The sequence below is a fragment of the Gymnodraco acuticeps genome, unplaced genomic scaffold, assembly GCF_902827175.1.
Source record: "Gymnodraco acuticeps unplaced genomic scaffold, fGymAcu1.1, whole genome shotgun sequence".
NCBI lineage: Eukaryota > Metazoa > Chordata > Actinopteri > Perciformes > Bathydraconidae > Gymnodraco > Gymnodraco acuticeps.
In genome coordinates this window covers 54,921-126,745 of record NW_022990055.1, presented here as the reverse complement: position 1 = coordinate 126,745, position 71,825 = coordinate 54,921, and the positions used below count along the sequence as shown (strand labels likewise).

At 41.5% G+C, this 71,825-nt stretch overlaps 2 protein-coding genes across 9 annotated transcripts; one reads left to right on the top strand and one right to left on the bottom strand.

Annotated features, from left to right (window-relative positions):
* Window positions 1–13,283: 13,283 nt before the first annotated feature.
* On the top strand, window positions 13,284–29,679 carry akr1a1b (aldo-keto reductase family 1, member A1b (aldehyde reductase)). Of its 3 annotated transcripts, none has more exons than XM_034216003.1 (9): window positions 13,284–13,471; window positions 23,806–23,890; window positions 24,487–24,606; window positions 24,683–24,834; window positions 26,000–26,195; window positions 26,890–27,089; window positions 28,174–28,246; window positions 28,498–28,584; window positions 29,410–29,679. In XM_034216003.1, exons 1-9 carry the CDS (start codon window positions 13,299–13,301, stop codon window positions 29,473–29,475), a joined length of 1,152 nt encoding a protein of 383 aa, XP_034071894.1. In that variant the 5' UTR covers window positions 13,284–13,298; the 3' UTR covers window positions 29,476–29,679. The 3 variants fall into 3 exon arrangements, with proteins under 3 accessions (XP_034071894.1, XP_034071897.1, XP_034071896.1); XM_034216006.1 differs by having other exon boundaries at window positions 13,289–13,471; window positions 23,795–23,890; XM_034216005.1 differs by lacking the exon at window positions 13,284–13,471 and adding an exon at window positions 13,484–13,592 and having other exon boundaries at window positions 23,795–23,890.
* Window positions 29,680–37,023: 7,344 nt separating this feature from the next.
* Window positions 37,024–57,022, bottom strand: cunh19orf44 (chromosome unknown C19orf44 homolog). Of its 6 annotated transcripts, none has more exons than XM_034215994.1 (11): window positions 56,647–57,022; window positions 56,025–56,189; window positions 55,792–55,919; window positions 54,554–55,001; window positions 51,868–52,174; window positions 51,150–51,161; window positions 50,781–50,860; window positions 41,383–41,842; window positions 39,684–39,788; window positions 38,139–38,305; window positions 37,024–37,346 (listed from the first exon to the last, which is right to left on the bottom strand). In XM_034215994.1, the coding sequence occupies exons 1-11, from the start codon at window positions 56,734–56,736 to the stop codon at window positions 37,284–37,286; spliced, it is 2,025 nt and encodes a 674-aa protein (XP_034071885.1). In that variant the 5' UTR covers window positions 56,737–57,022; the 3' UTR covers window positions 37,024–37,283. The 6 variants fall into 6 exon arrangements, with proteins under 6 accessions (XP_034071885.1, XP_034071882.1, XP_034071884.1 ...); XM_034215991.1 differs by having other exon boundaries at window positions 56,280–56,835; XM_034215993.1 differs by having other exon boundaries at window positions 39,684–39,773; window positions 56,280–56,814.
* Between the last annotated feature and the right edge of the window lie 14,803 nt (window positions 57,023–71,825).

Here is a 71,825-nt window from a genome sequence, read left to right as displayed (position 1 = left end):
CATGGCGCGGAGCGTGGTTTAAGCGTGGTTTAAGCGTGCCGTGTCGTGCCGGGCCCTTTTTGGTTACGTTTCCACTATGCCTAGTTCCGGCCCGGGGCTACTTTTTCACCTTTCTTCTGGCCCGACAAAATCGTGGTTCTATCGGGGCCAACAAACAGGGCTGAGTCGGGCTGATTTTGCTAAACTAGAGAGAGAATCGCTGGCAAGGGGGCTACAACTACAACAAGATGAACATATTTGACCGTGATTTAATTGTAATACACGTTTCAAAATGATGCCTGTAATGTTGTGACATAGCCTACTCTTTGTTCCGGAGTTGTGGACACTGGTGACTCTGGTGCGACAGTGAACATATTAGATGATGTTTCCTATGAAGAGCTAAAAGCCAGTTGTGAACTGCAACCATCTGCTGCCAAGATCTATCCTTATGGCTCATCCACTATGGGCTCAGAACAGTCTCATAATACACACATGCACACAGAAGGATTCACACTTGTATTTCCGGATCCATACTTGTGTTTTTCAATGCACACACAAATGTATTCCGTTTCATATACATGTAAATAAAATCCAAATACAGAAAAAAGTTTTACATATGTATTTTTGATCCTCACTTATTAGTTTCCCGTTTAAAACCTCTGCACCTGCAAACACAAACAGCTTTCTGTGCACGGATCGCTTTGCATTCGTGTGTGGGTTTTTTGAGACTCCCCTGACGGTCAGCCGATTCGTACTTGTAATTTTTTCTATCTATAGCCAATCAGATGTCTCCTTCATTCTAAGCCAATCACATGAGCGCGCCCGCACGAGGGTAAGATTACTTCATATACGCATTTTGCGCAGTCCGGTCAGCTCGCTAAACAGAGGGCGGAGCATCAGGTGATCATGCAGAGCAGCTTGTCTCCATCAGACTCAGCAGCTGATCTGATCTCTCTCTTGCGTCCTGTTACACTTCACTCGCGTTTATGTCCATATCGATCAGATCCAGCTCTCCTGATCGGCCTTTATAGAGAGCACCGATCAAACTATTAAGAGTGAATATCGGCCGATAATGTCCGGCGGGGCTCCCCCCCGTTAACAGTTCACTGTCTAGCACTGGCTTCGTAGTGCACTGATCGATTAGGCTAAGCTAACCTGTAGCTGCTCCCTCCACACTCACAACAACTTCATACAGACATAAATAAAGCAGCTGTATTCGCCATACAGGAAACACACATTTAAAACGGGTTTGCCTGTCGTTTTTGTGTACACAAGCATTCATAAATGGTTCGGAAAGTGGCGCTGTACCTTAATAATATAAAGGCTTGTATTTGCGTGCATTTCCTGTTCGGAAAGTGGCGCTGTACTGAGAGTGGAGGGTGTCCTGAGATTAGCGCCTGCAGGCAGGCTCCATGGAGCTATCAGCTCCGGACTGCGCAAAATGCGTACATGAAGCGCTACGTCATGAACGCAAGAAATCTACCCTCGTGGGGGCGCGCTCATGTGATTGGCTTAGAATTGAGGAGACATCTGATTGGCTATAGATAGAAATAATTACAAGTACGAATCGGCTGACCGTCAGGGGAGTCTCAAAAAACCCACACACGAATGCACAGCGATCCGTGCACAAAAAGCTGTTTGTGTTTGCAGGTTCAGAGGTTTTAAACGGAAAACAAATATGTGAGGATCAAAAATACACATATAAAACTTTTTTCTGTATTTGGATTTTATTTACATGTATATGAAACGGAATACATTTGTGTGTGCATTGAAAAACACAAGTGTGGATCCGGAAATACAAGTTTGAATCCTTTTGCGGATCATGAAATACAAGTGTGAATCCTTCTGTGCGCATGTGTGTATTATGAGACTGTTCTGAGCCCATACATCCACTGCTCTTCCTTTGAGAGGAACATTTAAAGCTGCAGTCCATTCAACTACTTCAACAGTGCAGCTACATTCTATATGATACAGGGTGACCATGGTTCACTGCTGAGTCGAAAGACAGCAACATAACTAGGACTTCTGAAAGTTGTAAACTCTATGTCCACAGAAATGCCTATTTCATCCCCAAACCAGCTCCTCCATGAGTACCAAGACATATTTCAAGGCATAGGAAAACTCAAAGATTTTCAAGTGAAGCTACACATTGATGAGTCAGTGCAACCTGTGACACAGCCACACAGGAGGATTCATTTCCACATGAGAAAAAGAGTAGAATCAGAATTAAACCAGCTACAGGAAAAAGGAGTCATCAAGAGAATCAGCGGCCCAATGCCATGGGTGTCTCCGATAGTTGCTACACCAAAACCAAAGAACCCTGACAAAGTTTGCATCTGTGTGGATATGCGCCTGCCGAACACAGCAATACAGCGAGAGCGCCACACATCACACCAACTGTAGATGACCTCATCCACAACCTGAATGGAGCTGTAGTATTCTCCAAGCTGGATCTGAATGCTGGATACCATCAACTTGAGCTACATCCAGATTCAAGGTATATCACCACCTTCACTACACACACTGGCCTCTGGAGGTACACTAGACTGAACTTTGGCATTAACTCTGCCGCTGAAGTGTTCCAAAATGTCATTCAAGGAGTGCTACATGGCATTCCCAACATCAGGAACATGAGTGATGACATCATTGTGTATGGGAAAACACAAGAGCACAACAGTAGCCTCAAAGCTGTTTTTCAGAGACTGAGGGAGAAAAATATCACACTCAATGCTGATAAATATGAATACAGTAAACCAGAGCTTGAGTTCTTTGGCTATATTTTTTCTGCAAAAGGCATATCTGCAGATCCTAAAAAGATCATTGCCATCAATAACCTTCCTCCACCCCAAAATGCATCAGAGGTTCGCAGTCTGCTCGCTCGGGATGATAACATACTGCTCACGTTTCATTCACGACTATGCCACGATCTCTGAACCTTTACGTCAACTAACAAAAAAAGACACTACTTGGTCATGGGGACCACAACAACAGTCGGCAATGGAGAGGCTAAAACCAGAGCTGATGGAAAACACTACAATGGCTTACTTTGACCCAAGGAAGAAATCCAAACTACTGGTTGATGCCAGCCCTGTTGGTCTAGGTGCCATACTCAGCCAGCACAGCCCTGACAAAGAGGGTAATGACCACATTGTTGCATATGCCAGCCGAGCACTCACACCAGTGGAACAGCGCTATTCTCAAACAGAGAGAAGCTCTGGCAATCCTCTGGGCATGTGAGCACTTCCACCTATATCTCTATGGGTCACACTTCACTGTCATCACAGATCACAAACCGCTTGAACTGATCTTCAACAACCCAAAAGCCACACCCCCAGCTCGGTTAGAACGCTGGCGGCTAAGACTACAACCATACAGCTACATTATCAAGTACAAAGCTGGAAAAGATAACCCTGCCGACATCCTATTGAGGGAAACATACCAAGCAGATCATCTTGCATGGCTGAGGAATATGTCAACTTTGTCATTGACAATGTTGTTCCAAAGGTAATGACACTTGAAGAAATTCAAACAGAAACAAAGAATGATCCTACATTATGTAAAGTGATGCATTTTTTTGAATGCAGGACACTGGAGACATGCACCACAGGACTCAGACTACACTGATTATCCAATGCTGAAAGCACTCTACCGCCTACGAAACGAACTGACAGTCAACGCTGGAGAGAATGTCATTCTTAGAGGAACACGACTTGTGCTACCTACCGCTCTCCAACGTAAGGCAATAAGCCTAGCCCATGATGGTCATCTTGGCATTGTTAAGACCAAACAACTGGTAAGAGAAAAGGTATGGTTTCCAGGCATAGATAAAATGGTGGAAAAGATGATAAAACACTGCATACCATGTCAAGCAGCAACCTCCCAGAATCACATGGAACCACTTAATATGTCTGAACTTCCCAAAGGTCCATGGCAAAATGTTTCTATTGACTTTACAGGACCTTTCCCATCAGGTGATTACCTGCTTGTGGTTATTGATGAGTATTCCAGGTTCCCCGAAGTTGAGATACTAAAGTCCACAGCAGCCACTACAGTGATTCCCAAACTGGACAGAATCTTCTCATCCATTACATTACATTACATGCCATTGCATTTAGCTGAGGCTTTTATCCAAAGCGACTTACAATAAGTGCGTTCGACCAACAAGATACAAACTTGAAGAAAACAGAATCATATAAGTACATCAGGTTTCATAGAGCTAAAACATTTCAAGTGCTACTCAACTGGCTTTAGATAAGCCAGTCCTTTATTAGTATATAAGTGCTTTGTTAGTAATTCTATTGCTCGAAGTGGAGTCGAAAGAGATTAGTTTTCAGTCTGCGCCGGAAGATGTGTATGCTATCTGCTGTCCTGATTTCAATGGGGAGCTCATTCCACCATTTTGGAGCCAGGATAGCAAATCCACGTGTTTTTGCTGGTGGGAACTTGGGTCCCCCTCGCAGTGAGGGTGCAGCGAGCTGTTTGGCTGATGCAGAGCGGAGTGCACGTGCTGTCCTGGATGTAGGAAGGACCAGATCCATTCACAGCATGGTACGCAAGTACCATTGTCTTGAAGTGGTATCCCACATGTGGTGAAAAAAGATAATGGACCTCCATTCAATGGACAGCCATTCAAAGATTTCAGCCACTATCTCGGATTCAAACACAGAAAAATAACACCGTATTGGCCGAGAGCTAATGCAGACGCTGAACGCTTCATGAAAACATTGAAGAAAACAATAACAGCCACACACACTGAAGGAAAACCATGGAAACAGAACCTCTACAGTTTTCTTAGAAATTACCGTGCATCCCCACACGGTACTACACTCCTGAACAACAACAAAAAGCCGGCGTTTTATCCAGTTTGTACACAACGATGGAGAAACTTAACAAGCAGCAGTGGTCAACTGAAGAGACCAGCTACCTACTGGGAATCTGGTCTTCCGAAGAGGTACAGAGGACGCTGGGGCACAATCGGCCATTGGGTTTCCGCGCGGTTTGACTTTATGAAACAGGCACGCAAACGATGACGCAATGACGCAGCACCAGACGGACTCTGGGAGGTGTGAAAAGAGCCAGAGCTAAACCGAAGAACCTGAAAAGCTCTAGCACGGAGCTTGAACCTGAGTTACGTTGGTGTGAATGAGGTACCTGAGGTTTTCTCCCATTTTTCCCTTTAAACTGTGGGTTTTTCTCCGGAAGTTTTTCCTTGTACGATGTGAGGGTCTAAGGACAGAGGGTGTCGTTTTCTCATACTGATATTCTGCACAAACTTTGCTGTAGTATTTGCTGTAAAGTGTCTTTACTGTAGGGTATTTTTATTATATGTACAGCACTTTGGCTCGACCAAAAATCGTTTAAAAATGTGCTATATAAATAAAACTTGATTTGATTTGATTTGTTGTCTAAATGGAGATTGGCTAAGCTAACGCAATATATGCTCCGACCGTCCACACTCACAACAACGGCCTATACAGACATAAATAAACCAGTGACTGTATTCGCCATGACACAGACAGTCTGTGGTTTGTACTTGTTTAACTTTTGTCTAGTTTCTGAACAGATATGAGGAGCTGTGAGCTTGAGTGCTAACAGCTCATGGCTGATGTTGTTTTTCTGGGGTGCTCATTGAAGATGACGTCACGGCTCCGCCTACACTGCGTTACTATAGTTACTGCCCCAGCTCCTAAACTGTAATGGAAGCGCAGCATTAAAGTGAGCCGGGCCTAACAAGGCCTAACAAACCTGTACTAAGTCGAGCGAGGCCTGCGGTGGAAATACGCCATTAGTGAAGGCAAACCTGCCCTGGCATACAGGGTACAGTGATGAGTTAATGTTTTACAGTTAGTTACAAATCTCAATGCACTGTAATAAGCGGCATCTAACTTGATCAGACGGGCATTTGTGGCGAGGTTTGAAAATAACTAATGGCGCTTTTCCATTGCAGGGCCTCGCTCGGCTTAATACGGTATGGCTGGCCTCGTTATGCCTTGTTAGGCCAGGCTCACTTTATGCTGCGTTTCCATTACAGTTTAGGAACTGGGGTAGTATCTATAGTAACGCAGTGTAGGCGGAGCCGTGACGTCATCTTCAATGCGAAACACAAAACCAACATCAGCCGTTAGCTGTTAGCCCTCAGAGCTCACAGCTCCTCATCTCTGTTCAGAAACTAGACAAAAGTTAAACAAGTACAAACCACAGACTGTCTGTATCATGGCGAATACAGTCGCTGGTTTATTTATGTCTGTAGGCTATAGGCCGTTGTTGTGAGTGTGGACGGTCGGAGCATATACAACGTTAGCCCATCACAGACAGTCCGCCTCGTCCTTCCTGAATGTTCGTTGGTGTTTCTCAATGTCGAGTACGCTTGCTTGGTAGTACATGTCTTCATCCATGTTGACAACCCCCTGGACAGAGGGGCAAAATAACTGTTTTGTGTTCTTGATAGCTATGGACTGACTCAGCATGTGACGGAGCCCACGCACAATAAGGGGCACACTCTGGACTTAATTATCTCAAAGGGTCTGAATATCTCTAAGGTTGTGGTGACTGATATTGCACTCTCTGACCATTCCTGTGTTTTCTTTGAGAGCTCTATTTCTGTTCACAAAAATGTTCAAACAGAGGTAACCACAAAGCGATATTTAACTGAAAAATACTAGGGAGATGTTTACTCAGAACTTTTCTTCCACACTTGCCCCTGCTAACATCTCAGTAAATGAGCTAGTAGATCATTTTAATTCAAAAATTAAAAATGTTATAGATGCCATTGCTCCAACTAAGGTAAAGGAAGTGACTGGGAAGAAAATATCTCCATGGAGAAAGGCCATGCCCGTGAGAGCAGAAAAAAGACAGTGTCGAAAAGCTGAACGTAGGTGGCGAAAAACAAATCTCCAGGTTCACTTTGAAATCTATAAAGAGAGACTTGGCCTTTATAATTTGGAATTGAAAAACGCACGACAATCGTTCTTCTCTGACATCATTACCAAAAACAAAAACAACGCACGTGCCTTATTTGCTACCGTCGACAGACTGACTAACCCCCCAGTGTCAGTAGCCTCTGAATTTCTATCCACCGACAAAATTCAGGAAATCAGACAAGCAGTCAGTGCCTCTGCATCAGGTACAGCAAATCTCTGTCTCTGTGTCCACTTAACATCAATTCAAACACCATGACACAATTCCATCAGATTAATGATAAAAACCTAGAGGACATTATTTAACTTCTGAAATCCTCCTCCTGCTGCCTTGATATCATTCCAACAGGATTTTTCAAAGATGTTTTGCCTTGCATGGCCTCAGATCTACTTCATATAGTAAACAAATCTCTTCACTCAGGTATTTTTCCACAGGCCCTGAAAACTGCAGTCATTAAACCGCTCTTAAAAAAGAATAATCTAGATGCTTCAGTAATGAACAATTACAGGCCCATATCAAACCTCCCATTTCTAGGTAAAATCATTGAAAAAGTTGTTTTTCAACAGTTGAGTAATTTCTTGCATTTAAATATCTGTTTTGATGTGTTCCAGTCAGGCTTTCGTCCAAACCACAGCACTGAGACTGCTCTTGTAAAGGTCTTTAATGACATCCACTTAAACACAGACAGTGGCAGAACTTCAGTGTTAGTATTATTAGATCTCAGTGCTGCGTTTGACACTGTTGACCACAGCATATTACTAGACCGACTGGAAAACTGGGTGGGACTTTCGGAAACAGTTCTACATTGGTTTGAATCCTATTTAAAGGACAGAAACAACTTTGTTTCTATAGGTAAATACACATCTGAGTTGACAAATATGACATGTGGGGTTCCTCAAGGCTCCATCTTGGGGTCTCTTCTTTTTAACATCTACATGCTACCACTGGCTCAGATAATAAAAAACAACAAAATAAGTTACCATAGCTATGCGGATGACACACACATTTACGTAACAATCTCACCAGGAGACTATGCTCCAATTCAAACACTGAGTAAGTGCATTGAACAAATCAATGACTGGATGTGTCAGAACTTTCTCCAATTAAACAAAGATAAAACTGAGGTAATGGTTTTTGGAGCCAAGGCAGAACGTATAAAAGTTAGCGCTGAGCTTCAGTCTGCAATGTTCAAAACAACAGATAAAGCCAGAAATCTAGGTGTAGTCATGGACTCTGACCTGAGTTTCTACAGTCACATTAAAACAGTTACTAAATCAGCCTACTATCACCTAAAGAATATATATAGGATTAAAAGACTAATGTCACAGCAGGATTTGGAAAAACTTGTCCATGCTTTTATCTTCAGTAGACTCGACTACTGCAATGGTGTCTTCACAGGTCTCACTAAAAAATCTATTAGAAAGCTGCAGCTGATTCAGAACGCTGCTGCTCGAGTCCTCACTAACACTAAGAAAGTGGATCACATCACTCCTGTTCTGAAGTCTTTACACTGGCTTCCTGTGTGTCAAAGAATAGATTTAAAAATACTGCTGCTGGTTTATAAAGCACTGAATGGTTTAGGCCCAAAATACATTTCTGACCTCCTGCTAAATTATGAACCATCCAGAACTCTCAGGTCTTCAGGGACTGGTCAGCTTTCTGTCCCCAGAGTCAGAACTAAACATGGAGAAGCAGCGTTCAGTTATTATGCTCCAAATATCTGGAACAAACTCGCAGAAACCTGCAGGTCCGCTGCAACTCTGACTACTTTTAAATCCAGGCTGAAGACTTTTCTTTTTGTCACTGCTTTTAATTGAACTATTCATATCTTACCCCCAAAACACACCAGGAGCGTCTGCGCCGCGTTACGTTGCGGCTGCGCCACGCTGCGACCTCCTCCTGCGACAACACACACCAGACGCGTTTCAAAACGTTGCGGAAGCGGAGCGTCGTGTGTGCAGCCTCGCAGTTGTTGTTGATTTTGGAATATTTCCAGGACATTTGTACTTCTACAAGTAAGTAGGCTATACGTAATTAAATGTTTTATTTTTGTGTCTGTTTAAATTGTGTTTATTGAATGGCTCTGTACTGTACCTACAAGTATTAATTAACTTTAAAACATTAATATGTAGTTGTTACCTTCCACTCCACAAACTGCAGCGACTAAAAACCAGGCCTTGTCCTTTCTGATGTTGTCCTTGTAAAAAGCATTGGTTACATCATATAAAATTGTGTGTTTCTCCACTTCCATTATGAACACCTCGTCGTCCATGGTGCGTTTCGTAGTGGAGGTGTTGTGGGTCTGCTAAATTAGTATATGTGGGGGATGGGCCTGGCCCGGATGCTCACCTTTCCACTTCCTGCGAGGGGGGGGCTGCCTGCCCGACTTTACCTTACGGCTGCGCCGCGGCAAAAATAAGATTCATCCCCATTTTAGAGAAGCGCTGCGCCGAGCCGCTTCTGGGACGCGTCTGAGCCGTAACGCGGTGCGTGTGGTGTAATAGCACCCATTGACTAGAGTGGCCGCGATCCTTACGACCGCCGCGGCGCGGCCGTAACGCGACGCAGACGCTCCTGGTGTGTTTTGGGGGTTAGACTGCACTGTAACTTTTATCACTGTAACTTTTATCCATGTATTTTTTCTTTTAATGTTTATTTTATTAGCTTTTCTTTTTAATGACTGATTTTAAATGCCATTTTCTTAAAGTCTTTCATTTTTTGTAAAGCACTTTGAATTGCCTTGTGTTGAAAAGTGCTATATAAACTTGCCTTGCCTTGCCTTTCGAGTCACTTGCTTCAGAAGCGAGGCAAGAATACTTCCTGGCATTCAGAAAACGAAGAGTGGAACAGGCGAGCAAGTGTGCGTCATATGAGAGGCCCTGCCTTACATTTTCCGCCACAGATTTGGGGAAATTGGTCCGTGCGCAAAGCATTGTGGGGATTTTTAGACCGCGGAGTCTACACATGTGCAGCCTCGACATTTCTCCAAACGAAGTACGCCGGGCTCTGTAGAATTCCAAGTATGCTGGACATTGGAACAGTACTTCGGCGGCACTCGATGACGTGGTATGCTTGAAATAGTGGCTCTGGAGCAGCTTTACTCTACATTGAGAAACACCCAGTGTCTCCTGTTTCCTGGCCTTGCTTGTTGCTGCTGATCTCCGTGGGCTCGTTGAGAGAGCACCGGTACCGGAGATCGTTGTTGTTAGCTTCTGGTGCTAGCGAGCTAGTGGCCAGGTCTCAAACGTTTTGGTCACGATTCATGTAAACAATTATTTCCGAGGCACACGTTTATATGATCATTATAGTTATAAAAAAATAAGAGAATAAATGAAAACAGGTATGAAATACTATATGACAGTAAAAAAAGAATAAAGTTTAAAAGGGGAGTGATTTGTAAAATATCCATAAAGAAAAAGTAAATCTGTTTACAGTTCTGTTTCATATGGGTGTTGAGAGAGGTATCCATATACCTCTTAATTTTGCTCTCAAAGTGCAGCAGATTGATGCTTTTAACTTCAATGTTTACACAAAATTCCCGAGGGAGCATCCCCCCGGACCCCCCTATGCTAGGTCCACTCCCCACCTAATAGCACTTTACCCCTGCTTACACCTATATGTCGTGAGCTGATTATCGAGCCTTCATTGTAACAGTCGTGTGTGTGGGGAGTGTTGCAGTAGAACACACTGTAGCCCGGTACTTTAATGGGAAACCCTAAATGTTTCAGCACCCTCTATGGAACGTCAAGCTACCCCACGGCTCCCCCAAAATAAATCTCTGGCACCGCCGCTGAGCCTGCAACCCCGTTTTGAAGAAATGTGCAGTGCCAAACAGGCTCATAGCCACTAATGATAAGACACACCTTTTTGGCCAAATATCAGCATTTTCTTTCTTTTCATTTTTTTGCACAGATTGCAAAGTGGCAAAGTATTATAACTTATTGTTCTAGCAAAGGGATTGCACAATTGTATTATGTATTTATTTTTTTGAGCACATAGATTTATGGAGCATTGTTTTATTATCACTGTTCTAGCAAAGGAATGCACACGTTCATATTGATGTATTTTAATAAATGTTAACTTGGCCCATTACGTGACTCATTGGGACCTTTCAGAGAGGTAGTTCACAAACCACCCCACTGCATGGCTGGATATGCCAATACTGAGTAGCCTCTGCTTTAAGATGTGATGATCGACGGTATCAAACGCTTTGGAAAGATCAATAAACAGAGCTGCACAACTCTGCTTTTTGTCTAAGATATTAGCAATATCATTCACCACTTTCATTGGTGAATGACATAAACTATATCTGTTACGTGCTGTAGTGGGTGCTGGTGTGTATGTGTGTGTCTCTCTCTCCCTCTGCTCCTGATTGTCTCCCTCCAGGTGCACCCTCTCCCCCAGGTGCTCCCAATCCCCAATCAGGGCCTCCATAATGGACCTGAGGAAGGCTGCAGTCACTCTCTCCTTCTCCTCTGGCTGCATGTGTAGAGCATGTGTAGTGCATGTGTAGTGCATGTGTAGTGTCTCTGTGTAGTGTCTCTGTGTAGTGTCTCTGTGTGAGGCCTAGTTTAACCTGTGTTTTTTTATTGTTAGGAGATGTGCTCCAGTTTATCCTTGTGTATTGTTTTAAGTTAGTCACTTTCTTTCATGAGAAAGTTGTTTTGAGTTACCTTAAGTTTGTTTTGAAAATGTTCTGGTGAGCCTCTTTTTCTTTTGTTAATTAAAACATCACTTTGTGGCTTCAGCAATCAGTTTCCTCTCCTCTTTTCTCTCTCCCGGTTATTTTATATTTTTGCTACTTCCCTTTGTACCCCCAGTCCAGGAGGGAACGTAACTCTATCTATCTATCTATACAGTATCTATCTATCTATCTTTCTATTTAGTCAAATTAAAGCACAACACAGTTCACAGTGCATTATGAGAGTAGAATTTGCTAAGAAAGAAAAAAACAGTATGCTGTTTATTTAAACATTTTTTTAAACGTTTTGTATACTCCTGTATGTAAACGTGGCTAACATTTATGTTGCCATTTCATTTTTCTATAGGTAAAATACAATGTGCTCCAGTTGAGACCAGGCAAAACCGCTGTCCAATTGGTTGCACATATAAATCCTCTTATCAGTGTTGTAAGGTTTACTATGAAAATACCTCATTGGCCATTGAAAGACATCCAACCCCTCTCAGCTCTAATATGTTGTGTGTGTTACTTTTAAAATTATTCCTGTGGTCTTATTTAAAAAAAATAACACATTAGGAGTTTCCAGTTGATCGTAAACTGCAGAAGGGTCAAATATATGGACTAAAATAAAAGTGTTATTACAACACTGTCTTCCTTTTAATGTTGACTATTTTTCAAGTTGTTTTTATAATCAGGCATTAATGGCACAGTCTGGCAAAAAAAAAGAAGAAGTTTACTCTCATTGAATTTGAGAGTAAATTCTGACTTTAAAACTCATGCTAAAAAATATAACATCTTATTATTATTTTTAATATATTAGATACTTTATTTATAATCTATTGTGTACCTTTTTGAAGTTGCATTATTTAAATGTTTTAGTTTTAGTCTTTACCTGCATGATCTTTTTATATGCATATAGCTTTTTTGTGCAAACCTGAGATTTAAGATTTGTATTGCCAACCACTGCTTCGTAATTGTGTGATTGTGCAGAGGTGGAACATTATTCAGATCTTGTACTTAAGTAAAAGTAGAAGTACCAGAGTGTAGGAATGATCTGTTACAAGTAAAGGTCCTGCATTCAAAATGTTACTCAAGTAAAAGTACAAAAGTATTAGCAACAAAAATACTTAAAGTACCAAAAGTAAAAGTACTTGTTCTGCAGATTGGCCCATTTCAGAAAAATATTATATGTTTTGATTATAATTATTGATCATTAAAGTGTCATCAAAGCTGGTAAAGGTACTGCTTTTAATAACACTAAAATTCAGGGTAGCTTGTGAATTTACTCCAAGTGTAACTGAAGTCTTATTTAAGTGTTGATTATATTTCACATCACTAATCCAAATCTGTAAAGTAACTAAAGGTACTGTAAAAGTACACGATTTACCTCTGAATTGTAGTGGAGTAGAAGTACTCAGTAGCATAAAATGGAACTACTCAAGTAAAGTACAAGTAGGCCTACCTCAAAATTGTACTTCGGTACAGTACTTGAGTAAATCTACTTAGTTGCACTTTACACCACTGTGATTACGTAATTGTTGTGCACATGATAAGTAAATAACTTGAACCTCATTGTGTTTTCAACCTCAGTGTTTTATCCAAATTAACTGTCAAAAGTCACTCCAAAATATTGAATTTCCAAAGGATACACTATCACAAATATTTATATCTCCAGCTCAGCAAAAACCTTTCTCTGGCATCTCTGCATAAGGTCTGGGAAATGTCTCCACCGGAAATAGAGAAATCGTCATCCTCCCGGAAAGGGAAACGTCAACAAAATGAGGTGGTGTTTTTGAACATTTGGCAGAAAACAACACTGCATATTTGTCCTGTTCAGGAGGACTACACGAAGGGCTCCTTGTTGGAAGTTGCAGTTTTTAAAACCTTGAAACGGTGAGTTCGCTAAACAGAAGATGGGGCAGCCGCTGAGCTGAACCGCTCGAGTATGCAGGTGTTTAAATGTCAGCTCCTTAAATACATGCTCCGTCCTCTATGTTTTGACACTGGCAAGCGGGTGAGTAAGTCGATAAAGTGGCTAATAAATGGCTAACATTGAAGGGCGAAAATAAACGAAAAGTCAAGTACAAGTGTCCCACAGTAATAAGCTAATGTTAGCTAGCTGTTATTTTACCACGGGCTGGAGCGGTGAACTGTGTCCGATGGGTAGTTTTTGTTTTCTAGCTAAAAACCTATGGCTAAAACATAAATGTAGCGAGCACCGAGAGGGCCCACTCTCTGGGCTCTTGTGTTATTTCTACATATTGATTTAGCAATTGTCTGCTAATCTTGTCTAGGTGACAAGGGTTGTCTTTTTTTGTACGGTTCTGATAAAGAGCTCGAGCTCAGTCAGTTCTGCGGAATGTTGCACGTGACTTTCCAGGAAATGAGCTGCAGACAGACAGACTACGTTTTGGGACAAAATGGTCCCAAAACATTAATTTTATTGTTTAAACTTCGGTTCAAAATGGGTAAGATATAGTAAACACAGACACATTACAAGGGAAGATAATGGTACAAATTACATGCATTTTGGACCAAAGAAACGGCTGCGTAAGGCACTTTTTAAAGACAGACAAATACATGTATATGGTTTTATCAATCTCATTCCATACTCGTGGACCTCTGCAAACCACACTAATGTTGGTACATTTTAATCTACATTTTCCTGAATAAGATGCTTTCCCCCTAGTCTTATACTGTATATGTGCAATGGGAAATACGTCGTTGGGAATCTTTGTCCTGCAAATGAAATATACAGGATTTACATGTAAAACATACATGGATTAGAACATGAGAAATAGAGAAAACACATAGTCTGTTGGAGCTGAATAGACTGAAGGAGACCAACATGACTTTATAGGGCATCTACCCGAATGTTGTAATAGGATAAAAGTGCAGCATAAATCAACCCAAAGCATTACAGTTTTGAATTCCAGTTTAACAGAAGAAGTGAACAGCAAAAACATGTATGTACAACACTTATTGTTTAAAACTCCTGTAAAGGTTTTTTCATGTGAAATTCTACCACTTCTACAGGATTACTACACATATTTTAATAAAACATGGGGCATAAATGTCTCCGGTTGAACAAAGGCCTAAGGACAGACATTGAATGCGCTGGTCCTTCTGGAACAAGAAACATCAGTTCATCCTGCTGAAGAAAAAGCATGAATAACTTTACATACATCTTTTCTGGATATGAGATCTCAATTTTCTTTTTTTAATAATAAAAAGCGGTTTTACTTATGGCCTTGATTTGGTTGATAAGAGTCTGTTAAAACAAATACTTCTAACATGGCCTTTTAGTGTTTTAGACTTCTGTAGCATAGAGAGGCGAAGTCCCGCCCATCTACTTCCGACCCATGGGACCTTATTTCTGAAAAATTATGCATTGAAGTCAATGGGGAGAGAGAGATTATCTTTGGATCCCGTTTGAATTGTGCCACGAATTACACATATGATGTTTGTCAATCTTAAAAAATAATTTCCTTGTCAAAAAAGTGACAGTTTGTCGTAAAACTGTTGAAATATAAGACTATGAAAAATACACAACTAGAAAGACTACAAATCCCAGAATCCCGGTCCCGCATGCTGGCTCTTATGGAACCGACTAACTCCCCTTTTGTGTATGTACAGCTCTCAACCAAGCCCCCAGGAAGTGCGCTGGACTCAGATGAAAATATTTGTGCTGGCCAAACGGCGGTACTACACTTCCGTTTGGTTGCCAGGCCCGGAAACACTTTTTCCCATTGACTTACATGGGGAAAGAATGGTCTGTAAATCGTTGGATAATTTTTTTTAAACTAAATAAACTACCCAGTATGAACACTTGTATAGCCCTTATTAAAAACATTCGTTCCTCAAGTTGTAATAATGTGCTAATAACGTTATTCTGAGAGTTATTTCCCTCTGAATTATGAACGCGCATCTAACCCACGGGACCGCGCCGCCCGGCCCGGCATGTTCATGTTACGTGTCCCGACCAATCAGAGCACACTGTGCTCACAGGAAGGGTGGGGGCTGGAGCTTTTGGAGCTACAACGAGCCGTTAAAGGCAGAGAGTGAAATTCAGTGAATACACGTAGTTTACAGAGATGCTGTTTGAGAAATCAATGTGAGTTGCGTTTATCTTTACCCATGGATGCACAATAAGAACGGACCCATATCGTCTTACTGCCATCCCACGGAGCTGTAATAATGGATATATTGCACATGTTTGCTGTAATTCATTATCATACTACATGGGCTGTATGATTAAATCTTGTACCGTAAATGTTGTATTAAATAAAGTTAATATTACTTATTATAAGTGTGTGTGTGTATATATATATATATATATATATATATATATATATATATATATACATATATACAGAGCAATAATTCTTTCATGCTAAATGAAGCTCTGTTGCTTGGATATCACTAGATCCTGTTACAGCGTAATATAAGTACATAACGATTGATGTTACATTAGCATAATGACTAGCTAGCCGCTAGCTGCTAACTGCCGCCTCGTTAATATCAAATCCATCATAATAGGCTCTGTGCACAAGATGGCGTCTATCAACTTCCGGCGGCTGGGTGTGCGGCTGAGTACTTCCGGTTTGAGTACAGAGTTTTGACAGCTTGACAGTTTGTTATGTCACACCGAGAGCAAGAATGAGCGGATTTCGGGGTAAAGAAAAGCGATTGGCCTTCCAGCGTGTAAGAAAGTCGGCACTACATTGCTGTGTGCCCCTTTGTACAAATTCGTCCCGTTATCAGAATCAGAATACCTTTAGTCCCACATACCTCATTCACACCAACGGTGTTTCGGGGCCGGTTCGGAGCTGGAGCTTGAAAAGCACCGGGTTTTCCTCTTCACACCGCAGCGGAGCAGCCTCTTAGCTCCGGAATCCGGTTCGTTTCAAGCACCAAAAAATTGTCCGGCCAGAGTAAAAGCACCACATACGTCATGCTTACGTCGAGGCGGGGGCAGGGACAGATCAACTCCTGAACAACAACAAAAAGCCAGCGTTTTATCCAGTTTGTACACAACGATGGAGAAACTTAACAAGCAGCAGTGGTCCACTGAAGAGACCAGCTACCTACTGGGAATCTGGTCTTCCGAAGAGGTACAGAGGAAGCTGGAGCACAATCGGCCATTGTTGTTGTTGTCGGTGTCAGCTGTGAGGGGTTTCCGCGCGGTTTGGCTTTATGAAGCAGGCACGCAAACTGTTACGTCATGACGCAAACGATGACGCAATTACACAGCACCAGTCGGACTCTGGGCAGTGTGAAAAGAGCCGGAGCTAAACCGAAGAACCGGTTCTGAACCTGAAAAGCTCTAGCACGGAGCTTGAACCGGAGTTGCGTTGGTGTGAATGAGGTAAAAGAGGGGAAATTTGCAGCGTTACAGCAGGAAAGAGCCACAGACAGCTTAGTGTTGAATATCTTACATGCGTTAAAAAGTACTAAGTTATAATATAATAAACAATATGCTAAAAAAGTACTAAGTTATAATATAATAAACAATATGCTAAAAAAAAGATTAAAAGTTACATAATTTAAAAAAATACAGATAAAAAACAAATCAAATCTACAAATCAAATCCTGTAGCAGTTCTTAGGATTTAGCAGCCCGGTATATATTACAGTTATTAAAGATGGCATATGTATATAAAGTAGCCTATACATAGTTTGACGGTATTTAACAGCAGCAAGTTACACAATGTTATAATCGGGAGATAAGTTTCCATTCATTTCGGCAAACCTGGGCAACAACGATTAAAAGATGTCTTGCTCCAAAACCAATTGTGTATTTCATAACAAAAAGCAGTTATACCATACTATGTTTAGGTACTAATGAATTATATCCTCAAAACAAACGCACACATAAATAACAAAGGAAAATACATAATTTAATAAATCCACAATATGATAACATTTTACCGATTAATTTACCGGTAATAAACTTTTACAAAACATAGGTTGATGTTATATCGGGGGGAAAAATACATATTTAAACATTTCAATTAGTCTCTGCATATTTAAGTAATGCTAGTTTATATAACAGATGATCAGATGTACAATATCCAGAAAGTAGATGCAAAGAATATATATAATGTGTGCATTTCCAACATATCCTCGAAAGAGTGTTAGTCGTTGAGTAGTGAGCCATTCGTTTTTTTTTCGTGGTGCGATGTCGGCTGAGAAGTCCTTGTTTGCCTCGCTGACTTTGAGGACATCTGGGTCTGGCAGCTCCCCCCGCACGGCCTAGTAACGTGTACTCCTTTGAACATGTTTATATGATAATTAGGACTTTAAGAACAATTTTACACTCAGACAACAATCACAAAGTTGTAGCAGGCTACATACAATTACTTAGGACAATAGATATTACCTTACACCGTCAGCAACTGTAAACTGCTTTGGCTTAGTGGAAATGAACACCATGTCACTCACTAGGGCTGCACGGTATTGAAAAAAACTGACATCGCGATTTCCCCCCCCCCCTGCGGTATATATTGCGTTTTTTTTAACCTGTTAAGCCCCAAAGTCCCGGCGGGTACTTTACATTTTTTTTTTCACGACACTGTGTCTCAGGGGATCTTAATATTTAAGAACCTATTAATGTGTTATTCCAGATTAACGGAAATAATCTCAGCTAATTGACGATACAAACCATTTTTACCAAAACAAAACACAAGTCTCATAAGAAGCATCTAAATGACCCCTGAGCGAAAAATGCTAACGCACTTTGCCACAGAACTCAAGATAAAAGTACCCTTATTATTACTTATCGTAGCTGCACTTACAAGATATCCGATTAAAGCTGAGGTTCCACAGATTATTTAGGTATATAATATCATCACTGAGTGATCTGAACTCGGACAGGGGAAGCAAACACAGACATCACAACACGTACCTTTACGTAGCTTCTAGGGGAGATGTCTCACCGTAGCTGTCAATCTGATCAAAAGACGTGTTCAATAGCATTAAAACGAGAAAGAAAAAACGCGGCTGAATCGGTTAATCCATAGGTTTTTAACGTCTCTGTATAAAAAAATGATTTAATTTATAATCCATAATTCCATTTTTATGTAAATATCGCAGAGCAAAAGTTAGCTGCTAATGGTATCCACCAGAGTGGCTGCTGCTTCTGGTCTTGGCTATGCGGAAGTCTCTCACACACACATTACCAAATAAGGACTGTGTGATTTCCCCTCGATTCCATTGGCTCTGACGGTCAGAAAGAGATGTCACATGTCAAAATCCAGCAAGGTGGGCCAGAGATATGGAAAATCCACCCAATTGGCCCCAAAAGAGGTTTTTTTTGGTGCTAAATCTGTCTATAAAGGTCAAATATCACTTGTTTTGCATCAATCTTGATACAGAATGATTGGTGGTTTGCTGTGCATGCAGGGGAAGTTCTACACACACCAACACATGAACAAATAAGGAGTGAGAGTGACGCGTAGCCAAAACCGGAAGCTGGCTACCATTAGCAGCTAACTTTTGTGTTCCGATTTTTACATAAAAATGGAATTATGGATTATAAACAATTGCTTCAAAGCCACAGATACATTATCAACCTATGGATCAACCGATTCAGCCGCGTTTTTTCTTTCTCGTTTTAATGCCATTGAACACGTCTTTTGATCAGATTGACAGCTACGGTGAGACGATCTCCTGTAAAAGCTCCGTAAAAGGTACGTGTTGTGATGTCTGTGTTTGCTTCCCCTGTTGCGAGATCAGATCGCTTAGATACTATACTTAAATAATCTGTGGAGTCTCAGCTTTAATCGGATATATTGTATGTGCAGTTTCGATAAGTAATAAGGGTATCTTTATTTTGAATTCTGTGCTAAAGTGCGTTAGCATTTTTTAAAAAAATGAATAAAACCGCACGTCCCTGCGGTGTGAATACCGCGCATGCGCATACCGCGGTTATCGCCATGACACGGTATATCGTTCAGCCCTATCACTCACTCTGCCTGGTTTCACACCCTATTAATTACACAAAAGAATTGTCAAATTAATTGAAAAGGTCGTTGATGCAACATACTAAATCAGCTCTTGGCACAAAGGAAATACTCATTAAACTGTGGATTGGTTGTGAACACATACTGTACTTACCTTGGTTCTTGTTAGGGTTAGGGTAATGTTGTGAATCGAGTGGCCAATGGTGGTGGTGGGGTTATGGTATGGGCAGGCGTATATTATGGACGACGAACACAGGCCACTCGATTCACAACATTACCCTAACCCTATCCCTACCCCTCACACCAGATACTGACTGGTTTTCGGACCCCCCCAATAAAGCAAAACTGCACGTTTCAGAGTGGCCTTTTATTGTGGCCAGCCTAAGGCACACCTGTGCAATAATCATGCTGTCTAATCAGCATCTTGATATGCCACACCTGTGAGGTGGGATGGATTATCTCGGCAAAGGAGAAGTGCTCACTATCACAGATTTGTTCAGATTTGTGAACAATATTTGAGAGAAATGGTTATTTTGTGTATATAGAAAATGTTTTAGATCTTTGAGTTTATCTCATGAAAAATGGGAGCAAAAACAAAAGTGTTGCGTTTATATTTTTGTTCAGTGTAGCTAGCTACCAGTTGATGTGAGCAAATGTATTGTCACTATGTAATCTGTTGCAACACGTCAGCTAGCTGGGTTTATTTGAATCCTAAATCACAGGTTACCTACTCTTGCCACATCAAAACCCCAGAACATGAACCTGATTGAGGCTTTGAACCGATTAACACTTTTTATTTTCCTCCCTACTCTGAGATCGTGAGGCTTTTCATGCTTTCTCATGGACCTGTAACAGCTAGCCCTGACGCTCACTCTCCCTGAAGGTAGTTCTTTGTTTGAAACTATGGAGAATTGGATATCATTCATATTATCCAAAAAAACGTAATAGTACATCATTAAAACTAGGGATGCACGATATTGGTTTTTTGAAACCGATACCGATACTGATAACTTCCTGCTTCTCAAGACCGATAATAAAAAAATTGTTACGCCACTAATTATTTTAACGCGATTAACGCATGTGTATTTTTTTTCCTCGGCCGCCCCGTAGTTTCAGAGCGCATCGAGTTTAAAATACCATCTACAAGCTGATGCTGACAGCCCCGCTCCTGCTGCCCGCTTGTGGCAGACCACACTTCCACGCTCACCGGCAGGCACCGACTGGCCATTTGGAGGACCGGGAGGGTGTGTGTATGTGTGGCCCGAGCGAGCGAGAGAGAGACCTTACGTGCATTGTTGTTGTTAGCATCTGGTGCTAGCTAGCTGCGCTAATTGATATAAGGAGCTGTTTAAATGAAAACAGAGGAGCGACATTTCGCCACAACTGCGCCGAGCACTTGACTTTATGCAGGAAGCCAGACAGACATTGTACGAAAAGTCAGCACACTCAGCATGGATAGTTCGCAACATGATTGCAGCGTCCAGGCAGCTCCGGTTCGAGCATATGCCTTGAGTGGCACATAGCTCCAACACCCATACCACCGACGACATGTTTGTTTACTGTCCTGGCTTCACGGCCGCACACCATTTACGTCACAGCCAGGCATGAGTTAGGGAGCGCTGGATTTGTGAAGAACTCCCCTCTTCCTAAACCACTAATACCACAGTACTGGCAAAATGGGAGGAGCCGAGTGAAAAACAAGCGCCCCTCATCCCAATCCACCCACACCGCAGTATTTTTTTCTTTTTTTGTACCCAAAAAATATATTGTATATTATGGGGGCTCAAGCGGCCGAGATGGGTTTTCTCCGCAGGGTGGCTGGTGTCTCCCTTAGGGATAAGGTGAGAAGTTCGGTGATCAGGGAGGGACTCGGAGTTGAGCCGCTCCTCCTTCGCGTCGAAAGGAGCCAGTTGAGGTGGTTCGGGCACCTAGTTAGGATGCCACCTGGGCGCCTCCCTAGGGAGGTGTTCCAGGCACGTCCAGCTGGGAAGAGACCAAGGGGTAGACCTAGGACCAGGTGGAGGGATTATATCTCTTCGCTGGCCTGGGAGCGCCTTGGGATCCCCCAGTCAGAGCTGGTTGATGTCGCCAGGGAAAAGAAAGTTTGGGGCTCTCTGCTGGAACTGCTACCCCCGCGACCCGACCACGGATAAGCGGAAGAAGATAGGATGGATGGATGGATTATGGGGGCTATTAATACTGTTATCAGGTTTATCGGGATGATGTCATAATTCCGTGCATCCCTAATTAAAACGCTTGTCAAAGTTAGCCAGTAACTACAGCTTTGTTTGTCACTTACCTTCATAATTGTCGACGTAGCTGGATATGTAGCTACATCTTGAACCCCTTTTCTCTTTTGCTCCTCGGGCTGAGCCTGCCGCTTGTACCAGCCGATGTACATCACTGATGTTAACCTTCGGTAGGTCTTGGAGACATCGAGTGTAAAATAGTACCTATATAATATCTATACGCTATCTATCGCTCTTCCCTCTACCGCTCTACTGTAGACCGGAAGTTTACAACCGCACACCCAGCCGCCGGAAGTTGATAGACGCCATCTTGTGCAACTAGCCCATAACAAATCATTACCATGCTGTCATGAACGCACGGTGCTGTTACGTGTACGCAAATTGACGTGCTTGATGTGAACGAGCATTTTGGTTAAAGTTGCGCATGCGCTATGAGCGCACATACGGGTACTTCTCAGGCATGCCGGGTAATCTGTGACGTTTCACTCTCTCAAAAGTTGGGCCATTTTATCATCATGCGCCAATGAGCAGCTCTCATAGGAATGAATGAGGCCCCGCCTCCCACGCTGTATCCAGTTCTTATTATACATCCATGCTCTCAACATGCCCAGACTTGTAGTGATTTTCACCTCGTTTAATACTTTTCGCCTCATTCTGAAAGAAAGAAGTGAAATGTCCCAACGTGACGGCCGTCTTGGTGTTGGTGCGAGACGGGAGATGTAGGTCATTGAGCGGTTTCACACAAACAAAGTGTTACTTCACAGTTTTATTTTTTTTACTTGCAAAATTATCTTTTAAATTGACAAACATCATATGTGTAATTTGTGGCACAATTCAAACGGGATCAAAAGATAATCTTTCTCTCTCCATTGACTTCAATACATGCTTTTTCCGAAATAAGGTCCCATGGAGCTCCCCCGGAAGGGGAGGGACTTCGCCACTCTATGGGAGGGAAAGTGTTTGCTCCTTGATGCCATAATGCAGTGATTTCTATCTTATGGTTTGATTAAAGTAATGTATGTTCTCTCTGTCAGCAGTGTGTTATCAGGTTACTCAGTTCAGTCTGGTGACTTTTGAGGGAAATGCAAGTCAGCAGCACTTCCCCCTCTTCCTCGGGCAGTCGGGTTGTTTTTGTTTCAGACTTATATCCTGCTCTCAATCCCTTCTCCAAATTCAGAAAGGAGTATGACTTTGGTTAATGCAGGTCATTCATGGCGACTTCAGAATGAGAGCATCTCTGAATTGTTCATCAGTATGTCATATACATAGTTTTATCAGTAAATTGAGATGGTTTTAGAGCTTTGATGAAAAGAGAGGCTGCAGCACAGGCAGTATGAGAAGAGCTTTTTGAACATTAAAGCATGGAGACATGTCACAGTATAGGCACAACATTTGAAGACATTATAATTATATAAGCCCTTTAAACATAGCAGTCTGTCGTATTGGAGAAAATGTAATTACCAACTGATGTGGATATTTCCTTTGCCAATATCGGTGTTGTGCCTATTTCATTGTGCATTCCTAGTCAGATGGTGTTTAGAAATCTTTATTTTTTTATTCTAGTGATGTTTTTGTTGTATAGACAGTTATTCCCTTTACCAAATCATTTGTAATTTGGCAGCCTCTGGTAGCTTGTTGTATTTATCTCTTACAGATTGTGGAACAGTGAAAACCTCCAGTGTCAGTGGAATGGCTTCAGAAAGCTAATACGATATGTATTTAATCGTTTATTTAGCAGGGACCATGCACAGTAATACTTAAAACATTCAAATGTGTCAAGCGTAACAGTGCTAGATTTAGCTTTGAGCTCATTTCTATCCGCAGTCCCTCTCATAAAACATTACAGAAAGAAGATTACATTTTACAAACATAGCAAAAGCAAAATACATGATATGCAAAAAGAGCAAGAGCAGCATACACAAGTATTTCTGTTACTGCAGCTTTAAAGCCCTGAGTACGCCGAGCAGCTCCCCTCACCGACTGATTCCTCTCTGTCCCTCCAAGGTGCTTCTCAGAGGCATGAATGACTTTGCAGTTCTCAACACGGGGCGGAAGATGCCCCTGATCGGACTGGGAACATGGAAGAGTGAGCCAGGAAAGGTAGAGGCGGCACTTTTATAACTTGTTTAATAGGATTTCTCTCTTCCAGATGACTTTCATATAACAGCTGCCCTTTGGTAGTTAGAGTCATTTAACTGTCAGAAGCCAATCCCTTTAAAACAATTCAGCAATAGTATCCTATTCAAATGAATACGCCACTGCCTATATTGTAATTATATATTGTGCACATTTCCAACCTCTTATCTTTTATATAAATATGTGTATTCAATTTGATGGTTCTTTATCATTTATTGGATATTTACTTTGTACACTGTAGTGTCCACTGTACTCTACCTGCTACACACCTAGGGATTCTATTTTGGAAGGTGAAAACAAAAGAGTAGTAGATATAATATGCGCTGCCATTGTCATGGTGGAAAGAACTAATAAAGTTGCCGTTTATTTTTTGCTGTTTAAAATGTGTATTCATGACTACAATTGTAATAAATAATATGCATTAGGTGCTTATTGACAAGATCACCATATGAACTTTATAAGATAAGTCAGTTTTGCACATTCTGCTGCCCCTAGTGGCCAACAATAAAACATGTGATAGCATTTCCCAACCAACAGCGCTCCCTTTTTCCACCACACAGGTGAAACAGGCAGTTACCTGGGCATTGGACGCTGGGTACCGCCACATCGACTGTGCATCCATCTATGGCAACGAGGAGGAGATCGGAGAAGCCTTACAGGAGACGTTCAGCCCCGGCAAGGTAAAACAGCTTCACCAAAACTGCATTAAAGTCAAACTAAATCAAACAATATCCTAACATGTTATCCGTGCATAAGGCCCTGAGAAGAGAGGACGTGTTCATCACATCCAAGCTGTGGAACACCCGGCATCACCAGGAGGACGTGGAGCCGGCCCTCCTGAAGACCCTGAAGGATCTGAAGCTGGAGTACCTGGACCTCTACCTCATCCACTGGCCCAACGCCTTCCAGTGAGCGCCCTCTCCTCCAAGGTCCAATGCTGACAGGATTACCTCGTTATCCTCAGGAAACCACCTTGTGTTCCTGACATAACGAGATCATTATCTTCCCATATCAAGCCCAGGGTTCATGGGTTTTGAAAATATTTTTCTTTGACAATAGCTAGACTCCTTTTATTGAGGAAATAAATGAAAAGCAAAAATATAGTTGTACTTATGTTCTACTTCAGGCTGTCCTCTACGGAAGCACTGAGGGGATTGAGGGAAAGGAAATTCTGATGATCCATTTTCAATTCAATCAGTGAACTCCCCTGTGTTTATTACTTTGATATGAAAAAAACCTTTCTGCAAGAGTGTTTTCTTTTTTTCCAATTTCTATAATGTATTTTTCATCTGCTTTTGAAAAAGGTTTGTGTGAATTGTTGCTGTTGTTGTATTATTCATTTCCGCCACAAGAGGGCACCAACACCACATGTTCTTAATACAAATGAATGCACTTCTTGCTTGGTGAGTTTTAACAAGGTACATATTGTTAGCAAGTAAATCATTCAAGTAATGGATCAAGACAAGCAGTGATTCATTTAAATGAAATGACTCCGGTCAGCTATGGTTTATCAGATGTCATGGCAAACTAAGGGAAGGGTCTTAAAGTAAAACATGAAACTGGAAGAGAAAATCCACTGTCTTACAGTGCGTCCACACGGCAGCGTCACGTGCTTCAACGGAGACGCACCCCATTGACTTTGAAAGGGGTGACGTCACGCTTTGCCGAACTGCATTGTGGTTCCATCGCGTCGCTTTGCCTCCGTTGCTCGCGCTGAAAGTTGAGAAAAGTTCAACTTTTCAAGCGTCGACGGAAGCGCCAGCCAATCAGATCCTATTCCAGTACAAGCTCTAGCCAATCAAACCGCGTGCTTGTGTGTCCGGGGCGGGAGATTAATGTGATCGGTTGATGGTCACACGCCCACCGGCAAGCTTCAACACGACGGAACCGTGTGGACGTACCGTTAGTGTACATGAGTGGCATGATTATGGGGTAGTGGTGCCCAAATGATTATAACAACAAACACAATACATTCACCTGTAATCACCAAAACAAGGCGTACACCTTTTTCACCCACTCTTTCACCGTTTAAAAAAATCTCTTTATTTTTGGCTCCCACTCTGTATCTCCCAGACGAGGAGATGCTCCTTTCCCCAAGAAGGAGGACGGCACCATGCTGTATGACGACATCGACTACAAGCTGACGTGGGCGGCCATGGAGAAGCTGGTGGAGAAGGGCCTGGTCCGATCCATCGGCCTGTCCAACTTCAACAGCCGGCAGATAGACGACGTCCTGTCCGTGGCCAGCATCAAGCCCACCGTGCTGCAGGTACAGGGAGTGTGTGAGGATCAGAACTTTATTCGACTGAAAGTCAGTGGTTGAATGTGAACACTTATGGCCCGTCCACACAGCGGCGTGCGTTGAAGCTTCCAACGCTTCTGCCCATTCACTTTGAATGGGGTGACGTCACTTTTAGCCGAACTGCATTTTGGGAAGCGACGTGGAGCGTTGCTGGCGTTGCTGGCGTCAAAAGTTGAGCAATGTTCAACTTTTGACGCCTCGATGGAGGCGTCAGCCAATGAAATCCCGTTTATGCAAATCTGCCAGTACAAGCGCTAGCCAATCAAACCGCGTGTATGCTGGGAGAGACTACGCAGGTCATTTCCTCATATTCAAAAAAATGGAGGGAAAATTCATTGTAGCGGTAGTGAATCACCTGGTGCTGTATGATCAGTCTCTGTTGATATACCAGGATACAAACCGGAGGAGCGAGGCATGGAGGGAGGTGGCAGAGACAGTGGGTGAAACTGGTAGGTTTTCGCCTGTTTGGGGATTTTATATCCAGTTTACTTCGTTTTAACATTGCTATTGCTTTGTATGTCGGGGGCGGGAGATTCATGTGATTGGTTGTTGGTCGCGTTGCTTGCAAAAAATCCCCAAGCTTCAGATACGCCCACCTCCAAGCGTCAACGCACGCTGCTGTGTGGACGCTCCGTTACACGTATCTGTGTGTGTTGTGCAGGTGGAGGGCCACCCCTACCTGGCCCAGGTGGAGCTGCTGGCCCACTGTCGGGACCGGGGCCTGGTGATGACGGCCTACAGCCCGCTGGGCTCTCCGGACCGGGCCTGGAAGGATCCAAGTGAGCCGGTTCTGCTTCAGGAGCCGGTGCTGGCCTCCCTCGCAGAGAAGTACAAGAAGTCCCCCGCTCAGATTATCCTCAGGTGATCTCTCTCTGCTGATTACATTGCAGCTCAATAAGCAAGTGTACATGACACATTTTTTACAGAGGCTATGTTAAAGATTAGATTTATTTAAATCTTAAAGTCCTTCATTTTTAGATTTGATTCGATTATATTAGATGTGATTTATTGATTCCAATTTTGGAAATAGTTGTAGTCTTAGCAGCATGCCTAATAAGGATTGCACATGAATTCAATTAACAAATAAACGTAGACAGTAAATATACACATATCAACAGTGGAATACATCTCTATTAAACATAACATGATCTGAATTAGTTAGTGTACACTATAATGACCAAATGACTACTAACATAGGATACTACTTACAATATACTAGTGTGCAAAGTCATTTCAGTTTTGAAATATATTTAAATGCAACGAGGTACAGTGTGACAACAAAATAAGCAAATAAGTAAATGAAAGTTATTAAAGGTCAAAGAAATGAAATAATTTGAGATCTTAAAATGGTCTAAGAAAATTCAAATGTATAAAAGGTTTTCAAATATTGTTGGCATGCGCCCAACAGCTTACTTAAGAACCTAATGTACACATTAATACATCGATATCAGGCGGTTTAAAGGGTTAGGGTTAGCCTAACCCTTTTTTATTGTTAAACTGATAGTATTTAGCATTTAAGTCCTAAAGTTGTTATTAGAGGCAACCACAGTAAAGGGAACATGGCTGTTGCAGGACAGCTGAATATTAAAAGTAGTGATTTGGGGCAACAAGTTGCATACACAACATTTACATTTAAAGTGAAATCAAGAGACATTTAAGAAAGTTTAAATTAGGCAAGTTTTCAAATGGTCCCTTTTTTGTAGTCACTATTGCAAGTTATATCAATTTAGACATTTCCAGATGTTTTTTCTACTGCATTATTTGAACAATTGACACTATAAATCCAAACTGTACAGTACAGGAATATGAGTATAACGTTTAGGCCAAATGTACATGATGTAACTACGTCAATACTGCACCGTTTTAGATGCTCTTGCAGTGTATGAAGTGCACTTTGCCCACTTAAGTGTAAGTACATTTGAACAGAAGTCTGTTTTACATGCAGGTGGCAGACACAACGAGGAGTGGTGACAATCCCTAAGAGTGTGACGGAGTCCCGGATCAAAGAGAACATTCAGGTGGAGTAACATCTCACTCACAGCTGTTCGAAACATGAGGCTATTATTTTACACATGGCCTTCTTGCTGAGATTCTCTGAATTTAAGATTTAGGCTACGTTTTTGCCCTTAAGTAGCTAAAAGCTCATTTAACTGAAAAAGCTGTGCATGTGTGTATGGCATTTAATGTGCAATGGTAGCTTAGAATAGCAAAGCAACTCGTGTGGGATGGTTGGTGTTGATAAAGTGTCTTTCTTTTTTTATGTTGTCAGGTGTTTGAGTTCACGCTGGAAGTGGAGGAAATGAAAAATATCACAGCCCTGAACAAAGGCTGGCGCTACATTGTACCAATGATCCAAGTAAGTGGCTTTATGTACTGCATGGTTAGTTTTTAGAAAGTTCAAGTCCAACACAAATACATCCCTTATGTTACATGTAAAGCAGAAAAGGGGGAAATCATCACAATACAGTGCAGGTCAATATGAAGCAGGACGGTTTCTTCCTCCAGAGTATCACTAGTATTAGAATGACTTTATAAAATAATGAACACATCACATTTCTCGTCAAGCAAACATAATACTAGACAAACCAGGATATTTGAATGAAGGTTCGTTAAATTCCTAAAGGTTCTGCTGCTGCTCAAAGCTAGAATCCGGCAACATTAAGGTCCAGGCCTTTTAAAGATGACAACATTATCATAGCTACAAAAGAATGAACTCACTCTTACTCTACTCTGAAGCTTATAATAATGGAAATTAACTCATTGATAGTATGAGCCCAAAGGGACAAAGAGTAATAAGTGATGTTACTTTAATATTAACTATAATTCTTCAATGAGTAATTAGGACTTTTATTGGACTACAGTTATAGAACCCTTCTTACCCTGGAGATAATATGTGTATCACGGTCCTGGTAAATCTAAAAATCATTTAAATACTGGTACGATCTCCTTCTGACGAATCAAATCTCATTTAGATTGTCGGGATATAAGCATTAGATATATAAGTTTAAGCCCTCAAAGTCTTGCAGTGGAGTAGCTCTTCTCAAGCTGTTTGGTAAAAAGCAATATCTGTACACACATGTCTGTAACGATCAAACTCTGGACTGGGTTTGAAAACTACCAGGATGAACGTATGAATGTCACTGTACGAGAGGGAAATGTCTGTTTGTTTCTGATGTTGCAGGTGGAAGAGAAGCGTGTTCCCCGGGATGCAGGACATCCTCACTACCCCTTCAACGACCCCTACTGAACACCCCCACTGCAACCTGAATCTGTGCCTTCTACACCCACACCACCCCCCACATCACTACTGAATGTTCCTGCAGTTTGTCTTTAGATCATGTCACATCCTGCTCCATCATTACAACATTTCAAGTTATCGTCAGTGATGAGTTCTGGAGAATCTGGTATGACTGTGTACGTGTTATTTTTAAATAAACATTTTGTTACTTCACTTCCAGGCTTCTTTATTTAACCAGTGGATTATTTATCAATGTGAGGAATTGTTCCACAGGTTTTGTTTTGTGTCAATCTAAATCTAGAATGAATAATACTAAACAAGTACATTTAATTTAGGATACTGTCTTGTTCCTCAATGCCATGTGAACCAGTGGCGAACCGTCCACTCAGATAAAACAAACAAAAAATAGATTTAATTATATAAATACAATGTAATAGAATGTATATAAAATGAATAAATGAGAATCGTATCTGTGTTGTTCTGTAATTAGTGTTACGTTGATTTGTTTGTCCTTCTCGGACCATGCACTACGCATTTCAGTGGTTTTGTGTTAGAAAAGAAAGAAACCAATCAGATCTTGTTCTGGGTCTCTGGGTAGAATATCCTTCAACAAGGTATTCTACATCCTTGATCGAATGCCCTGGCCGTTGCACTGAATGAGAGCGTACGTTTGGACTGACAGTTTGATCAACCAATCATATATTGATTTGTAGCCAATGGGCGTATTCTTTCAGAGTTTCCCTCGGTTCCAGGGTATTCTAGAACAGTGGTTCTCAACTGGTCAGGCCTCGGGACCCACTTTTTACTTGGTCAATACATCGCAACCCAACAGTTTGAAGCACTCAAATCTATTCAACAAAAAAATCGCGCTGTAATATATACGCTTTTCAGCATACAATATTAATTAAAGTGAAGTACAGTGCATGTATCCCTTATATCCCTTCACAGAACTAAAGTATGCTTTTAAAAAAGGTTTAATGAGATGATGGAATCAAAGCTGAACTATATAAAAAGTAGTGCTGGGGGGAAACGATTATTTTGAAAACGATTAATCGGGCGATTATTTGATCGATTAGTCGACTAATCTAACGATTATTGTTCTGTTGTTCAATTCATAAAAAACGTAATGTAAAAAAAATTTTTTTTCACGATACTGTGTCTCAGGGGATCTTAATATTTAAGAACCTATTAATGTGTTATACCAGATTAACGGAAATAATCTCAGCTAATTGACGATACAAACCATGTTTACCAAAACAAAACACAAGTCTCATAAGAAGCATCTAAATGACCCCTGAGCGAAAAATGCTAACGGACATTGGCACAGAACTCAAGATAAAAAGTACCCTTATTACTTATCGTAGCTGCACATACAATATATCCGATTAAAGCTGAGACTCCACAGATTATGTAGGTATATAGTATCATCACTGAGTGATCCGGACTCGCGACAGGGGAAGCAAATACAGTCATCACAACACGTACCTTCACAGAGCTTCTAGGGAGATCGTCTCACCACTGTAGCTGTCAATCTGATCAAAAGACGTGTTCAATGGCATTAAAATGAGAAAAAACGCGCCTGAATCGGTTAATCCATAGGTTTTTAACGACTATGTATAAAAAAATGATTGAATTTATAATCCATAATTCCATTTTATGTAAAAAATCGGAGAGCAAATGCTAGCTGCTAATGGTAGCCACCACAGCTAGCTGCTGCTTCTGCTAGGCTATGCAGCAGTCTCAGTGAGATATAAATATATAAATATCTTTGCGTTTTGGACTAACTTTAAAATATTCCCATGCTTTTGAAGACCTAGGGCGAGATGTTTTCGTTTGGGGGCTTCGTGCGCAATCCTGTGAGGAGGAGGTGGTAGCCGTTTCAGTCTCCATTGTGTTTGAAGTGCGATTGCGAACTGCTTGTTGCTTTGGGTGACCCACGTGTGTGTAGCGACGCGTCGACGCGGAAATATGTCGTCGACGATATTTTGAAGTCGACGCGTCGCTACAGCACTAATAAAAAGGCACACATGATGAAAACCCAGCAGGGGGGTCTGGGGGGATTCTCCCCCAGGAGATTTTTAGAAATACTAACAAACTATGCATTCTGGTACACTGAGAAGGAAATAAATAAATCTATTTCTACCCGACATATTAATAATATTTTATGCCATTGTTTGTTTTTCACTTTGTTCTGACATCTTGCTGCGAGAAGAGTAAAGAGGAGTTAGTCTGTGTGACTTACTTTAAATTGTGGGTAAGGGTAGATAGCTCCCATTGTTCTGTGACCTGTCAGTCATCAGACCGGGGGTCATATTTTATTATGTGTTCATTGTTATCTGAAGTTGTAACCATGGAGGTATAAAGAAGAGTTCTACCGCAAAGTTATTCTCCGTGGGCACTTCCGGCAACAATCTTGATTCTGATTGGCCAGAAGACTAGAAAAAACATCAGCAAAGATATTTTATTGAGAAGATGATCACTTTGTTTTCAAAACCGTTTATGGTCTCTGGTACTTCCAGTCCAACGCCGACTGCATGCACAGCGTTAGAAAATCGGGCCTTCAAAAATAAAAGTTTGACTTTTCCCCCCAAAAAAAAAAAAAAAATTCCCAATTTTTTTTCTTCACTCACATCCGCGACCCACTCGAAACGGGTCCGCGACCCACTTTTGGGTCGCGACCCACCAGTTGAGAACCACTGCTCTAGAAGGCCCGCTAGTTAACTGGCTCGAGACAGAGGATCTAGATGAATGCGACGAAGCAATTAATGCCGTTTTATTGTTTTTAACGTTGAAATGACAAGTGCACAGGGTCGGCATCATGGGGGGTCATTTGCGGGCCATGCCCCCCCAAATGAGTCACTGTGCCCCCCCAACGCAGGGTGGGCAAGCCTTGCCACTTTGCCGTTTTAAAAAAAAAAAAATCATATAAGTGAAAACGTTTCCACTAAAGGTTTTTTGTGTGAAATACATCAGAAATAAAGAATACAAATATAAAACACAGCCTGAGGTGTGCTCACTGCTGCTCTCTGATTGGTGTGTTGCTTGACCAATGACCCCCGACCTTTGTTTTGTTATCATTACGTGGCTGTGTGTTTAGATGAAAGCCGGTGGCAATCTGTTCATCTGTTACACTGATTATACAGTAAAGCCATCGAAAATAATATGATATACAGTACAGTACAAGTAGCCTACTTTTGGGTCTCTGTGTTTCATTCAAGCTCGGCTCTGTGTGTGTGTGGCACGATCGCATTTTGTGAGTGCGCGAGCGGTAACGTGGAATGTTGTTGTTAGCATCTGGTTAGCTAGCTATGCTAACGGATATAAAGAGCTGTTTCTACACCAAGGTGGAGGAGAGTCCTCTCCTGTCAGACTGAGAGGATCGTATAACCTCAGCTCAGTGAGGTAAGGACTCTCAGTGTTTGGATAGTTCACGTTAGTGTAAGTTATCTCAGTGGGTCTCAAACGGTTTGGTCACCATTTATGTAAACAAGTATTTGCAAGGAACACATTTATATGATCATTAGCCTATAGTTATTAAAAAAAATAAGAGAATAAATGAAAAACGGGTATGAAATACTATAGGACAGTAACACAAGAATACAGTTTAAAAGGGGAGTGATTAGTAAAATATCCCTAAAGAAAAAGTAAATCTGTGTACAGTTCTGTTTCATATGGATGCTGAGAGATGTAGGCTATCCATAGATCTCTTAATTTTGCTCTCAAAGTGCACCAGATTGATGCATTTAACTTCAATATTTTAAAAATAATCTTCCCGGGGGAGCATGCCCCCAGACCCTCCTAGAGGAGGTTAGGTCCACCCCCACCTAAAACATGTTCACATGGATAGGATACTAAATACATTTACACACTTTTTATATGGTGGCCAGCTATGTCCATATGTTTTTGTGGTCGTGCCACAACCGTGCATGTATGCACAAGTCATAGGTGCACTATAAAATAGCACTACACTCCTGCAATGTGTGTGAAAGACAATAGACTTTACAGCATGTTTTTTGAAATTGAAGTTGCGTTGGTGTTTGTGTGTTGGTTGTTGACGGCAGTGTGTTCCCCCCCTTGGTAAATGATTGCCCCCCCATTCGATTTGTTCTAGAGCCGACCCTGCAAGTGCAACAGGTGAAGATTAAGTTGTTGCGGAATTGTTGTGAGTACCCTTTTCAAGACGACAATTCAGTGAAAAGACGGACATTATAACGCCGGGGGGCGGCGGGGTGTGTGTGTGTGTGTCTACAGGCCCTGACACACCAAGCAGTCACCAGAGGACTCGCCGACGTCGGCTGTTGCCTGGCCGTGTTCTCCTGCGTCTTGGCCATGTGTCGCACGGGAACACACCGCAAAGACTTCAGTGCGTGAGTGGCAATAACTCTCCTTACCAGCAGGCGGCGGTAGTGTGTATTCGTCATTAAAAATAGGCAACAACCGGAAGACAGAGAAGAAGAACAGACTGCGTGATATAAACAACAACAAATAGCGTGTGCAAACTGCAGCCTGGTTATGATCCACTGCTGTCTGCCAGTCCTTTGTGCTCCACAACTACCCGAAGGGGCAAGTCTCCTGTACCGGGTGTAGTGGGTTCGCAGAGAATCCCACTTCTTCCTCAGCTCTTTCTCTGAAGCACACAAATAAACGATGTAAGCATTGTGGCTAGTTAGCATGTCCAATTCATATCTATATGCAGTGCCAAACTGCACAGCTAGCAACAAGATAACAACAAAACACAAGGTTGAAATAACAAATGACATTTCACGTTAACGTCACTGTACGCTGGCAAACAATAAAAAGCCAACAGTATCTGCTAAAGAGCTCAATTGATGAAAAAGATAATCTTACCCGAGAAACCAAGTTGCGTTTCAATCTCTCGCCAGAGTCCGGTTTTCACTACTCGGTTCGAGTACCCTTTCTCTGTGATGTCGTACAGAGCTGGCCTCTCCTAGATCAATGTGATGAGCAGGTCTTCGTTTGCGTCATTCCAGATCGCCATGATGAGATGAAAATGAATATCAGTCTGTATGTGCCTTCTTAAATCGTTTGTTTACGTCCCTCTTCCGTTTCGCTTCTCATGAACTGATTCGCTAGCTGAACAGCCAATCAGAGTGATTGTTTGGTCCGACTGCCAGACCCGATGTAAGTGCCAGTCTGCAGTCGGGTCTGGCAGTCCAAATAAGGCGTGTCACGGTCGACGGTGCGGGACACACCAAATTGAGTTTGGGCGACAGGACACGCTTCGTCTCCCGACTTACGAAAACAGCCGAAATCGGCCTGGTGTGTCAGGGCCTTACCAGTGGCGAGCCGTGACTTTTATACCTAGGCCCTCTGACCCCCCCTTTCCCTCGAAAAAAAAGAAGAGATATTACGTCTCAACGTAGACTTCAGCGGAATATCAAAACAGTGGTCCGGGGTGCAAAACGCATCAATGACAGCGACCCTCTACCACACAAAACAACACCATTTATATAAACACCTATCATGACAAGGCACCCACAGCCAAGTAACAATTACAAATGAATTAAGTCGGCACGGCGGCCCGCATTGAAAATGATTTAGGCCTACCTTTGATGATCAAATCACTGAAACACAAAGTCCATCCTCCTGTCCTTTTGGATGAAGCACTTGCGGGTCATTCAGCTGATCCTTTGCCACTCCAGTTTATCATTGTAACTCAATCTTGAAAATGACTCGGTTAATAATTTCACAACGATGTCATCACTATCACTGAAGTAAGCCATCATGAACGAATTTATGCTAATCATAAATCTTATCTATCGATTAGATTTATGATTCAAAAATAATAAAAGTAGGGTAGACATGTGGATATTATCCGGCTGAACACAACGTGCATTTATCTAACAGGTTCGTTTTCCACAGACCTTATTTCGAGCTATTTTCCAAAATCCTATGGAGAAATCCCATTGCTTTCTGTCGAGGGAATCCGAGCGAAGCTTACTTCCGGGTTTTAGGACGCGTCACTGCACCACTTGCATAGACCATTATACATCCTACATACTTATTATACATCCATGCATAGACCTCACAGCGGGCGGAACCTGTCATAAAGTCCGCGAAAATAAAGCCCGCCCATTTCGAGGGAAGATATGATTGGTCAATTGTACTGTCATTTGACATTACTCTCTCATTGAGTTACTATAGCGGGCCCTCTGTGAATGTAGAGGGACCAACAAGCTCTCCCGTCTTCACATAACTCGCAGAGACGGCATTTAACCCTTCACATTCCAACAGAAACTGAACAGGCAGATTCGAAGGATTTATTTTTTTGGAAATATTATTTTAAATACAATTAAATCAAGTTATTTTGGTAAAACTAATGAAAAATGTAACAACAAAAAAATAATATTTTAAAAAAAAATGTTTTTTTTTTGTAATGTTTTCAAAAATTATTTTTTAGAATATCTTATGCCCTCACAGAGGGCCTAGAGGGCCCTGACGGCTCGCCACTGGTGTCTACAGAAGGTCCAGTTGTGATAGACACGGTTCGCCACTGATATGAACACCTTCTCTAACTTTAGAGTACCACAGATATTATGAAGGTCTGGAGTCACGTTAAAGGTCCCATGTCATGGCCATTTCTACTGATCATAATTCCATTGTTGAGGTCTACTAGAATAGATGTATATTGTTCAATTTCCCAAACTCACATTGGTTTCTCATACAGCATCTCTGTATAGTATGTGTATTCACTCTCTGTACTAAACAGCTTGTTGGAGCTCCAGTTAAAGGTGGGGTAGGTAAGATTGAGAAACCGGCTCAAGATACACTTTTTGTTATATTCCATGGAATGCTCTTAACATCCCGATAGCAATGAATATCTGAAGGGCTTTGACAAAAAATCCATAAAAAAATGTCATCTGTGGAAGCCGTAGTACTGTAAAAAGCGCGACCAATCATTTTAGCCGGCCCGGCTAAAGTAATTGGAGGACCTACCTGCCTGTCAGCCTTCCATCTGTGCACAAACTTATCTCGTGCCCTCGTTGGTCATGTGCGCGTTCGTGTGTGTTGGAGGAGGGGCTCTGTGAGGAAGTGGCAGATTTGTTCCGGCTGTGTATTTTCTAATTCTAGCACACTCGAGCTGGTTTCTCCAAAATTACCTACCCCACCTTTAATAATGTTCTGTGTTGTATCATTTAAATGCTTCAGTTCTTCTTTGGGGATTTATCTTAAAGGGGCCCTATTATGCCCATTTTCAGGTTCATATTTGTATTTTGAGCTCTTTATTTTTCTCAAACTGCCTGTGCTGCAGCACCTATCACGTGTTTGAGAGCTAGCCAATAAAAGCGCAAGTGTTGATGTCACTATGTTACGGAAGAACACAAAGGAGTCCAATATAGGCGTTTCAGGCGTGCGGACAAAGGGAATCGAGCCTTTACAGACCACTGACATAAACCTATATAAGACACTGAAGAAAAAGGAAACCCCAAAAGCACAACAGAATGAAGGTCCTATAAGTGAAACACTGTTAAATCATTATTTCTTCTTAAAGCGAAAAGTGGCAGAATTGATGATTTACGCTGAATAACCATCAGGGACGTTGTCATCTCTTTTTAATATAAAAAATAAAAATAATTTACAAAACTGCTTCATTCATACACAGAGGCCACACATTGCATGATGATTGACACATTTAAAACTGTATGATGTGATTTTACAAAAGCATTACATTCTTCTTGGCATGTTCTCTGACTGATAAACAACAAATACTCTACATCCTTCCCATATTAGAAAAATATGTTTTAATTATGTATACAAAGAGTAATCCAGGACGGTCGGCAGCAGCAGATGGACGGTCACCTCCTGCTGGTGCTCTGTGCCTTCAGCCTCAGTCTGTGGCCTCTGTGCTGACGGACGGACTGTGGAGTGGAGGGATGAAGAATTGATTCTTTTAATGCAATTTGGAACTAAAAATGCAATACAAATTAAAAAAAGATTATGTTTTCTGTTCATTATCTCATATTTAGGATGTATCGGAAATGTTGAAGCTTCATTCACAACACTGATATTCCAGTTCTCAATCGCTTCTTTTTTTGCATGTATTTATTTTGTGGTATTTTCTGCACAGTTGCAGATAAGGATTAGGCTACACTTGTATTTATAATATATCATTTGTAGAGTTTGATTTAAGTGGTGGCTGGCTACTTAGGATTGTTACTGCATTGGGTGATCCAAACCTTTCCAATAAAGCCAGAGCAACTTAAAAGGAAACATTATTGTAAAAAAGGGATGTAATCATTTCCCAAATATATAAAAAAAAAATATATGTTGTTTTTCTTGCATGCCTCCAAACAAATATGTATATGTTATTTTAGGGTGATATCATAAAATATGAGTAGACATTCAAAGGCATTGAAATACATTGAAAAAGAACATTCCGTGTTGGAATAATAATGACAGATTTTCCCATGCAATGAATATCAGATCAGCTACATCACAGAGGAAATGCGGGAACGCTGTGTGCCCATAGTACTGCGCTGAGCTAGCAACATGCATTTACTTTGTTGAAACAAGTCAATCTAACCATCAGGATTATTCAACTATACACCAGTATGTGTGTGTGTGTGTGTGTGTGTGTGTGTGTGTGTGTGTGTGTGTGTGTGTGTGTGTGTGTGTGTGTGTGTGTGTGTGTGTGTGTGTGTGTATCTCACCTCCTTGGTGTCCTCCAGCGTGGTGTATCTGTAGTCGGGGGGGCCCAGGCTCTGCAGCAGGCTGCAGTGGAGGTGTCGGCTGCTATCGATGAAACTCTGCATCATGGCCAGCTGCTGCTTCAGCATTTCATTCAGCACAAACACAGCTGGGTTGAAGGTGCTCAGAGCTGAGAGGGGACACACACATTAACAATGAAATATTCAGTAAGACGCAGAAATCAGTTTAGTGTAGCATTGCATGATTTTATTTCAGAAACATTTAGCAGGCGTGGTTTGTAAAGTTGTTTATTAGTTTATTTGAGTTTTGCTTATTTCTTTTGAATATTGTAAAGTCCTATTTTCTTTGTTGCATGTGCAAAAGTTTGTTATTTTATTTTGAGCAAACACATCGCAACATCATTTAAACCATCGGAGGCCAAGCAACTCTTCAAACTGTGAGTCATTTAAAGGAAAGAAACGAGTTAGAACGGTCTGTTTAAGGCTTGATGGAAAGACAAGAAAGGAAGCCACGACACTGCCTATTCATCTGTAAGGGAGACTGTGACCGAGTCACTTTATCAGTCAGTCAGTCAGTTCAGAAGATTTATAAAACCACTGAAGCACAAAGGCATTCTTTAAGCTTGAGAGGAGAGAGTGGGCTGGTGTGATCCCATAAAGCAGCTTCTCTTAGCTCGTGACTGACAACATGCTTTACTCGCTTTATTGCATTTTTAATGAGATAACATTATAGTTGTCTCTCCTCAGCTGAGCTATACCTGATGTTCTACACCTTACAGCCTGCCCTCCAATATTTCTTTATAGGGCTGGGCCACTCCCTAGAGGTGAGGTATATTGCCTCATAAGTTAACTTATCAGTTGGCAAAATCAATCAAATGTGGTACATTATTCTTGATAATTGAATGTACTTAATAAACAGCCTACATCACAACTTTCCATAGGGTTTCATTTATTGAAGGGTGTATTTCAAGCTTGTTATGCAATTACATTTTTAACTAAGATTTGTTAGAACAAGTTTTTGACTTTAATTGACTGAATTTATTTGAAAAGTGGGCATATTGCCACTTGAATACTACTGTGTAATATATGGACATATATATTTAAGAAGTACAATATAAGAAAAGCACGTGTTTCAGGTGTGGGCCATATTCCAATTCCATTATACTTTCAGAATTTGCTGAGGGACAATTCAAAATGGACCATCAGCCGCAGTAGTTTGGACACCGCTGGATTAGACTATAGATCAAAGATTGAGACGATTAAACTCTCATCAACTCACAGTTACCCTGCAGAATGTATCAGCTCCTCACCTGTAGATGGCGTAACCGCACCAAGTTTCAGTGACCCTACCACAGAGCTCTGAGTATGACATGTTGCACCGCCCTCATCCTTAAGGCTTTATCATAGTAACCATCTGTGTCTATGTGCAGGTCACAGCGTTCCTCTTTCTCTCAACATGACAAAAGTCGGAGCCTGGATGTCACATCTGGAAATTATTCTATGAGTGGTCTTGTTGTGTTTTTTGTATTATGTTGGATCGGGTCTTACCTTCCACCATTTCTGCACTGAGAGTATGAGCCACCACTGGGGAGGGGTCCATGTATGACAGACCCACTGCAGGACCCAAAGCAGCCCAACCTACCAACCGAGAGCCAGAGACAAGAAATTATAAAAAGATTATTTTCATTTTATTGCAAAATGAATGACCGAGAAACATCTGGTGACCCATTTTCTATCTCTGATTCAAATGGCTTTCTCTCCTGTGCGTTTGACTCAATAACAAGTGAAACATTTTATTTTCTAACTGGATTAATTTGAAAGCTACTTTTTTTGATCAGGTTTTTAAACAGATTGATTTCTTTTTTTGTTTTATTTTGTGTTTGCTGTTGTAATACTCATTTTGGCCGAAGAGGGTGAAGTGAAGTATTCATGTTTTACGGGTTAGTTTTAATATCTCCATGCACCATTTTTCACAGATGTCAACTTAGAAAAACTATTTTTTCCACCTGTTGCACAGATTAAACAAATTAAATTGAAGAACTTTTATTGAAGATCAACAGTTTTTAAATCACAAACACAGGAGAGAAAACAATGAACCAGTCTTAGAGCACTTCAGTGCTCCTGTCAGGGAGGCAAACACAGGTATGGTGAAAAAAGAGAGAACTATTCGAAGCAGAAAAGAAACTGCGTAATATACCATCTGACAAAGGCCTGTGCTATAATGCTTCAATTAACTGCTATTCTTTAGAATATGCTCAGATCAATAGGAGACAGAGATGTTAAGTTAAAAATCAAGGGTTTTTATTATTATTTACAGCAGGGGTGGGGAAGCTTTTTCCTTTACATTTTTACAACATCCTCCGAGGGTCGTACAAATTATTGAACTCAACCTCTGCTTAAAAAAACTAAAATCACAGCCCATTCATTTCACCTTTCTTTCATGCTGTGCAAAGAAAAAGCAACCTCTGAATCCAGATATCTCACCATGACTCACGCATGCACGTGCACGGTTGTGGTATGACCACCAAAACAGAAAGATATGGACACAAGATGTGTGCAAATTAGTTTCCTATCCATGTGAACATGATTTAAGTGGGGGGGGGGACCTAACCTCCTCCAGGGGGGTCCGGGGGCATGCTCCCCCGGGAATATTTGTTTTTAAATATTGAAGTTAAAAGCATCAATCTGGTGCACTTTGAGAGCAACATTAGGAGATCTATGGATACATCTCAACACCCATATGAAACAGAACTGTAAGCAGATTCTTCTTTTTGGATATTTTACAAATCACACTCCTTTTAAACTCTATTCTTGTTATTTTTAACAACTTTTTTGTTACTGTCATATAGTATTTTATACCTGTTTTTAATTTAGTCTCTAATGTCTCATTAATAACTATAATGATCATATCAAGGTGTGCCCTAACCTCACTGAGCTGAGGTTATTTGAGCCTCTCAGGAGAGAGCTCTCTTCCACCTGGTTGTAGAAAAGCACTCGCTTGTTGAATTATTTTGCGATCTAGATTTCTTCTTCTTTTTTGAAGTGAGAAGTTGTCCGTCCGGACCCCCCCCCCCCCCCCCCACCAAACGAAAACTCTTCGGTTCTCCACGAATTACACAAGTCACCCAAATCAGCGTTAAAAAAGCGGGAGGCGCCGAAAAGCGACTAATTTGCATCACTGTGAAGAACTGGTAGTGACGATAAGTCACCCTACCACATCTTAAATATTGAACCGTAAAAGACTAACCTGTGTGAGCCAGAGGATCAGGCTGAGTCTGTACGGCCACCTCTCTCAGAACCTTCCTGGTTGAAGCCCCCCTCCTCCCCTGGTGGGAGGAGTTTCGGCTGCTGTGTGACTCGGAGGATCGGCTACTGCGTCTCTGACTGCCAGTGCCATCAGATGTCTGTGAGCTGCAGGAGCGCCTTGTGTCTGAGAAAGAGCTGGAGTAATCTGCTCCTGTCCTCCCACGGGACAAATCTGAATCCGAAGCCTCCTCTCTGATCACCGACCCATCCTCCTCTTCCTCTGCGTCTCCCTGCAGGTGCTCTGAAACCTGGCTGTGATCTGTCCTGCTCACACTCTCAAAGTCACTCTGATAGTCCTCCTCCTCCTCTTTCTTCTCCTTCTCTTTGAATGGTGGTCGTTGTTGATGTCTGTTAGAGGATCCAGGATCAGCGGAGCTGTGTTTGACTTCTCTCTGTTTAGACTGCAGGGAGAAAGAAAACACATCAGCCTGAGGAGGCCTTCAGGGGATCCACGAGATCCCAATATAATAAGCAACGTTTTACTATCATTCTTTACACAGTTTACCAACTAGTCGATGCATAAGAAGTTAAGAACGGCTAATTTCCTACTAACTGTTTTCCTTCCTAATTGTATTCTGTGCCTCTACTGTGACATGTCTCCATGCTTTAAAGGTCCCATGTCATGCTTTTCCGGTTATCACCCGTCCCCTTGTGTGTTATGAAGGTTTTTCTGCATGTAAACGGTCTGCAGAGTCAAAAACCCTCAAAGTACACCCTGTAGAGAGTAAAGCTCTAACACAGAAAATACCTCCCCAAAATGCCTCGTTGGAGATTTCTCATTTTCTTCCTGGGTATCGCTACTTAGGGATACCCAGTAGCCACGCCCAGAGCTATGGCCGCACCCTCTGCCAGCCTTTCACGAAACAAAGCTTCCCAAACCTTTCAGCGATTCATGCCGGATATGCACAGCGTAGGGCACTGAAGAACGATGCTGTTCCTACTTTGTTTGGACCAGCGGGTACACAGCCTGTAAGTATTCATTGTTGTTTGTGTATTTATGATGTTTAAAACAAACAAGGTATCTACCACGACTGTTTAAATGGGTAAACGTTTTTTGGACTTCTACGTTGGGATGGTGGAGAAATGCTCTCCGCAGACCCATTCTCACAGCGTTATAAACCTTTTTCTTACTCAATATCAAGCCACACTTATTGTTTTTACTTCGGCTGTGTGTGCTCAGGATGAGTTTAGCTTGTTCTCGCTGTATCGCCGACCCGGAAGCCTGTCCGCTCCTCGCAGCAGATCGCAGCAACGAGCCTCGCAACGTCCCGACCAATCAGAGCACACTGGGCTCACAGGGAGGGGGGGGGGGGCAGGAGCTCCAACAAGCCGTTTAGGACAGAGAGTGAATACCGGTGAATACACATACTTTACAGAGATGCTGTATGAGAAACCAATGTGAGTTTGGAAAATTGCACAATATAAATCTATTCTAGTAGACCTCAACAAAGGAATTATGATCAGTAGAAATGGCCATGACACAGCCTGTCCTCCTACAAAAAACGACCAAATAGGTCGATTGTTTAAGCACCTTAGATTACGACCCATAGCCACGTTTTAAAGTGTAGCACCTCTAGTGGTTGTGTAAGAAACAACATGCTCCCATTTATTCGTTTATTCACAAATAACCCTCTCTGGAAAATCCTAAATTGTAGAATAGTTTGGCCATTAAAATGCTTTTTGATTAGATTTCTAGCGAGAAGTGTATATTGTACTTTTAGAATCCACGTCCAGTGGATGTGTAGGATCTATAGTTTGATAGATATTTACGAAGATGATCTGAGGTCTCGTCAGGATAACGTGTATGCAGCTTCCATGTAAAGTTAGCGTGGGTGAAAACAGTTTTTCCGGTCTCGAAGTTTTCATAATAAAACCGGATATATTCCCCTCACTGTCAAATGATTACACAGTGATATCTGCTCTACTCATGCACTAAAAAACATCACTTTATCCTTATCGTTAATTACACAATATTGATTGGTTTAAATTGTGTACAATGCTTTTGTGTTTTTAACCTTTGATTCAGAGAAACAAATAGTTTTTTAGGAGTTTAGGAGTTTAGACATTACAGTTTCCGAAGACACTACACTATCCAGAATCCCCAGCTATCGTTTGGGACTACAACATCCGCCTTGCTTTACAAACCATAGATATATATATAAACACTAGGCTCAAGGGGGAGTCGCCAGCGTAGCTCACCGGTGGCCATCTTGCCACAGTCAACAACTACTGCTACAGCTGTTGTAAGGTGAGTGATCTGCACAAAAATACTCTTAACTCGCTGAAATCTTGACTGATTTACAAACGGTTTGGTTTATTATAAACGTTATTATCATGGCTATGATACAGGAGACAACAAGACATGTTGAAAAAAAAAAGTTAATGATTATAATTATAAGTATGCAGTATCATAACTACATCTACTGATGTTTATAACGAACCAAACCGTTTGAAAATTGGTTGAAAATGGAGCAATCTACGGTTATTTCAATAGTGCACCATAGACATGTTATGAATGAGCGAGCTGCCTTTGGCAAGATGGCCGCCATGTGGCAACGTCGGTCTCCATTGGCCAGCAGCGCGGGTGAGTCATCTAGTGTTTATATATATCTATGTTACAAACCCCGTGATTAGTCATCAAGCCCTGTGATTGGATGTTGGAGTGGCAGTGCGACAAGGTTACGCTGAGCGTCAACAGCTCTTTAAAATGGAATGGAACCACGACAGACTTTCCAAAACTGGAATTGGACGGGTCCAGCCCATACATCCATGGTCCAGGCACATTTTGCAAATATAGCAGTAGCCATCGATCATCTTAAGATAAGATAAGATATACTTTATTGATCCCAAGTTGGGAAATGTTTTTGTTACAGCAGCATGTACTACTTTGTTCTACTCCACTACAATTCATTTATTTTAGTTACCTTGCAGATTCTGATTTATGATGTGAAATATATACAACCCTTGAATCAGACTTTAGTTACACCTGACTCAAATTCAGGGAAGGTGATTGTCTAGTGCCAAAATAAACTATGCAATATATTAGACATTAAGTACTTTATCAGACTTTATTATTTATATGTGGATAACCCCAACGTTTTTTTCTTATTCAAAAGATAATGTACTTATTGTAAGTCGCTTTGGATAAAAGCGTCAGCTAAATGCAATGTAATGTAATGTAATGTAAAAAAGAAGACCTTAATTTAAAGTAATCTTTCATGTTTAAATAAAGCCTTATTAGTTTGTCTGTTTTGCACATCCTCCTGTTAATATCTTTGGAGGTCCTGCACTAGCTGTTTTATTGTAGAGATCACTACAGTATCTTCTTGATATTTTCAATTTTGTACGTAGGCTACTCTTAATATTTAAATGTTTTCATCAAATAAAACGTATTCAACAATAAAATTCAATAACGTGCTTTAACCACTAGGCGGCGCGGGTTAAAAAACCAGTGGTGTAGTTAATAAAACATAATAATATCAAACATAATATGACTATTAACTTTATTGTGAAATTAAAACAGAACGGTAAAGGAAAATACAGTTTCAGTCTCTCGATTTGAAGCTTATGCATTGTACCATGAACCTGTATAGACCTGTAACAGTCAACTGCTTGAGGAGTTGGAAAGGTAGTAAATAATATCTTTAAAAACTACAAAAAAATCCCTTTCTATCAGCTGTGCACCATTATGGTGTAAATACAGACTATCTACCAATTGGATCAAATATAAAAGTCAGCCAAATTAGTGTTGATACTGCAAGGAGACCTATTGTGTGAAAAGAAATGGAAGATGTTGTTTAATTGCTAATATATTTATGATCCACGTCACGTATTCAGTTTTGGCGGCAGTTCTTACAGTTTGTCAAATGGTCTTCTGATCAGGGCTCTATAAATAAATATCTACGGCAGATATGTAATATTTAATGCAGCCGAACCGTGTATTACAATGCCGTTATATGATGACTTCCAAAGAGAAAAGCAAGCACACTCGGAATAAAGTATTATTTTATTTAAAAAAAAATGTTTTTCCGATTTCATATCGGATAAACAACATATCCCGACATGCATTGCGGCTAAAACAATCAATGTTTTAGCCTATCAAAACCTCTGAAAAAAGAAAGGTGTCTCTGAATTGAAAGAGAAAAACCTATGGGAAAAACACAAAAGCATTTTACACAATTTAAACCAATAAATGATAAAGGATAAACTGATGTTTTTTAGTTGATGAGTACTGCAGATACAGGGTTGGGAGGGTTACTTTGTAAATGTAATCAGTTACTGATTACTGAATGCATGGCTCTGAAAGTAATCCGAATACAGTTACAGTTACGTGTCTTAAAAACGTAATCAGATTACTTTTAGATTACTTTTGGATGACTTTCTTTTTCCATCACAGATGAGTATGTTTTGGTGAACAGGAGACACAAAAAGCAAAAGGAAACTGAACGTGTTTTACTGTTTTAATGGCTTATCAAGAGCACAACTGAAACATCACATCTGAAACGATGTAACAACATAATAAACTCTTTGGGGATGCAGCTTGGGATGTGAGGAGTGAGGGACACGGCTTAGAACGGGCGTGTCACCTTCTGTCCTGCCAGTGTTGGCAGGACATGAATTAAAATGTCAAACTCGGACTTCATTTTAAGGACATTACGGCCAGGGGTGTGGAGCTATATTTGTTTAAGCACCGGATTGGCAAAACAGGAGAGTGTGTGCACCAGTCTGCCTTGATCTATGAATTCATGTCCGTGACTCTCACAGTATCTGCTGCCCACAGCTGTTTTATAGAAGGAAAACCTCCTTCACTTCATGAAATCTCTGCAGCACCAGGAGGCAGCGGGAGGGTTAACTCAGCCTCTGAGAAGAGGAGCGCGCCGCGCAGTGCCTTTCACACACCGCCTTTCACGCACCGCCTTTCACGCACCGCCTTTCACGCACTGCCTTCACTGTGTTTACCTTCAGAATCATTAGAAAGGCTAAAGAGCGGTGTGGCTGATGTGTTTTAACCACACACACCTCTACACACACACACACACGCGATTTAAACGCAGACTTCTGTTCCTCCATGTTTCGTTGTTATCATTTCACTGAGCGGACTCGCCCCCTTTTTTTCCAAACGCTCCCTTTTTTGGTCCATCTGCGGCGGTAATAGGTTTTGTGCGCTGTGATGATTCGGCTGTACCTTTAGTAATGAATATTAAATGTTGTGAGGAAATCTTTCCACCAATGATTCCAATAAGTAATCCAAAATGTATTCACTTCAGGTTTACGAAAGTAACTGTAATCAGATTACTCGTTTTTCAAATGTAACGCGAGCTGAATACAGTTACTTGATTTGTGTATTCTGATTACGTAACGCCGTTACATGTATTCCGTTACAACCCAACCCTGTGCAGATATCACTGTTAAATCATTTGATCATTGGTTTTATTATGAAAACGTCGAGACCGGAAATACTGTTTTCAACCCGTAACTTTACATGGAGGCTGCCGCATACCTCAAATCATCTTCGTAATATCTATCAAACTATAGATCCTACACATCGACTGGACGTGGATTCTAAAAGTACAATATCCACTTCTCGCTAGAAATCTAATCAAAAAGCGTTTTAATGGCCAAACTATCCTACAATTTAGGATTTTACAGAGAGGGTTATTTGTGAATAAACGACCATCTGTAACGTTTGCATTCAACGGGAGCACTAGAGGGCGAAAACTTTAAAACGTAATTTAAGGACGTATTAAGCGCTTGAACAAACGACATCTTTGGTCGTATGAGTTGGAGGACTTGTTGCCATGACATGGGACCTTTAATGTTCAAAAAGCTCTTTATTCTTCTCATACTGCCTGTGCTGCAGCACCTCTTTTCACCCTCTGTCTGAAATCAGAGACCAGTCTCCTCTGATTCGTTAGCTGGCTAGCTCTTTTGTGATTGGTCAACCGCTTAGAGATGTGTCGTAAATTAGGGCTGAACGATATACCGTGTCATGGCGATAACCGCGATATGCGCATGCGCGATATTCACACCGCAGGGACGTGCGGTTTTATTCTTTTTTTTTTTTTAAATGCTAATGCACTTTAGCACAGAATTCAAAATAAAGATACCCTTATTACTTATCGAAACTGCACATACAATATATCCGATTAAAGCTGAGACTCCACAGATGATTTAAGTATAGTATCTAAGCGATCCGATCTCACAACAGGGGAAGCAAACACAGACATCACAACACGTACCTTTTACGGAGCTTCTAGGGGAGATCGTCTCACCGTAGCTGTCAATCTGATCAAAAGACGTGTTCAATGGCATTAAAACGAGAAAAAATGCGGCTAAATCGGTTGATCCATAGGTTGATAATGTATATGTGGCTTTGAAGCAATTGTTTATAATCCATAATTCCATTTTTATGTAAAAATCGGAGCACAAAAGTTAGCTGCTAATGGTAGCCACCAGAGTGTATGCAGCTTCCGGTTTTGGCTTCGCGTCACTCTCACTCCTTATTTGGTAATGTGTGTGTGTTAGACTGCGCTGGACTGCCGCATAGCCAAGACCGGAAGCAGCAGCCACTCTAGTGGCTACCATTAGCAGCTAACTTTTGCTCTGCGATTTTTACATAAAAATGGAATTATGGATTATAAATGAAATAATTTTTGTATACAGAGACGTTAAAAACCTATGGATTAACCAATTCAGCCGCGTTTTTTCTCGTTTTAATGCCATTGAACACGTCTTTTGATCAGATTGACAGCTACGGTGAGACATCTCCCCTAGAAGCTACGTAAAGGTACGTGTTGTGATGTCTGTGTTTGCTTCCCCTGTCCGAGTTCGGATCACTCAGTGATGATACTATATACCTAAATAATCTGTGGAACCTCAGCTTTAATCGGATATCTTGTATGTGCAGTAGGGGTGTAACGGTACACGTACCCGTACCGAAATTATTCGGTACGGGCCCTTCGGTTCGGTACAGGTGTGTACCGAAGTGTACCGAACGAATATAACGTTAAACGTAAAAAATTGAGAACGTGAATAACTTTTTGGAAGTAATCTCAGGTGCTGCGTCGCAGCGTTCAGAGTAATTTGCTCACATTGGGTTCAACGCGTCATAGAGCGAGCGAGTCATTTAATTGGATGAGAGGCATACTATGAGAGCTGGTCAGAGGGATGCGTTCAAATGTAGTCAGTAATTTGAGGAACTGTCGAAATGGCGAACGCAGATAAAGTTGAGCTCGAAAATCCTCCAGCATCATTGAAGTCTCCGGTTTGGGAACATTTTGGTTTTGCAGTTACGTACAAGGATGACGGGCAAAGACAGGTGGACCGAACCAAAGCTGTTTGTCGGCATTGTTCAACTAAAATTGGTTACGCGGCTGGCAATACATCAAACTTGCACACTCTTTTGAAAAGGCATCACCCGAACGTGAATATCACCGGTACCAAAAGAAAAAAGACTGAAGTGCAAACCCAACTCCCAATAGCATTTAAGCCTCCACCACTCGCAGAGAGTTCAGACCGAGCCAAAGCTATTACAAACGCCAACTATCCTTATGTTGCAATGTTAGCAAAGCGCTACCTGGCTGTATCTGCTACCTCTGTCCCTAGCGAGAGGGTGTTCTCCACAGCAGGAGACATTCTTAGTGCCAGCAGATCTGCCCTTTCGGCAAGCAATGTGGACAAGTTCATTTTTCTTTAAAAAAACATGAAAATACAATGACAAGCAAGTCCTAATGTCAAGCTGGCTGCTTAGGTACTAGTACAGTACAGTTCAAATACAGATTATTTCAGTTCATCGAAATGCTGCACCTTAATGTTCATTTTATTATATTTTGTATTTATTTGAGTGAATATTCACAGTTTAATAATAATTAAAAAACCCAAACTAATAGTTTATGTTTTGTGAGTACTAGTACAGTAAAGTTCAAATACAGATTATTTCAGTTCATCGAAATGCTGCACCTTAATGTTTATTTTATTATATTTTGTATTTATTTGAGTGAATACATTATTCACAGTTTAATAATAATAATAAAAAAATATATATACGTTTTGTTTTGTGAAAAAAAATTCTGCTGTACCGAAAACGTACCGAACCGAACCGTGACCAAAAAACCGAGGTACGTACCGAACCGAAATGTTTGTGAACCGTTACACCCCTAATGTGCAGTAGTGCTGTAGCGACGCGTCTACATCGTCGACGCCAAAATATCGTCGACGACATATTTCCGCGTCGACGCGTCGCTACACACACGTGGGTCACCCAAAGCAACAAGCAGTTCGCAATCGCACTTCAAACACAATGGAGACTGAAACGGCTACCACCTCCTCCTCACAGGATTGCGCACGAAGCCCCCAAACGAAAACATCTCGCCCTAGGTCTTCAAAAGCATGGGAATATTTTAAAGTTAGTCCAAAACGCAAAGATATTTATATATGTATATCTCACTGAGACTGCTGCATAGCCTAGCAGAAGCAGCAGCTAGCTGTGGTGGCTACCATTAGCAGCTAGCATTTGCTCTCCGATTTTTACATACAAATGGAATTATGGATTATAAATTCAATCATTTTTTTCAATCATTCATAGACGTTAAAAACCTATGGATTAACCGATTCAGCCGCGTTTTTTCTCATTTTAATGCCATTGAACACGTCTTTTGATCAGATTGACAGCTACGGTGAGACGATCTCCCTAGAAGCTCTGTGAAGGTACGTGTTGTGATGACTGTATTTGCTTCCCCTGTCGCGAGTCCGGATCACTCAGTGATGATACTATATACCTACATAATCTGTGGAGTCTCAGCTTTAATCGGATATATTGTATGTGTAGCTACGATAAGTAATAAGGGTACTTTTATCTTGAGTTCTGTGCCAAAGTGCGTTAGCATTTTTCGCTCAGGGGTCATTTAGATGCTTCTTATGAGACTTGTGTTTTGTTTTGGTAAAAATTGTTTGTATCGTCAGTTAGCTGAGATTATTTCCGTTAATCTGGTATAACACATTAATAGGTTCTTAAATATTAAGATCCCCTGAGACACAGTGTCGTGAAAAAAAAAAGTAAAGTACCCGCCGGGACTTTGGGGCTTAACAGGTTAAAAAAAACGCAATATATACCGCAGGGGGGGGGAAAAAATCGCGATGTCAGTTTTTTTCAATATCGTGCAGCCCTATCGTAAATGTCCATTTACAGTGGACCCCTAGACCATTTACATGCACCAAAACTGATATAACACACTACAGGAAAGGTAAAACCCAAAACATACCAGAATAGGTCCTCTTTAACGTAACACATAATGTGTTACTTTACTTTACAGTACTCTGTTACCTTCTGTTGTTACCCACCTTCTTCTCTGGGGTTTCCTCAGTAAATCCAAGGGTAGCAGGGACAAGGTCGTCTAATGTCATCACATTGATCTTGAAGTCTGCAATAACACAAGATCATACCAGAAGTTTATACACAATTATATCAACTTTATTTAAAGGTGGGCTAGGTAATTCTCTTCAGAAACACTTTTTGTTATATTCCATTGAATGCTCTTAACATCCCGATAGCAATGGATATATGAAATGCTTTGACAATAAATACATACAAATATTTCATCTGTGGAAGCCGTGGCGCTGTAAAAAGCCTTTTTTTAATGCACCTGGTAAGCAAAACCTAGAAATTGAATGTAATGCAGAGCTAAAGAATGGTGCCTATACAGTATGTACCTTGTTGTCCATCTAGGATGCATGAGGTAAGGAGTAAAGAATAAAACATGATTAATATACAAAAACACACACTAAGCCTTTAGACATCAATTAAGCAGGAAAAAGTCAGAAATGAGTCAGCATTTTAACAAGTCCGGTTCTCTTGTCTGGAAGTTAATGATTTCTTAACTAAATAAGGTTAACAGAAACTTAACAGATTATCATGTTTTATTAGATGACATAAAATATGTCAGTAATTACTCTACCTGTAAATGTCCTAAAAACAGCAGTCGCTAACAAGTGGCTAAATGAGAAAACGTCATGACATTAGACACCTTTAGCTGATGTAGTTCCTTATAGCCTAACGTTAGCTTTTCACTTCTGGCGATGGCATTTACGCTTCAAAAGGTCAGAGGGCCTAGGTTTAAAAGTCACGTCTCGCCACTGGTTTGTATAAAATACAAAAGTCATGCGTTTCTTGTTATTTATCATCTTGGAAATGCCTCGAAATATCAGTTATTTTTGGTTTGTGTATGAAAAGTGCTTAATAAATCAAGTTTGATTTGATAAACGTGATCTTATTTTCTGCAATGTACCGACATCAAAATGGAATAATCTGGTTTCTATTTGCGGAGGGAACCCTTGTGATGCTCACATCTGGTTCGGCCTACAGAAACATCACGGCCCGCTCTACAGACTCCTGATCTCAGTATCTGCAACACTAAGGGACTTCTCTCACCCTCAGAGGAAACTGCACTCATCTCGCGGTGGGGGTCCTCAGAGAACAGCTCCTCCAGGGAGAGCACCTCACCCCGGCCCGATATGGAGGAGAGGGAGCGTGGTGGACTCCCCCCTCTGTGAGGAGAGGGGGAGGGGGAGAGCAGGGAGGGGCTGAACTGGGCCTGAGCCTGACCGGTGAACCGGAAAGGAGAACCGTGGCGAGGAGGGGAGGCGGGGGAGGGAGGTTCTGGGAGGGAGGAGGATGAGGGAGAGACATATGGGGGGGGAGAAGGGGAGCGGCCCCTCTGACTGCTTCTGCTCAACATCTGTAAGAGAGGAAAACATCAAAGTGTTTTAAACAGAATAAGCTGTGTCGGTACATTAGTGTCACTTCTGTTTGTTACACATGATAAAAACACATTTGTTTGTGAGAAACAAATACGTTTTTGATGAACCAGAAATCGTTTGAGCTGTTTTTGAATTTGATTCACAATTATGATATCTATTGTCCTATCATTGTATATAAGGTGCCAGAGGCTGTATAAAGGCACAAAGGAACCTATAGAAGTTGTTAATTAAAAGATAAATAGAAGTTTCAAATGAGAAGTGGGGATCCCGTACATCTGTATTTCACTCTGAAAGAGCTGTCATTTGCTTCTCATTCTCTCCCTGGTAGTCGTTGATTATGTGTATGAACTAGGGCTGCACGATATATCGTGTCGTGACGATAATCGCGAAATGCGCATGCGCGATATTCACATCGCAGGACGTGCGATTTTTTTTATTTAATTTTTTTAGGACTTGCAATATTAAAGACCCCGTGAAGTGTGCGCCTGTCCATGATCTGTTATGCTAATACGTATAGTAATGACCAAAATTGTCCATTGGAACCATGTCAGGGGTACTTGAGTGAGTGACATGCAGGCTCTGCATGTCACTCACCAATCACAATCAAATCTCCAAAGCAAACGGACCCGGTGATTAAAGGTAAAAGCACTGAATAAAGTAGTTTCATGTGTTTCTCCAGGGCAGTTCGGTGCTGCTAACCGAGCTAGCTCAGCTTGTTGCTCTGATAACTTAAGATCCAGACGTCCGTGACTAAAATCCTTCATTCGGTTAAATATAGTTAAAAAATACCAATTGTATAGCATTAAAGTTCAAGAAAGGATGGTTTGCGGAAAAAAAACTGTCTATTCTTCAATTCCTGTATGTTTTCATATCGCAATATACACTGAACAAAAATATAAACGCAACACTTTTGTTTTTGCTCCCATTTTTCATGAGATGAACTCAAAGATCTAAAACATTTTCTATATACACAAAATAACCATTTCTCTCAAATATTGTTCACAAATCTGAAAAAATCTGTGATAGTGAGCACTTCTCCTTTGCCGAGATAATCCATCCCACCTCACAGGTGTGGCATATCAAGATGCTGATTAGACAGCATGATTATTGCATTGTGCAATTTTTGCACAGTTTTGCTTTATTGGGGGGGGGTCTGGGGGGGTCCGAAAACCAGGCAGTATCTGGTGTGAGGGGTAGGGTTAGGGTAATGTTGTGAATCGAGTGGCCTGTGTTCGTCGTCCATAACATACGCCTGCCCATACCATAACCCCACCACCACCATGGGCCACTCGATTCACAACATTACCCTAACCCTACCCCTACCCCTCACACCAGATACTGCCTGGTTTTCGGACCCCCCCAGACCCCCCCAATAAAGCAAAAATGCACGTTTCAGAGTGGCCTTTTATTGTGGCCAGCCTAAGGCACACCTGTGCAATAATCATGCTGTCTAATCAGCATCTTGATATGCCACACCTGTGAGGTGGGATGGATTATCTCGGCAAAGGAGAAGTGCTCACTATCACAGATTTTTTCAGATTTGTGAACAATATTTGAGAGAAATGGTTATTTTGTGTATATAGAAAATGTTTTAGATCTTTGAGTTCATCTCATGAAAAATGGGAGCAAAAACAAAAGTGTTGCATTTATATTTTTGTTCAGTGTATATCACCGGGGGGGGAAAATCGCAATGTCAGTTTTTTCCAATATCGTGCAGCCCTAGTGTGAACTATTCAAATATTTAAAGGATTGCATGATGGCAGAGGTTCAGTTATATTTAATGTTATATAAACTTTTACAGCAGCTCCATTTTCAGGACATATTCTGCAAATGTTGGGTTCATATTTGTATTTTGTTTGTTGTCTCCATGCTTTAATGTTCACAAAGCTCTTTATGTTTCTCATACTGCCTGTGCTGCAGCACCTCTTTTCACCCTCTGTCTGAAACCAGAGCCCAGTCTGCTCTGATTGGTTAGCTGGCCGGCTCTGTTGTGATTGGTCAACCGCTTAGAGATTAACTTTGGGAGTTAATCCACTTAATGCACAAAGACGATATAACACACTACAGGAAAGGGAAAAATAAATTAAATATGTGATTAATCTGTCATCTAGGCCAGGTTTAAATTATTATGCTTCCAAGTTCTTTGCGTTAACAAGTCAATTCATTCCTAAATGTTCCTGAATATTCTGATTATCTGATGAATGTAATGTTTGTTTATTTACTGGACCCTGGCTGCCTGTCATTTGGCAAAGGTGGTCCCTGGGCTATTATACCCCCTGAAAATTACAATACAAACCATGCTTATCTAGGACATGTAAAGCTGTAGATAGAGGGAGTGGACACCAAGCAGAAAGTACCTTGTCTGCAGTTCTTAAAGAAGAGGCTCTGACTGGGGCCAGGAAGCTGTGGTCTTCTGAATCCAAGGATTCTCCGAGCAGCTTCCTCATGTCCTCTTCATCACTCTCCAGACTCACTCCTCTCACTGGCTTCCTGTCCAAACCTGCTGCAGGACCTGCAAACTCAGCAGCTCTAGATCTGGACCTCACACCAACATCAGGACTGCCAGCAGCTCCAGCTGTTTTATTCTTGAGGAAGTGTTTCCCCCCCCTGCTCTGCTCACTGTTGGACTGTGCTGAGAGTCTCACAGGGGCCTCCTGGGACGGAGACGCTGCTCCCATGTTGGAGGCCACACTCTCAGCGGGGCCATGATCCTGAACCTGCATGCGGCTGCGGACGCGGCTCTCGATTTGAGCCAGTTTACTCAAAGCAGCAGCCTGGGAGCCGCGCTGAGAAGATGACACACTCCTGGTGGATGAATGAAAATAAAAAGCAATTGAGTTTCAGCAGCAGAGCAAAATATCAGAACAGGACATCTTTTGAGCAGAATCATTGGATTGGGTGGTAGAAAACAACAGCATCATTTATCTATGTATATAACACAGAACAGAATGTCTGTCACCAAGTACATGTACTTAAGTACTGCATGTATTTAGACTTTACTTAAGTGTTTTTCTTTCATGACACTTTTTACTTGGACTCAGCTACATCTCAGAGGGAAACATTGTGATTTACTCCACTACATTTATCTGACAACTTAAAGTTGTTGTATTACGTAGTTACGTATTACTGTACAAATCAAGATAAGATAAAAAGAGAGTTACTATAACGACTCTACAAAACCTTTTTTCACTTTTTTTCATGTAAAAATATAGTTTAATTGTTCTTACTTCTGAAATGTGAAGATTTGTTAAATTATGCTTCTTTCCTGATTATTTTTGTTATCATTTTGAGGTAGGTACTGTTGGTTTGATAATATTCCAAATTTAGCTTCACCTTAACAACCTACAAAAGTAAAATCCTGCTTTTACGTTAATGCATGAGTAAAAAGTATCTAATGATATGATATGTAATGATTTATCAGTCACATTGGACATTTACTGTATGAAGTACCTAGTTTTAATACATCAAGTATATTCTCCTGATTATACTTACATAATTTATGTAACATTTGTAATGAAGGACTTTTACTTGTAACCAAGTATCTTTTACAGTGAGGTAGTAGTGCTTTTACTTTCCACCCCTAGTGCAGACGTACCTGTGTTCAGGCACCTGCTGCATATGGCGACTGCGGACAGGAGACTGGCTGCTGTGGATGGCAGGTGGAGGAGCCTTCTTCAAGAACCTGCTCCCTCCTCCACCCACAGGAATCTGAGGTCTGAGATCCTGGCAGAGGAAAGGCTGATGGCTAAATTGGACTTTTAAAAAAACAGTGCATTCTCTTCCTGAGCAATCTAGCATCAGTTAGAAATACATTCTGAAGTTGTTTACCTGGGTAGGAGGACCCTCTCCATGTGATGCAGCAGCAGAGCCCAGCAGGGTGTCAACCCCAGGCTCAGGAGCTGAGCTCACCGAGGACAGGTCGCTGACATCCGACAATAAAGCGTGTGTGTGGGGGGAAGAGGATCTGGCTTTAACCGATCCACCCACAGCATCCTGGAGAGAAGAAGAAGATTTTGCATCTGTTAAAACATAACCTGGATTAACACCACAGGTCTCTGAAACCTTTTAGAGATGTAGACTCACTGAGTGTAGCGACCCCGCAGACCCCACGGCCCCTCCGCCGCTCCTCTTAGCGGACAGCAGGGCTTGAGCTCGGTCCAGAGCGGAGCTTCGACCGCCCTGCTTCCACATCTTTAAACCGACGCTCTTTCTAATACTGCCTCTCTAACTGTAACAACACTTTATTTTAACAGCAGCCCGCCATGTTTTGGGCTGTTTCATCGAGCTTTAGAGAGAGTAGCGTTAGCTTGCTACGCTAACTATATACGATGCACTTTGAATTACACATGTGCTTAATATAACTCATTTCAAAGCATGATAGAATTTCGCATGAATTAGGTTACATAAAACAGTTGATAATTTTGCCAACTTCTGGTCTTAAAGTGCCTACTTTTTGCATAGCGACCACTGAGGCGTCGCTTGTCTCCATGGAACGGCTGCCTTCTTCTTCTTCTTCTTCTTCTTCATATAAACTGGTCATGTCAGTTCCTCATCCGGGTACCAGCGCCACCAACTGTTCATTACGTGACCCAAGCACCGGGATGGTTTAATACATCTGCAGTGAATCACGGTAGGCCTATGTTGAAGAATTAGTATTTTGTAAGATAATAACTAAGGTAATTAGAATCAGAATCAGAAAAACGTTATTGATCCATAGGGGACATTGGGTTGCTCTACAGTGGCTTCCACTGTAGAATATAAATATAGAGATTATATGGAATTGTATAATGTATACAAATATGTAAAGAATGGGACTTCAATATAAAAAACAGCATAATAATGCTGACAAATGTACACAACAAATAGTGTTAGAGCCATTTTACCTTTTGTTATTATTGTCTGAATGTTGGGCTTAATAATAATATAAATTAGATTATACTGTAAATTATCGGCTATTTTTGTGAGTCACATTATGGTTTAAAATGCATTAATTTAAGGCTCACTTATTATTTGTTATATGTGCGTCAGTATCACGTGCATGGCTATGCCTATATATGGTAGGTTGATAGGACACAGCTGGGGGTGATAGACGGGGAAATGGAAAAGTCTTTTGACCGTGTTCTTTTTGTTACTTTGGAAAATGATACACTTTTGAGTTACTATGAAGCGAAGAAATGTGTCCTCCTGTATGCACCGTGTGGATCAGTGAATAAAGCTCATCTGATTCAACTACGATCTCCGCTGAATTGTTTGGAAACAAAGAGAGGCGCGTCAAAACCCACAACCCCGATAGAGGTGGCTATTAAATGGTAGACAAGGATTAAAACGCCACCACAATAGTCAAAAGACTCCGTAAACTGTGGATAAAGACTTCGAAGGACAAGCACAGGATTCGTGTGGATTCCAGCTCTGCTTTGGAAACAGCGAACGGACGTTCTAAAGTGCCGGGGAGGAGGCCGTGAGTAAACCACGCCGGCCCGGAACTTATGAATGAGACGCTGTTTACAACGGGATCGCTTCGTCAAACAATGCAAGTACTGATGTGTGCATAGTTACGGATGTTTGACAAAACGAAACTGGAAATCCATCCAGTGATATCCTGATGCTTACTGAAGATAATCCGCAATTGCTGTTGGAATGCTTAAACAATGAAATGCATTAACGAACTATCACGCAGCCAGGAAGCGGACGTTAAAGGAATATTTGGCACAAAAACAGGACTCGCGAAGAGCTGTTCTTGGAAATATTAATGACTTTATTTCATGTGGATTAAGTGAAGAAAAACTCAAATAAACAATGGATCCTGAAAAACCTCCAGCTGATGTTGCTGCGGCAGAGGAGAGATTTAAAACTCTCAGCCAATCGCGAAGAGGAAAACTTGGAGCATGCACCCGCAGAATGAATGAAATTAACCCATTACTGGTGCGAGGTGGAGATGTGGAAAAGGTGGATGAAGCTGTTGCAACGTTCAAGATGTTACTCAATGAATTTATGGAATGTCATGGAATTGTTCAAATGCTTTTATCTGAGGAAATAAGGGAAACTGAGAGAATAGATTGGTATGAACCAAAAATGTCTGCATTCACGAATTTCCTTAAGGATGTGGAAACGTGGAAAAGCTCTCAAATGGATCCTCAGATACTGATTGAACCCCATGACAGTGTTTCCAATGCATCAACCAGGAGGAGCTCAAAAGCAGGATCAGCAACTTCTTCTGCTTCTTCAATCCACCTCAAAATGGCCACAGAAAGAGCTGCCCTCCTTGCCCGGGCAGCAGGATTAAAGGAAAAGCATGCACTTGAAATGGAAAAGGCTCAACTGCAAGCTCAACTGCAAGCTAGATCCGAACGGATAGAAATGGAAGTCAGCCTAGCTGAATCTGATGCAAAAATGAAAGTCCTGGAGCACTTTGAGACTGGTTCACAAAATCCAACACAAGGAAAATATGATGGCATGAATGACTATTTAAAGGACTACAGATTAAAAACACATATGTCAATGGATGCAGAGCTGTCTCCAATTTCCTTTGCTGAGTTCGGATCCATTCCCAAGACACCACTTCAAAGGCTTATACACCAACAACCAAGACCACCAGAACATATTGATAATGCAAATCAAAGCTCTCAACAAACAGCTAGAGATGCAGGAATTACAGGGACAAATACTAATGACAATTTCCTGACTGTGATGCAAAGACAAAATGACATTGTTAATTTACTTGTACTTCAACAAAAACAAGCATCACTGCCCACTAGGGAAATCCCAGTCTTTGATGGCAATCCCCTGAATTATCAAATATTTGTGAGGGCATTTCAACATAGCATTGAGGAGAAAACCACCAGTAACCAGGATCGATTATATTACCTGGAACAATATACTTCGGGATCCTGCAGGGAACTGGTGAGAAGCTGCCTTCACATGGATGCTAATAGTGGCTTTGCTGAAGCTAAGAGACTGCTAAAAGTGCATTTTGGAGATGAGCTCAAGATAGCAAGCGCATATATGGGAAAAGCTCTCAACTGGAACACTATAAAGGCAGAGGATGGAAAGTCACTGCACTGTTATGCACTTTTTCTGAGAGGCTGCTGTAATGCAATGAGGGATCTGCAGAACATGGAGGAGCTGGACCTGCCATCCAACCTACGGCTCATTCTTTCAAAGCTACCTTACAAACTAAGGGAGAAGTGGAGAACAGCAGCTTGTGATATTCTGGAGCGGAGCCATGAAAGAGCAAGATTACCTGACCTTGTTGTATTTATTGAAAGACAAGCTAGAATACTTCAAGACCCTCTCTTTGGTGACATTCCCGATCAACTTAACAGTACAAAGGCGGCTTTCAAGACCAAGACTCTTGTTGATCCATATCGAAATAAGAGCAAAGGGAGCAGTTTTGCAACCACAGTGGCTATAGTGTCAGACAGGCGTGCAGAGAAACTCAAAGAAGACAAATATCCTGTTAAAAGCTACATTTCCTCCACTAACAATGACACCTCATGTACTTTTTGTACAAGTAAACATCCTTTAGCTGAATGCCATAAAATACATTCAGTATCTCATGAAGCTAAAATTGAGTTTCTGAAAGAGAAGGGACTATGCTTTGGCTGCCTGAAGGTGGGGCACTTGAGCAGGAACTGTAACAGGAGAATGACCTGTCAAATCTGTCATGCTAAGCACCCAACTATTCTGCACATTAAAAGATCTTCAAAGCCTGAAACTGAGAACTTTAAACATGGTAAGGCAGAGCAGCAGAGTGGGGGAGCAAGGCCGGATGAGACATCCATCAGCAGTGCTCTTGTTTCAGTAGGAGAAGGTGAAGGAATCGGGGCTGGTAAAGACAGCATACTTGCCATAGTGCCAGTGAAGGTGAAACTCTGCCATGGAAATAAAAGCATACTGACCTATGCATTCCTGGACCCTGGTAGTACCGACACATTTTGCACAGAAGGGCTCATGAGGCGGCTTGGTGCTAGAGGACGGAGAACTGAAGTCCTTCTTCAAACGATGGGAACAGAGAAAACAGTCAGGAGTTTTGAGGTAACAGGTCTAGAAGTGGGACATATGGAAGATGGCACATATATAAACTTGCCCAAGGTTTACACTCAGAACAAAATCCCTGTTACCAAAAGAAACATTCTCACCCAGGCGGACCTCAAGAAATGGCCTTATCTGCAGGACATCCAAATAAAAGAAATAGATGCTGACGTGGGACTTCTTATTGGAGTAAATACTCCAAAGGCTATGGAACCATGGAGAGTTATAAATAGCCAAGGAAATGGCCCATATGCAGTGAAAACACTGTTAGGATGGGTCGTTAATGGTCCACTTAATGCTACCACAGATCTGGATGATGAAACCCCTGTGGCATTAGTGAACAGGATCTCAATTGTTCACCTTGAGAAGCTAATTGAAAGACAATATATTAACGACTTTCCAGAGAAAGAGTATGAAGAGGAAAGACAAATGTCAGCTGATGACCGAAAGTTCATGCAGATTGTATCAAGCTCGGTTTCTCTTAAAGATGGCCACTACAATTTACCTCTTCCTCTAGATAATCCAAACATTATCATGCCAAACAACCGCCAAATGGCAGAGCAACGAGCAATGTCACTAAAAAGGAAATTCCAGAAGGATCAGACCTATGCAGCTGAGTATAAAGGCTTTATGAGTGACATTATCAAAAAGGATATGCAGAGAAAGTACCATCGGACGATCTACATGTGGAAAACGGCAAAGTGTGGTATATACCCCATCATGGTGTCTATCATAAACGTAAAAAAACGATCCGTGTGGTCTTTGATTGTGCATCATCCTATAAAGGCAAATCCCTCAACAGTGTACTCCTTCAGGGCCCTGACTTGGCAAACTCATTGATTGGTGTTCTACTCAGGTTCCGTCAAGAGCCCATCGCCATTATGGCAGATTTTGAGGGGATGTTTCACCAAGGGCGTGTAAACAAGGAGAACATAAACTTGCTGAGATTCCTGTGGTGGCCTGAAGGAGAAACCAGCACAAATCTGGAGGAATACCGGATGAGGGTCCATCTCTTCGGAGCTGTTTCCTCTCCAAGCTGCGCAAACTTTGCATTGCGAAGAACAGCTGAGGACAACTGTGGCAAATTTGATGGAGAAGTGGCAGAAACAATCAAATCAAATTTCTATGTGGATGATTGCCTCAAGTCGCTAGCAAGAGAAAATCAAGCTATAAGCCTTATTAGGTCTCTCAGAGAAATGTGTTCCCTTGGTGGATTCAAACTGACGAAATGGATAAGTAATAGTCGAGTGGTGCTAGAATCCATCCCTGATGAAGACAAGGCTAAACAGGTGAAAAACTTGGATCTGGACAGGGATAAGCTGCCACATGAAAGAGCACTAGGGATGTACTGGGACATTGAAAATGATATATTCAGTTTCCGTGTGACTGTGAACAACAAAACCCTTACAAGAAGGAGTATACTTTCCACTGTCAGCTCTGTGTACGATCCTCTTGGTCTTCTCGCCCCTTTCATATTGAAGGCAAAGCAAATATTTCGATTACTCTGTAAAGCCCAATATGGATGGGATGAAGAAATTCAGGTGGAACTCTCAAAACCATGGCAGAAATGGCTCAAGGATTTAGACCAGCTGGCCAGATTCCAAATTGACAGGTGTGTAAAACCCAAGAACTTTGGAAGAGTGAAAACTGCACAGCTACACACCTTTTGTGATGCAAGTGAAGAAGGATACGGTACCGCAAGTTACCTGAGATTCACCAATGACATGGAGGAGGTACACGTAGCCTTTGTGATGGGAAAATCAAGAGTTACCCCACTAAAAGTCATGACAATTCCAAGGTTGGAACTCACTGCTGCTACATTGGCTGCACGAATGGACAAAATGCTCCGATCAGAGCTACAAGGAGAGCTTTTGGAATCAGTATTGTGGACTGACAGCCAGTCAGTACTGAAATATATTCGAAACAGGACTAAGAGGTTCCACACTTTCGTGGCAAACCGGATTGCTGTTATTCATAACTTCACAAAAGTGAACCAGTGGCGGTTTGTAGACACCAAAAACAACCCCGCTGATGACGCTTCAAGAGGACTGAGCATTGAATCCTTTTACAGTTCAAAAGGATGGCTTCAGGGTCCAGAATTCTTGAAGAAATCTGAAGCACAGTGGCCAAGTATTCCAAAAGAACTTGGTTCTCTCCTTCCAGATGACCCTGAAGTACGCAAAGAAGCGATTGTCACCAGCATTGTCACATGTAAGATGGAAAAAACTCCAACAAGTAAGCTCTTGGACTATTATTCTTCATGGAATGACCTAAAAAGAGCTGTTGCATGGATAATGAAATTAAAGACAATCCTCCTGCAGATGAGAGAAAAAAAGAAAAGATGACTCCACTGATCTTGGAGCAAGGCAGGATAAAGGAAAGAGACTGAAGGATCAGATGCTTCTGCTCAATATGCCTACAGCTAATGCACTAAGACTTTCAGTAGAGGACACAGAAACTGCTGAAAAAGCCATTATTTGCCACGAGCAGAGACAGCATTTCAAAGAGGAAATTGCCTTGCTGGAAAAAGGAAAACAGTGCAATAGAGGAAGCTCCCTATACAAGCTGGACCCTATCATTGATGCCGGGCTTCTGAGAGTTGGAGGAAGAACTAGAAAGATGGCTATGCCAACTGAGGTCAAACATCCAATGATTCTACCGAAACATTCTAATATCTCCAAGTTGATATTAAGCCACATCCATAATCAAGTTGGTCACTCAGGAAGAGGTCACATGCTCTCCAAACTCCATCAACGTTACTGGCTATCCGCTGCTAACTCTTCAGCAAGGAGGATCATAAAGAACTGTGTGTTTTGCAGACGCCTACAGGCTAGAGCTGGAGAGCAGAAAATGGCCGATCTCCCACTTGATCGAATAACACCTGATCTTCCACCTTTCACTCATAGGCATAGACTATTTTGGACCCATCGAGGTGAAACGTGGCCGAGCTCATGTCAAAAGATGGGGAGTAATCTTTACCTGCCTGGTAAGCCATGCTGTCCACCTGGAAGCTGCCAGTCATTTGGATACAGCTGCATGCATAAACGCTCTTCGTCGATTCATCTGTCGTCGTGGCACAATAAAGAGCATCAGAACAGATCGAGGCACCAACTTCATCGGCACACAAAAGGAACTGGAGGAGTCTGTAAAACAACTGGATAACAACAAAATCAAGCAAACACTACTCAAAGAAGGAATTGATTGGACATTCAATCCCCCCTCCGGAGCTCACCATGGCGGAGTGTGGGAAAGGCTAATACGACTGGTTAAAAAGATCCTCCATTCTGTCCTGAAGGAACAAACATTGGATGATGATGCTCTGCACACAGCCTTGTGTGAGGTTGAGGCAATAATGAACGATAGGCCAATCACAACAGTGACAAACGACCCAAACGACCTTGAACCCCTCACACCTAATCACCTACTTCAGTTAAGAACAAATCCAATCTTGCCCCCAGGACTCTTTCAGAGAGAGGATCTGTACTCACAGAGAAGATGGAAACAGGTGCAGTACCTTGCTGACCTGTTTTGGAAGCGCTGGACCAGGGAATATCTTCCTTTGATGCAAGAACGGCACAAATGGAATACTATCAAAAGAAACTTCACCCCCGGAGACCTGGTCGTCATCATTGATGAGAACGCACCGAGGAACACTTGGCTCCTGGGACGCGTAGTTAAGACCCTTCCTGGTTCAAAAGGACTTGTTAGGAGTGTCCTGGTTAAAACCAAGACAAGTACGATCGAAAGACCCATAACTAAGTTATGTCTGCTCCTGGAGGCGACAGACTGAGCCTACTAAGCCTTAGCCTTTCAGTCACGTGCACCTCTGACTGTTAGACCAAAGGACTGGACTCTTGGTCTCCTACCCCCTCCCCATCAAAGGCTGCCTTTTGAACGCAGACCATTACAGACAATTAGTACTAGACCTACACACTCCAGTACTAGTCTTACATGGACTTGAAAGTATACAATATACTATGGACTTAAGTATACAAATATGCTACGGATGGACGTTATGTTTTGTTAAAATGACTCTGTTGATGTACTATTATTGGTAATTGCTATGTAATAAGCAATTAGGGGCTGGTATGTTAGAGCCATTTTACCTTTTGTTATTATTGTCTGAATGTTGGGCTTAATAATAATATAAATTAGATTATACTGTAAATTATCGGCTATTTTTGTGAGTCACATTATGGTTTAAAATGCATTAATTTAAGGCTCACTTATTATTTGTTATATGTGCGTCAGTATCACGTGCATGGCTATGCCTATATATGGTAGGTTGATAGGACACAGCTGGGGGTGATAGACGGGGAAATGGAAAAGTCTTTTGACCGTGTTCTTTTTGTTACTTTGGAAAATGATACACTTTTGAGTTACTATGAAGCGAAGAAATGTGTCCTCCTGTATGCACCGTGTGGATCAGTGAATAAAGCTCATCTGATTCAACTACGATCTCCGCTGAATTGTTTGGAAACAAAGAGAGGCGCGTCAAAACCCACAACCCCGATAGAGGTGGCTATTAAATGGTAGACAAGGATTAAAACGCCACCACAAATAGGAATGCCATAGTAAACTAGAGAATGCAATTCCTGAATAAATTGCTAGTGGGAATGCTTTATGCTGAAAAGCTGACTCTGAATTGCTATTCTGAAATGTAATGTGTAACCCCCAGTTTCCACTGGGTCCGTCTGCGCCGCGCTGCGCCGCGTCACGGCTGCGCCGCGGTTTTTGTCCGACCTCCTCTAGCGCCATAACCCACCGGACGCGTCCCAGAAGCGTTTCAGAAGCGTAGCGTCGTGCGTGCAGGCTCGCAGTTTTGTTATTGATTCGGGCATCCTGGACATTTGTACTTCTACAAGAAAGTAAGTAGGCTACGTAGTTAAATGTTTTATTTGTGTGTCTGTTTAAATTGTGTTTATTGTTGTTATAAATTTCCTATTTTGTTGTGTTGTAGTCGAAAGACACAGTTAATAATAATTGTACACAACTACATGAATCAAATATGTGTTGCTGTATTTTAGTGGTAAACAAATGCATTCATCATCATAATTATTATATATATATAATTTACAGTGCCTGTAAACCGGAGGAGAACGCTGGCATTTCCGCTCACCTTTCCACTTCCTGCGAGGGGGGGCTGCCTGCCCGACCTTATGTTACGGCTGCGCCGCGGCAAAAATAGGATTCATCCTAATTTTAGAGAAGCGCTGCGCTGAGCCGCTTCTGGAACGCTTCTGGAGCTCGTGATCGATGTGTTGGAGACCCGTGAATGCTCTAATGCAGTGGTTCCCAAACGGTGTGCCGCGGCACACTGGTGTGCCGTGAGGCAAGTCCGGGTGTGCCGTGGGATTTTGTGACAACCATACGTTATTATTGCAATATACAACTACACAAAAATAATTACTTTTTCATTTACTATATCAGTACTTTGTAGGTTTATATGTACGTAATCTGCGCGACTTGTGCGTCCACATCTCCACGTGCAGTGCTGCATAAACATGGCTGAGTCAGCGATAACTTTAGAGGGGTGGAGGTATGCCCATTACTTTGAGTTCGTCCGAATAATAGACAGGAATGTGACGGTGAGGTGCAAACTGTGTCCAGGCCAGAAGCTGTTATCCACTGCTGTAAACACCACGTCAAACCTCAACAAACACCTGCAAAGAACACATGCTAAGGTGAAGCTAACGCACACGCTATTTGTTGTTTGTTGATATCACGTAGTCTGTTCTTCTTCTCTGTCTTCCGGTTGTTGTCTGTATTGAATGAAAAAATACACACTACCGCCGCCTGCTGGTAAGGAAAGTTATTGCCACTCACGCATGCGCAGTTCGTACGTGCTCGGTGAGTAAATTAACGAGTTACTTTATGTAGATAGTAACGAAGTAGTGTAATATATTGCTTTTTTTAAAGTAATATGTAATATATTTTTAAAAAATAGTAATGACCCCATCTCTGGAGTTGGCGTTCTCTCCTCTGGTTTACATGAAGAACAACAGGAGGTCACGGCTCTCTGTTGAACAGGACTTGCGAGTGGCCCTCTCCTCAGTGCCACCAAGGATAAAAAAAATTCTGCAAGCCCCGACAGGCACATGTATCTCACTAATTTGTAAATCGGCAAAATATTTACGATAGCACATGTTTCAATGCTGATTGCTGAAATGTTACATTTATAATTTGTAGTTCAGGACCATGGTCAATGCAGCTTCCTTGCATTGACAGTTCTCTGTGCTGAATTTCTGCTGAGTTTCCTTTGCCTCATTTTTAATTTTGTGACCTGTCTGGTTTAAATGAGTGTGTTGCTGCTTTGATGAAGCCTAATTTGATACAGTTTCAAATAAACTTCTGAAATATTTCGTTAATAAATATTTCATGAGTAATATAGTTGTCTTTGTCACATTTTATTTGGCATTAGTAAATAATTATGCACATTTACAGATATTTTACATGATATGAGTGATAACACGTGTTATAAGGGCTATTTTGCACAATAGGTGTGCCTTGAGATTTTTACTTGTCCTTTGGTGTGCCTTGGGCACAAAAAGTTTGGGAACCACTGCTCTAATGGGTCCGACTAGAATGACAAATATTGTTACATCAGCCAAGAAATAGTTTAATCATAAACTTTTTTTTTTTTTTTTTTTCATTTTCACAGGGGGGTCCAAAGTCAGTGTTAGGGGGGCACTGGCCCCCCCTGCCCCCCCCCCCTAGAACCGCCCCTGCAGTCCGACACATTGTATGTGAAAGGCTTAGGGGCGGGAGATCTCTGCGGTTAACCAATCACAACAGAGCCGGCCAGCTAACCAATCAGGGCAGACTGGGCTCAGCTTTCAGACAGAGGGTGGAAAAAGGTGCTGCAGCACAGGCAGTATGAGAAAAAGAAACAGCTTTTTGAACATTAAAGTATGGAGACATCTCACAGTAGACTAGAGACACAACATACAAGTATGAACCTGAAAATGAGAATAATATGTCCTTTTTAAATCAGTATTGCACCAATGGAGACATAAATACACGATAGGATCATCTGCTTGCAGGGATTAAATAAATCCAAGGGCCAGTGTATTGACTAAGAGAGTCTGGCGCTCTGAAGGAAGAGTTCATTCATTTTTTAGCCACAGGCAGGAATGAATTCCTGTGGAGCTCTCTGGTGTGTTTTGGTCTAAGATATCATCAGTGTTTTATGTCCGTTCTTTATTAGTCATATTCTTGTTGGGGGTGTTTGGATACTGAGATTACTTTGAATTACATGTAACAGATTAAACAAATGTACATAATGTTTTATGGTCAAAGATTAGTCAAGTCATTCCTGCTTATTTTAAACCAAATTACCTCAGGACGAGTAATCATCTATGTCATGATCCAGTTGTAATGTTATTATAATTTGACAATGGTTGATTGAGCTGAACATCATAACTTTTTCAGACAATCATTTTGGAAGGCAAGGAATAAGCAAGGGTTTACGCCAAACCATATGATCAATTAATGGACATGTGTACAATACCACTGTTTGTTTGTAGCCTTTATTTAACCAGGTGAAAATCCCATTGAGATCAACGATCTCTTTTTCAAGGGAGACCTGCTTGACCTGTTTAAAGGTGGGCACCCAAGATAAGTGTCACCACATTTATATCTGATCAAATGTAATCTAGTGTTGCAGAGTTATGGTGTTAAAATATGAACAGGAGTGTTTTTCACATCATTATGAGGCTTCAGGGCAGTTTACATTTGATCTTTCAAATATTAAATGTCATCACTTCATAATTCTATCCGTATGTGTGAAATGTCATAATCAGCCTATGGATTCATAATTTATGAAAAACATTTGAAAGCTTGATCTTTTACAACCTGATCAGTTTTAGTGGACTTGCGAAACACTACACAAATTCCCTCAAGGCATTCCTGAGATACCGCAAACAATAGAAGCATAAAAATATGTTTTTAAAAAAAGAAGAAGAGATGTGTCAGCAGTTGAGGAAAAGTATTTTGTGCAGATTAAATAAAACCATTGCATTATCAATTCTCTGACAATAAGACATCCCAACTTTATAATTGTTAGGATCACAAGCATCACAAGATTATCTCTGTTTCCAATGTTTTCCTCTGCCCCCACTGAGCCCTAGCATTAAAGCCAAAATGCTGTTTGCATCCTGCAGAGCTGCATTGTGACTAGCTGAGTGCTCTCTGTCTGCACGTGTATTATAAAATGAACTTGTTTACCTGTACATGCAACCGTACATCAACAGGATTTGGGCCCGCTGTTTTAATCAGGGCTGAATACAACATTGTAATTGTTTTATTATTATGATCAGTGGCGGCGCCAGGGTATACTGGGGTAGGCTACAGCCATACCAATAAATGGCTTAGCCCCACCATGAAAAATGATTTTAAAGTAGCCTAAGTTAAATAAAGTCCGCCAACTCGCGCGGAGTAAATTGCACAGACAGCAGTAAATACCGAAGACTAGAAACGGTTTGAAAACTTTTGTCACGTAGTGATCATCTTCTCAATAGAACATCTTTGATAATGTCTTCTGGCCAATCAGAATCACGATAACGACGTGGTGTTGTTGCAGGAATCCCGATGGAGAATACTTTTGCTGTAGTAAATATCTATATACATCGATACAACATTACGTGTTGATAGAAATCAACACGTAATGAAATAAGACCCCACGGTTTGATGATTGATAGGTGTGTGGGCTGTCTTTCATTTTTACACACAGAACAATGGGGGCTATCCACCCTTATCCACAATGTAAAGTAATTCACACAGCCTCTTCCCTCTTCTCTCTGTGAGGAGCAGCAGGTTCAGCTTTCAGAACAAAGTAACACAAAACTAAAATGGCATTCATTTTTTTAAATATGTCGTGGAGTAATAGATGTATTTATTTTTCTTCTCAAGAGAGTACCAGAATGTGTATTTTATGTTAGTATTTCAAAAAATCTCCTGGGGGAGAATCCCCCCAGACCCCCCTGCAGGGGTTGGGTTTTCAGCATGTCAACTCTTTCACCAGTGGGTAAATTGCAGGATTGGCTCCAGGTCGCCCTTTTTATTTACTACAAGACAAATGTGCCTTTTTATTTCATACAGTTCAATTTGGATTGAGACAGGGAAATATTCTAAACCTCACGCGTGGCGTTTCACTGTCAAGGGGAGCGTGTATGTAATTACATTGCAAATACTGACTTGAGCCCCACCATGCACTGTATGGGTTAGCCCTACCATAGATTACCCAACAAAAACACTCTGGAGCCGCCACTGATTATGTTTATTGTTGTTATTTGTAGGGCTTTGTCCTAATATTTATTTTTGTTTTAAACTATGTTGAAAGATTAGTTTAATATAATTTTTTTTATTTTGCTATGAAATTCTGAATGAAATTTTGAATGAAAGGCTGCGCGCGAGACTGGTTTTTCTCTGGGTTGAGTCGTGTGGGTTTTTGAGTGAGATGTGGCACAGCAGCCTGTCAGTTTACTCTTGCTAGGTTAATTTGGCTATTATAATTTATATTTATCTGCAACAATGGATATCAGGAAGTGGTTCACACTTATACACTTGAAAGGAATATGGCAACTCAGCGCCAGATGCAGGCACATTAGAAGACATCAGTTACGTTACCAACGAGCTAGCAAGCCAGCCAGGGACAAGGGAGGCTGGCAATCAATTATATTTTGAAGAGAAATTGACTCTCAAGCCGGCTCTCTCACAAACTCCTGCTCTGTGTGCAAGCAGACCGCTGCACATGCTCTCTGCCTCGCTCAATCTCTCTCTCTCTCCCTTTCTCTCCATCGCTCAACCTTACTCCACCTCTCCACCCTGTGTGCGCTCAAGTTTGCCTGCGTGCTTGCCCAAGTTGGCACAGCGTTACAAATATGCCACAAAACCAACCAATGGATGTAGCCTATAATAAGACCGTCAACAGCCTTATGGCAACCTAAACCCCCCCCTTGACAAATCTCGAGATTTCCCGGGAAATGTAAGTTTCGGGGTGGGCCCGCCCCCGCCCTGGTAAATAAAATGCCCGCCCAGAGACGTATGTCTGCCGCCGGGTCTGCCTCTGGGTATCCCCACGTCAGAGTACCCAGGAAGAAAGCATTGGAAAATGAGAAATCTCGGGATAATAACCGGAAAAGCATGACATGGGACCTTTAAGACATATACGTTTGATTTTTGAGATTTCGTCCAATGCCTTTGCCATGGCAACACCTGAAACTTCCCACGTTTGCTAATAGGCTAGTGACAATGGCCCCAACATTTTTGAGATACCCCTCCCGGAGTTAGGACAAAACAAAACTTACTTTTTCCTCATCTCTAAGGCCTCCCATACATGAAATGGATTGTTGTATAAAAATATTTTACTGCAAAAGTTGTGAAATTGATATATAAAGTTAGACACCCCACACTAAAAATAAAGGTTGGCTGTCTGGGGGTTGAGGCATAACAACTCATGTAGATTCACAATGGAAGGTCTGATAGGTTTAAAACTTGGCATACCTGAGGTCAGGACATCCCTCTGCATTATAGAAAAGACTGAATGTCAATATCTTACTGTAAATTGAAGATACAGTCATTTGAACACATACCTACAATAGGCGGAAATGTATCTATGTAGAATGTTCTCTTTACTTTGTAGTGACCCTGACATGGATTGCCATAGCAACACACACAAGGGCTTGTTGAAAAGGTGTGGTTCTACTGAATCCAGCAATACCAATTGTGTAAAGGTAGCTTACATACTCATCGAGTTATGTCACTAAACGTTTATGGTGTCTTTATACACTGTTATGCCCAACTGCAGCCAAAATGTGCCAGGGACTAGAAGGTGAGACACAGAGACAAGGAACAGGTTTTTGGATTAACAAACTTTAATATTCAAATTAAATGTTCTTATCTAAACTTAAGTAAACCTAAGCTAGTGGGAGCCGGGGGATACATGCATATAAACACATCTCTATCACTCATCCACATTGTCATCAAAAACAACATGGACAGTCAGAGCAAGAGCAAAACTCTGTGCAGGTCAAGCCTACTGAAAGACATTGGCATTTGCTGCTATCATTGCACTTTCCGTCCTTACAGTATAGGTGGGTGTTGTCACTGACTTCTTTAGGTGCAGGTTCTTTGACGAACATCACTGGTTCAATAGACCCATCTTCTCTGAGCCTCCACCCTCTATCAACTGGGTTCCAGAGATGAGGCTTGGCCACATGGCTGTGACACCACACTGCGGTCTGGTACATGGCTCTTAACCCTTAAAGACCTAGACGGAATTTTCGCCTGCCTGACTCTCCTGTATTTATTTGTTTCTCCTAACCTGTTCTAACCTTTTCTAGCAGTCAGCATCAAGTGCCTTACCTCATTTGATTCAGGAGAACCTCTAGTTCAAGTCTGGCTAATTTAAAGTCCAAATTTTACCATAACTTTGTGTGATAATGGCTGAATTTACCAGCACTTTTCAAAAACGCCAGTACAAATGTTGTGTTTTTTTACTGTTTACTCCGCCAGGAACATAGGAATTTTCTTTTTTATTATTTACAAAGCTGCATTTAGATGTTTTAGGTTTTCGAATTAAATTTCATCTGCATATTA

Excerpts from the sequence above, each read along its gene's own strand:
- akr1a1b (XM_034216003.1), top strand. The coding sequence starts at position 13,299 with ATGTCTCCACCGGAAATAGAGAAATCGTCATCCTCCCGGAAAGGGAAA. Across the intron at positions 26,196-26,889 it reads TCAAGCCCACCGTGCTGCAG|GTGGAGGGCCACCCCTACCT; the intron begins GTACAGGGAGTG and ends TGTGTTGTGCAG. Across the intron at positions 28,585-29,409 it reads ACATTGTACCAATGATCCAA|GTGGAAGAGAAGCGTGTTCC; the intron begins GTAAGTGGCTTT and ends CTGATGTTGCAG.
- cunh19orf44 (XM_034215991.1), bottom strand. The coding sequence starts at position 56,387 with ATGTGGAAGCAGGGCGGTCGAAGCTCCGCTCTGGACCGAGCTCAAGCC. Across the intron at positions 41,843-50,780 it reads AGGAAACCCCAGAGAAGAAG|TCTAAACAGAGAGAAGTCAA; the intron begins GTGGGTAACAAC and ends TTCTCCCTGCAG. Across the intron at positions 37,347-38,138 it reads CGCTGGAGGACACCAAGGAG|TCCGTCCGTCAGCACAGAGG; the intron begins GTGAGATACACA and ends TCCACTCCACAG.